This window comes from Opisthocomus hoazin, chromosome 3 (assembly GCF_030867145.1).
Source record: "Opisthocomus hoazin isolate bOpiHoa1 chromosome 3, bOpiHoa1.hap1, whole genome shotgun sequence".
NCBI classification, from domain to species: domain Eukaryota; kingdom Metazoa; phylum Chordata; class Aves; order Opisthocomiformes; family Opisthocomidae; genus Opisthocomus; species Opisthocomus hoazin.
The window spans coordinates 51,355,686-51,427,774 of record NC_134416.1 but is presented as its reverse complement, the minus strand read 5'-3'; the positions used below and the strand labels follow the sequence as shown (position 1 = coordinate 51,427,774).

General features: G+C 39.9%; 1 protein-coding gene across 1 annotated transcript; it reads left to right on the top strand.

Annotated features, from left to right (window-relative positions):
* Nucleotides 1–44,825: 44,825 nt before the first annotated feature.
* On the top strand, nt 44,826–65,551 carry LOC104329156 (desmoglein-4-like). Its single transcript, XM_009934248.2, has 16 exons — nt 44,826–44,873; nt 51,508–51,543; nt 51,920–52,048; nt 52,755–52,910; nt 53,057–53,204; nt 54,011–54,174; nt 54,425–54,559; nt 55,120–55,305; nt 55,488–55,747; nt 56,706–56,848; nt 57,000–57,212; nt 58,368–58,844; nt 60,709–60,857; nt 61,364–61,424; nt 63,048–63,256; nt 64,580–65,551. The coding sequence occupies exons 1-16, from the start codon at nt 44,826–44,828 to the stop codon at nt 65,549–65,551; spliced, it is 3,486 nt and encodes a 1,161-aa protein (XP_009932550.2).
* The last annotated feature ends 6,538 nt before the right edge of the window (nt 65,552–72,089 follow it).

Sequence of the window (72,089 nt, the reverse complement as noted above, 5' to 3'; positions counted from 1 at the left end):
GTGCATCCCCCTGAGAAAGAAATCTAGAAAAGGAGGCAGGAGACCCACATGGATGAGCAAGGAGCTTCTGGCAGAACTCAGGTGGAAGAGAAAGGTCTGTGTAGTGTGGAAAGAGGGACAGGCCACTTGGGAAGAGTACAGGAATGTTGTCAGAGCATGCAGGGATGCAACGAGGAGGGCTAAGGTCCACCTGGAATTGAATCTGGCAAGAGAAGTCAAGGACAACAAGAAGGGCTTCTTCAAGTACATCAGCAGCAAATGGAAGACTAGGGATAATGTGGGGCTGCTGCTGAACGAGGTGCCCTGGTGCCCTGGTGACGGAAGATATAGGGAAGGCAGAGTTACTGAATGCCGTCTTTTCTTCAGTCATCACTGCTAAGTCCGGCCCTCAGGCATCCCAGGTCCTGGAGGCAAGAGAGGAATCCTGCTGAAAGGATGACCTTCCCTTGATCGAGGAGGACTGTGTGAGGGATCATCTAAGCAATCTGGATGCCCACAAATCCTTGGGTCCCGATGGAATGCATCCACGAGTGCTGAGGGAGCTGGCAGATGCCATTGCTGAGCCACTCTCCATCATCTTTGAAACGTCCTGGAGGACCTTTCAGCCTGAAGAAAAGAAGGCTGAGAGGGGACCTAATATATGCTTACAAATATCTTAAGGCTGGGTGTCAGGAGGATGGGGCCAAGCTCTTTTCAGTGGTGCCCAGTGACAGGACAAGGGGCAATGGGCACAAACTGAGGCACAGGAAGTTCCGTCTGAACATGAGGAAGAACTTCTTCCCTCTGAGGGTGACGGAGCACTGGAATAGGCTGCCCAGGGAGGTCGTGGAGTCTCCTTCTCTGGAGATATTCAAGACCCGCCTGGACAAGGTCCTGTGCAGCCTGCTGTAGGTGACCCTGCTTGGGCAGGAGGGTTGGACTAGATGATCCTCAGAGGTCCCTTCCAATACCTACCATTTTGTGATTCTGTGATTCTGTGACAGGAGAGGTGCCCCAGGGATGGAGAAAAGCCAGTGTCACTCCAATCTTCAAAAAGGGCAAAAGGGGAAATCATGCCTGACCAGTCTGATAGCTTCCTATGATGGTGTGACTGGCTGGGTAGATGAGGGGAGAGCTGTGGATATTGTCTACCTCGACTTCAGCAAGGCTTTTGACACTGTCTCCCATAACATCCTCATAGGCAAGCTCAGGAAGTGTGGGCTGGATGAGTGGACAGTGAGGTGGATTGAGAACTGGCTGAATGGTAGAGCTCAGAGGGTTGTCATCAGCGGCGCTGAGTCTAGTTGGAGGCCTGTAACTAGTGGTGTCCCTCAGGAGTCAGTACTCGGCCCAGTCTTATTCAGCTTGTTCATCAATGACATGGATGAAGGGACAGAGCGTACCCTCAGCAAGTTTGCTGGTGACACAAAACCGGGAGGAGTGGTAGATACACCAGAAGGCTGTGCTGCCATTCAGCATGACCTGGACAGGCTGGAGAGTTGGGCAGAGAGGAACCTGATGAGGTTCAACAAGGGCAAGTGCAGGGTCCTGCACCTGGGGAGGAACAACCCCATGCACCAGTACAGGCTCACAGCTGACCTGCTGGAGAGCAGCTCTGTGGAGAGAGACCTGGGTGTCCAGGTGGATGACAGGTTGACCATGAGCCAGGAATGTGCCTGGTTGCCAAGAGGGCCAGTGGTATCCTGGGGTGCATTAGGAGGAGTGTGGCCAGCAGGTCGAGGGAGGTTCTTCTCCCCCTCTACATGCCCTAGTGAGGCCCCATCTGGATCACTCTGTCCACTTCTGGGCTCCCCAGTTCAAGAAAGATGAAGAGCTACTGGAGAGAGTCCAGGAGAGGGCTATGAACATGATGAGGGGACTGGAGCATCTGTCCTATGAGGAGAGGCTGAGGGAGCTGGCCTTGTTTAGCCTGAAGAAGAGAAGGCTGAGAGGGGACCTTATAAATGCCTAGAAATGTCTTAAGGCTGGGTGTCAGGAGGATGGGGCCAGACTCTTTTCAGTGGTGCCCAGCAACAGGACAAGGGGCAACGGGCACAAACTGAGGCACAGGAGGTTCCGTCTGAACATGAGGAAGAACTTCTTCCCTCTGAGGGTGATGGAGCACTGGAACAGGCTGCCCAGGGAGGTTGTGGAGTCTCCTTCTCTGGAGATATTCAAGACCCGCCTAGACAAGGTCCTGTGCAGCCTGCTGTAGGTGACCCTGCTTCAGCAGGAGGGTTGGACTAGATGATCCACAGAGGTCCCTTCCAACCCCTACCATTTTGTAATTCTGTGATTCTGTGAGGGCAGAAAGGAGAAAAAAATCATATTTCAAATGAGAGCAGAGGCAGGCAGAACCAGTGTCCCCACAATCTCAATTGTTAGGAAAAAGTAGGGTTTTTTTAAATTAAATATTGATAACCATTTTGATAAATGGGCTGCTACTACTGAGAAATAAGGTTAATGTTTTCTGCAGTGTTCTTGCTCAAATAATTGAGTGAGGCTTCTGAATTGTCCAGCTGCACCATGAAAAAGAAATTCAGAAGAAAACACTGAAGAGGTTCAGAGCATTGCAACAAGAAACAGGATTGTGTCTCCTTCTTTAGCTTTAACTTGGTGCCCAGGACAGAGTTATTGTCTCTATAATTGTTCTATTGTTTGTCTTTGCTAGCCCTGCTTATAGCTATGACAAGGACAGAAGATTGCGATAAATGTCTTGCTTGTTTTTTGAGACAGCCTGGAATAGTCTTGATCACAGCTGATGACTCATAAGCAAATACAGGTAGAGGCTGTCTTTTAAAAAGGTCTCTAAAAGTCATTAGAGACCTTTTATGATGATAGTTGATGCATTCTTAAATAAGTTATTTTATTGTGTGTAATGTAATGTTTCATATATTTTGGCCATGTTCAGAATATTTTTTTTTAGTAGGCTTGCTCTGTATGAAGTTAAAAGTTTCAGCAGTCTTTATGATGTTGTGCTTTTGCCTATTCACTGAAATTGGTTTTAGTTTGCGCTCAGGCTGAGCTCACGGTCTTGGAAACTCCTGTGTGCTTCTGGGAGAGAAAACTACATTCACGTGTAATCTGCAGGTGGTCAAATATCTCATAAAATCTGTGAAATTGTTTTGGATGCTGTAGTGCGTCATACAAAATAGCTGAGCTTAGGTAGTGTCTTCTTTAAAATGTCTACCAGCCAAAAGATAAACCTGTTAGACGACTCTCTAGGGTGGGGACGTTTTGTGAATAATTAGCCTTGAGCAATGAAACTGCAGAGCCACACCCGGGCTGAATCTTTCATCTGTCTTTGTACAGCTAGAACCACGTTATAGAGTTTATGCATTACCCTGATGTTGCAGGCGATAAAATCTTCACTCTTGCATACATACTGCAACAGATATATATGTGTGTGTATATCTGTATGTATTTCTCATATATATATATATATATATATATATGGTAACAATGCAAGTTAAGGCTCACCAATTACGTTTCTCCATTGATCATTCTGGTGTGGTTTTATCACTTTTGGCATTTGTTATTTTTTCTTCCTTTCACGTGAAAAATGAAATGCAATGACATGTTCTTTTTTAATGGCATCAAAACAATATGTACAACAATCAGTCTGCTGACAGGGCAGAATCTTTACCTGACCTATTTAGCAGGTGCACTTGTCAAAGACTGTAAAATGAAATAAATTAATTATTTACAACATGTATGTTTATTTATTTTCTTACACAGTGTACCTATTTTTTAGACAGGTTTAATTTAATAAGAGAAAGGATCAAATAGTCTCATGTATCTGATCTAGCTGTATATGGTCTTTACTGGACGGTCTATAAGAAGTGTGATCAGAATGATAATCAGTTTGCCCTCCATTTTAATTCTTGATGTGTTTCCAGCTCTACCTGTGGCCTTGGGCAAATCCCTGAACTTCTCTGTCTATATTATACATACAATAAAAATGAGAATAGTATGAAATTAATTGATTATTTGTTTGCCATTTTGAAGATTGTTAGCCACATTCTTTTGTTGTTTATACCAATGTAATATCCCAAGTGACTGGATTTGTGACTGTGTCATTTAGAAAAATTCAAACACAGTTTCTGTCCTCATACTTAATGTCGTAAATCTCTGCTATCATTAAGTTCTGCAAACACACGTGGGAAATGCCCATGTTGTTATGAAAATTGTCGATAATAAAAGACTTTGCTTCTTTTACCCTGTGCAGCAATAATTGCTTTTGATTTGAAAAAAAATACAAAAAATGATTGTGTGCCAAGTATGTATTAAAACTCTAGGATGATTAGAAAAATTATTCTCATACAAAATTTTTATAAACTTGGTCTCGTTACTCACTGAACAGAGAAGTTCACCAGACCATTCTCTATTCAGTTAGTGAAACAGGCCAAACACACTGCTGTGAGTGCTAACTTTTTGCTTGCTGTAGTTTTTCAGTAACATCAACACATATCTGCATGGCTGGGCTGTTGAGCTTGCTTCAGTTACTCTCCTCACATGAATATTCAGATTGGCTGAACTGATGCTAACTGATGCTGTTGATACCACTAAGAAGTAACCATCTAACTAGTGGATAACTGTGAATTGTAGTTCTTCCATATCTTTTTAAAGTATTGGCAAAGTCAGGCTAACTTACACACCCAAAGAGAAACTGAAGATGAGGGCACTTTACTTCCTTTTTTTTTTTCAATATTGAAATGTTTTTTACACATCCTGACTTTTTTATTAAATTAAACAACTTTAAAAATAAAATGTTTGTGAACTAGATCAATTTAGAAAAATAAATATGCCTTCCCTTCTATATTAAGTAGGGTGTTTAGTGAAAGAAGAGCTTTATAGGCAGGTAGAAACAGCTTTTTAACAACACCTTCTAAGCATTTTGTAATGACCATATCATAATGCAGCTGATAAAAATACACTAGTATTTTTCCTTATAGACAAAAACAAAGTGACATATACTCCTATTGGCAGATATAACTTATGAATATGCATGTATTTGTCTTCACTTAAGCTTTTATGGAGCTGTGTCAGAAACACAGCATGGTTTATTCTCTAATGTCAACTCCAGCAAGTTCCGTGGTAGGCTTGGACTAAATGTCTAAAAAGGGATTAAAAAAAATAAAGCTGCTTTAACACATTAAATTTCATCTTAGTTTAACAAAATTCAATTGTTTTGTCCATTTGTATCTCAAAAACACCCCCAAAACTACTTTTCTAAGGATGAAAACAAAAATATTATCTGATTCCATGGATGCCAGCAAGCTCTGAATAGAAGACTTTGCTTATTTTCAAACTGAAAAAAAGTTATGAACCTTTCTTGTGGCACCCTCTGCTCAGCAGTGATGGCTCCACCATGCAGAGTTCTAGGCGTGGAACATGCCCTGGAGAAGTGGAGTCAGGGAGACACCCTGGGGGGGTGGGGGGGGGGGGGTGGGAGGGGAGGGCATTCCCCACTTCCCTCCACAAGGTAGAAGCCCACATGGCTATTCCACTCCAGCAGCATGGTACTCGTACTCTGTCATCACCCGGGCATATTTTGTGCTCAGACTTGTGGCTGATTCTCTGAGCAAGTCCAACAAATCTCACATCTGAGTGAGGTTTCAGTCAAAACCTCAAACAGTGTTTGTGAACGACATTTGCAGTGCTGTGATTTCAACTTCAGGCTGAGAAAACAAATATTTAATGAAAAATAAAACTTTTAAGAGACTTGCAGGGGAATGTGGTTTTGCTTGGCTACATGCTGTCTCTCATGCTGAGATACCAAGTAACACATTCAGTGTGTGGTTTCTTTTTAAGATCCACGCAAAATGCTTTTTGAAAGCTGTTACAGGGCTAAAATCCACTTCAGTTAGCATTTTAGGTCGGGATTCATATATTCAAGCACTCTAAAACTTTTGAGAACAGGTTTGGTGGCAACAAATCTGGAAGACCAAGTGATTTGTCCAGCATATAGTTCAGAGGTGGGGTGCTACCTGGCCTCCTTGTTAGCCTGCTTTCCAATCACACCACACAGCCCTTTTCATAGTCTTCTGCTCCTGCTGTGGGGGTGATATGCTTCGCTGCTTCTCAAGTATGGTTTTTAAAAGCTGTGACTCTAGCATGAACTTTTCACTTGCACGCTCAAGAATCACTATTTATTTTTTTGTTCGTTCTCCCTCATTTGCCCTCTTCTGCTAAACCCCAGCCTACAAAATTCTGCGTTAGTATGACACACGCACCAGCGTGAACCTTGCACAAAACACAATTCCTGCTTAGTTACAGGTTTGAGAATGGTGGTGCCCATCAGCAAAAATCCTAGTGAGAAAAGATGGGAAACCTCTATAACCTATGAGCAATGAGATAACAGAAAGCATAAGAATTTCTTCCCCCCCAACTTCGATTTCTCAGAGAGTCAGCAAGATCTGGCCAGCGTTCGGCTGCTGTAGCTCACGGTCGAGTGCATTCACCAAGATCAGCTTTGGCTGACATTAGCATGCGGGGCTGCCGTGCTTGAGGAACAGGTTCACGTCCACTTCTGTGACCCGGCTGTGTGGAGGTGACCACGAGCAGAGAGGTGGGGCAGATGTCCCTAGTGCTATCCTTTTAAAATGTCTAGGCATTTATTTTAGCATGAGGTGCTTATATTCTAGAACTGGCAAAAAAATGGAGAGCATAAAAGGATGGAGAAAATATGGGAAGAGATTAAGTTTACAGGCTTCAGTGTACACTTTACCTTTTACTCTAAGTAAAACGGAACTTGTTAAACAAGTTAAGCTGTTACTTTAACCCAGCTGGTTTGTCCGTAAGAGTCTGAAATAATATTCACTTTAGAAAGGTGAGATTGAACCTAACTTGCTGTGGTTAGCTAGGCCACGGTCCAGAGCTCTACCTGACATACTCTTTAACGCTGTAATCACCTATTTAAAGAAGTGGCCAGAGCTGATTTCCAGCACATTTTCCTGCACTGATGGTTGCAGATGCAGGCTTTTTTGCACTCACAGGAGGCTCATGTTTCACCTCTGTGGTGTTAAAAACAATTCAGTCTTGCCAGAGGTGAAATACTTTAGGATCCTGCGATGTTTGATTTCCCTATGTGGTTATAATCTTCAGACAGTAAATACAGCTCGCTGGTCGCCGAAGTTAAAAGAAGAAATATTTTTATTATTTGTTTGAAAATGTGCCTTTCACCTATGGATTTTGTATGCATATGTACAGTATAAATGCCACATAACTGCAATACTTATGTGAATAAATACGAAATTACAAATATTATTATCAGTAAAAGGTTTCCTGCACTGGTAATCACATGCCCATTAAAAAAAAAAAAAGCCTGCTTTGGATAGTGAGCAAGAATGATTTATTCCAGAAGCACTTCTAGGCAGTTTTTTTCACTGGCAGGAATCATTTCTTCTAGAAATATTTTTGTGTAGTCAGGCAAACAATAGGTCTTTGTTGTTAATACTGTTTTATTGGGCTATTTAGGACTAATAATGTAAGCAGACTATATACTAACACCCCTCCCACCCCATTTTTCAGGGTAGACTCAGGCTCCATGTTTTCACTAGGGAAGCACACAGATCCATGGCCAGCTGCTGGCAGCGCTGGGGTTGTCCCAGCCCACCTGAGGTGCAAGAGCAAGGCTCGGGCACGTTAGCTGCTCTGTCACCTAAAGCGTTGCGATGTCCTAGGAGGACTACAGCTCTACAAGAAATATGCAGAGGGATAGATAGTCTGGAGCAAAAGCTAGGGAAAACCAGAGCACTCAGCAAAACACACTGAGGTGGCAGGGTGCTTCTCTGGTCAGTGTGATACCAGCTTCAGCAAAAATTAAAATTCACAGAAATAATAAGTAAAGCATGTAGTTATTATTGAAAAAATGAGTAATACAGATAACAAAATTATCACATCCCTTCATCCAGCAAACAAAAATCCAGTGTTTCTACAAATGTAAAAATTAGAATTTTGTAACCTTTTCACAGCACTTTGAATTGTGTGTGTAATTCACAACTGTGGGGTTTTTTCTCAAATTATCTGATGTGGAAGCTCATCAAATTCTCTGTGCTTGTCGTCCTCCAGAGCAAATGCAATGTGACTTAAATTTACTCTCAGTAATAAAAGCACTTGATGAAGTACGTTTTTCTGTTGCTAAATAGGCAATGAATGTAAAAATAAACTCACAGTTGTAGTCCTTTGCGTAGCCTTTTCAGTGCTTCATACCCTGTTTTATGGTATAGTTAATACTGACATTTGATCACTTAGAGTAGACATTTCTTCTTTGTCTATAGTACCATTTCAAAACAATTTTTTGTTGTGTAAGAGATCAGTCGTGAACCTTTTTATACAAGAACTTGAAAATAATTATTTTAGCCTGCATTTACTGCAGGAAATCTGTCGCTTTCTTTTATGTTTAATAATTCCTTTCTTCCAGGTATTGAAAGGATAAACATGTTTTTCAGAAACTGATTTTAGTGTTCGTTCACCACCCAACAGTATTTCAGTCCTTATCTGTTGGTCACTCTTTGTCAGTCTTTAATTACAGTTGTTTCTCAGCTGAGTCTTCTGGCAGAATTCTGAGGCTCAAGGTGCGCTCTCTTTTAATTCCAATCACATTAATAAACAAAGGATTTTTCTCCAAGTGTGACAGCACATTCTCTACAAACTGAAACTAAAAATGGCTGATGGCACAAATCTGATTAGAGAAGCAGCCTCTCAAGGTATGACTGCTCTTGGGAGATATTAACTGTTAAAGTGTTGTATCATAAATTGGACATTTCATTTAATAATGGTCAACAAAGTTAGTTTATTTCTGTCTAAGAAATTAGTTAATCAGAGAGTTAATTGCATCTAATATTTCAGTAACATGTTACATGAGAAATATTAGCTATTTTTGTCCTTACTTTCAATATCATTAGTCAGCATAATGCATAATGAACAATTTTGAGCCAACCAGGAGCATTGTCTTCACACCTACTTTATAAGCATGATGCTCTTGTAAGTTGTTGGACACAGCAGTCTTTCAGACAGGAAATGCTTTGAAGAGTAAAAAGCAAAATGTCTTCAGAATGATTTAGCTCCTTTGCAGCAATTTTGATTGGCAGTCAAATACTACGCTCCTTACTCAGTCAAAATGGCCTTCAGAATCAAGCACTCTAGCTTATGTAGTCACTTCCCTGTGGAAAGCGTGCAGAAAATAATTACAGTTATAAACACTTGTAATATGAAATACATAATTGCTACTTCTCACTTTATAAATGACTGTACAAGGAAAAATGTAGTATAGAGTAGTGGAGTAGAGAATAACTACTTAATGTCACCTTCTGTGAACAACTAAGCACAATGGGCCTTGTTTCTTAATCGATGGCACCTTTTTACATCTGCATAATACTGCTGATTTTTTAAACAGCTCTTGATACCATTTATAGTAACAAAGTGAATTGAGAAACAAGCCTACTCACTATTCTTCAAAAATATTAATATGCATGATGAAACACATGGGATTGCATGCCAATTAAGTAGAGAGTAACTTGTCAAGACTATTTTTCTGGTGTTTTCTTGGACTGTGTTATTCAGTGAAAGTTAACCAACAGGCAGTATCTTGTTCTCTATTTAAATTCTGGATGCCATAATGTTCTGCACAATCTCTGCAGTTCTCCAGAGCTCGCTTATACATTTCTTCACAGTTTACCATCCTTACACCATATCCAACCACATCAAACCTGAAGATGACAACTTGTCCTTTTCACTGTTTATGTTTTCCTGGTTTGTTTATCGCTTTCATGATAACCATTCCCTCAAAGATCATAAAAAAAATTACTCAGATCTGAAACACTCAGCTGTCCTTTGTGTGGTTAAATGCAATCCAGGAGTAATGATTTAGCAAACCAAATCTACCTCCAGCCAGCTTTGCCCATCTCACTTATCACTCTTTTTGCAAAAAGCAAGGTGAAAACAATACTCTGTAAATGAATGATGACACCAAACTGGGAGGTGTGGTAGATACACCAGAAGGCTGTGCTCCCATTCAGCGTGACCTGGATAGGCTGGAAAGTTGGGCGCAGAGGAACCTGATGAGGTTCAACAAGGGCAAGTGCAGGGTCCTGCACCTTGGGAGGAACAACCTCATGCACCAGTACAGGCTTGGGGTGGACCTGCTGAAGAGCAGCTCTGCGGAGAGGGACCTGGGTGTCCTGGTGGACGACAGGTTAACCATGAGCCAGCAGTGTGCCCTGGCTGCCAAGAAAGCCAATGGGTGCCTGGGGTGCATCAAGAAGAGTATGGCCAGCAGGACGAGGGAGGTTCTCCTTCCCCTCTACTCTGCCCTGGTGAGGCCTCATCTGGAGTACTGTGTCCAGTTCTGGGCTCCCCAGTTCAAGAAAGATGAAGAGCTACTGGAGAGAGTCCAGCGGAGGGCTACGAGGATGGTGAGGGGACTGGAGCATCTCCCCTACGAGGAGAGGTTGAGGGAACTGGGCTTGTTTAGCCTGAAGAAGAGAAGGCTGAGAGGGGACCTTATAAATGCCTACAAATATCTGAAGGGTGGGTGTCAGGAGGATGGGGCCAAGCTCTTTTCAGTGGTGCCCAGTGACAGGACAAGGGGCAATAGGCACAAACTGAGGCACAGGAAGTTCCGTCTGAACATGAGGAAGAACTTCTTCCCTCTGAGGGTGACGGAGCACTGGAACAGGCTGCCCAGGGAGGTTGTGGAGTCTCCTTCTCTGGAGATATTCAAGACCCGCCTGGACAAGGTCCTGTGCAGCCTGCTGTAGGTGACCCTGCTTCGGCAGGGGGGTTGGACTAGATGACCCACAGAGGTCCCTTCCAACCCCTGCCATTCTGTGATTCTGTGATTCTGTGATTCTGTGATTCTGTGATTCTGTGAATGTGAAACAGCAAATGTACTCCACCTTTAGAAAACTGTAAAGGCTAAAAGCTTTCTTACCAGTTTAGTCTTTCTTTTCCTCCTTTTCTTTTCAGAAATATTCAGAAGTTTTGTAGTCCTAAACAAGGCTAATGGGTACTGAAAAAAGCAAGGAATGCTCTGATCTGTGTTAGTGGAATGCTATGAAAACCAAGCTGCAACATGCATGTTGACGTACAAGTGCTAGTAGTGATTCATCAACATGATTTCCACATACTCAGGTACTCCATTCAGACTGCATCAACACATGAAACACAAAATACACACTGAATTTTACTACTAGATAACTTGCATCTATGGGAACAAATTCTGTTCAGTGTAACCAGTAAGTTTGGCTTTAACATTATTCAACAATATATGTAGTTTTTAAACTTTAAAGAAGGAAGTAATTCCACCTCTGTGAGTTATGTCAAAAATATACTACTTCTGCAAAAAAATATTTAGCTTCACAAATACGACATGGAGAATAACTAACTGAGCAACAAGTATGAAAATTAGGCTCCAAGTTTTTGAGGATCACCAGCTGAATTGGATCCAAGGTTTTCAACTACTGCAGAAAAACAACCCATAGGAACAACAAAATTGTTATTACCCTGATAATCCTGATGTATGTAAACAGAAGCATTGTTTGTAAGACATACAACCCGATTTCTGACCTCCTAATCTCTGATAAGGATTCATTTCATGTGAGTCATTTATAAGATGCTTAAAAGAGAGCTACAAGGTTGATGAAAGGCCTGAGAAACTTGGACTGTGATAACAGTTTGAAAGAACTTGTATTGCTTAGTCCAAAGAGGAGACCCAGAGGAGGCATCATAACTCACTCAAAGCTGCTGCAGGAAGAAGAAAGTAGAAGAGGAGGGAGGTAGCTTCAAGATAAGTGAAACTGCGGGAGGATCTGTGGGACAATCTCTATACAGAGGTGAGGTGGTCTGACACAAAACAGAGCAAGATCCTTTTCCATGCCATTTATGACCATCTCCCAGCCCCTCAACGTGGGTAGTGTGCCTGCCTAGCTTGCTTTCCTTACCTTCACCCTCTTGGACCATCTCTCCAATCCCTCCCTAACTCCTGGAGAGGTAGACCTCTCTGAGTACACCACTGGCCCCCATTGACACAGGAACAGCCAAATCTACTACAGCCCTTCCTATTCTTAGTGCCTTTCCATTCCCTTTTGCCTCACTCTACCATACCACTCCTAAATTAACTATGTATTTCCAAAGAGCTATAACTATACATTTCTTCTATGTGAAGACCCTCAAGGACTTCATGACGGACAAATAATGAAGTTCTGTATTACTTATGGGATACCATAGCTCACAAGTCTGTTTTTGGGGAAGCCTAATGCATTGTGGAAACATTATCTAATTGACCACTCAGGACAACTTTTTGAACACTGTTGTATGGTCCATTTGGTTTTCAGAGTGAAAACAGATCCTGGTAAGTGGCATGTCTTGCCATACTTCTTTGATTGCAGAAGTAGTCAATGTCAGGGGAAAGAATAAAAGATGGGATTTCCTGGGCCTTCAGCTTCAATCTCTAAACTCATAACCGTAAATTCATCTGTCTAGAAAAAGAACCATTTTATTAATTGGTAGACTTGCACTCAGTCCATACCTTTCATAGAATCACAGAACGGTAGGTATTGGAAGGGACCTCTGAGGATCATCTAGTCCAACTCCCCTGCCAAAGCAGGGTCACCTACAGCAGGCTGCACAGGACTGTGTCCAGGTGGGTTTTGAAATTCTCCAGAGAAGGAGACTCCACAACCCCTCTGATCCAGTGCTCTGTCACCCTCAGTAAAGAAGTTCTTCCTCGTGTTCAGATGGAACTTCCTGTGCTTCAGTTTGTGCCCGTTGCCCCTTGTCCTGTCACTGGGCACCACTGAAAAGAGTCTGGTCCCATCCTCCTGACACCCACCCTTCAGATATTTGTAAGCGTTTATAAGGTCCCCTCGCAGCTGTCTCTTCTTCAGGCTAAACAAGCCCAGCTCCCTCAGCTTTTCCTCGTAGGCGAGATGCTCCTGTCCCCTCATCATCTTCGTAGCCCTCCTCTGGACTCTCTCCAGTAGCTCCTCATCCTTCCTGAAGTAGGGAACCCAGGACTGGACAGAGTACTCCAGATGGGGCCTCACTAGGGCAGAGTAGAGGGGGAGGAGAACTTCCCTCGACCTGCTGGCCACACTCTTCTTAATGCACCTAAGGATACCACTGGCCCTCTTGACAACACAGGCCCACTGCTGGCTCGTGGGTCCCTCTTATATATCTGAAAACTGCTCTGAAATTCATATAGAGAAGAGACCTATATAAAATGCCCCTATATTTGGACTGACTGATTTCAGTGTTAACTATTTGTCTCACTTCTGTCTATATTTAGACTGCCTGTTCATAATAAGTTATTTTCTCCCTACTGAAAAACAGGTTCATTCGGTTTTTTGTTAACTCATCACTCATTTTTTTAAAGGCTTGAAACCAGGCCCCACACTCCTCTGCTATCAGATGCTTGTTAAACTGCAGCTCATCCACACGCTTTCTGAGGTCCTTAAAGTACCATTTTGCTTACCTGTGATATCATCTTGTAAATTTTGGATTGTTTTAACTAACCAAGCATTCTTGCTGATTTATATAAAGTCTGAATGTTTAGCTTCCTGAGAGATATACTGTGGCCAGAAAACTAAAACATAAGAAACATGGTTGGGGTTTTTGTCTGTTTGTTTTTGTTTGTTCATGCGTTTAGTGGATGCAAGAATTAATATTACTCCACTTTTTTAATAAAACACACATTTCAATTTGACTGCAGCTGTCTGTAATTTAAACTTGAATTGCTCTACAAAATGAAACCTCCTCTGATAAAATTCTCTATTCTTCATTCTGATATTTTTTATTTACAGAGAAAGTGATTGCTCCTTTTCTTGCAAAGAGAGAGATAAAGAACTAAAAATCAAGAAATATTTATACCCCGATAGATTGGAGATGGCATGTCACCAAACCTTTGATACATTAGTTCCTGCATATGGTGATGATATTGGGATGATGAACTCATGTTGTTGAGGTAATCCACTGTACTGGAAAGTACCTTGCAGGGATCTTTTATTTTCTGTTGGACATAGAAATTAGCCCTTCCCATAATAAAATTATTATTATTGCATGTAATTGCAAAACCAGAGGGCCATATTCTATGAGCTAACTCACACCCAAGCTTTTTAGCATGACTTTCAGATTCTTAACATCAAAAATATATTTATAAAAATGCATATAACTTTTGGGTTTGATGTTTTACTGGATTGCCTTGTTATTTGTCTTTATTTGTATTGATTTCTCTTTCCATATATTGTTGTATAAAATATAATGACTTAGAAAAGTGCAATCAACCAAAATTATGTCTTGGGTTTGGAGAAGATCAAAAATGTTGTTATTATTCCACAGTGTTTACAGCCGATTGGATTCCTCTGCCATTTCCACCTTCATTCGCACTCTTTTTCTTAAATTCACACATCAAAAAGAAAGAAAAAGACTGTTGCACCTGCGGTGTAATACTGCCATGACAGAAGGTGCAGTGAAATGATAGAGAAAAGGGCAATATTTGAAAACTTACACTGCAGCCCACTTGTTTCAGATTCAGAAGGGGAAGTATTTAAGGGTGAGGCTGCATCCATGTATTTACACCATCAAGGCTTTTCCCTTGCTGTTGAAAGTAACTCTCCAAAAACATATCTGTCTCAGTTTCATCTCAAGGCAAAGCAGTTGATGCCTGATACTATCCTCTCTTTCTTTTTTGGGTCTAGGCCAATTCCAATTGAAGCCACCCGAAAGTATCCCTCTGGCTTGAGCAAGAAGTTAAACTGGGCTTTCTTGGGTTTGTGGTATAGCCTTGGGCAACACACAAACCCTCTGTCCCATAATTAATTTATTTGCATGCTACCTTCCATTATTACAGAAAGCCAAGTTAGTACTGAATTGCGAGTGCGTAGTTCTTTTATGTCGCATTTCAAGCAGCTCAAAGCACAGTCTTATCTTAGGGTGGTGAGGCACTGGAACAGGTTGCCCGGAGAAGCTGTGGCTGCCCCCTCCCTGGAAGTGTTCAAGGCCAGGTTGGATGGAGCTCTGAGCAACCTGGTCTAGTGGAAAGTGTCTCTGCCTATGGCAGGGGAATTGGAACTAGATGATCTTTAACATCCCTTCCAACCCTTACCCTTCTATGATTCTATGATTCTGTGACCTTAGGTACCTATATATATAAAACCGACATGATCAGATGTTAGAAGCAGATAAATCTGTAGGGTACAGAAGGATATTACAGAGTTGTTGGGGTTTTTTTCTTCCTATAAGATAATTAACTTTCTGTTCACTGTATTTTTGGAAAATGAACAGCATAAGATAAGGACTGACTAACAAAGGATGATAATAATTTTTGTTATATCTACTATTATTACATATTTACATTTTTCCGTTACGACAACTTTGATGTTGCCATAATACTGCAGTACATGAAATTTTGTGAAACTACAAGTAAGGAAGGATGAATTCTACTTCTGATATGAAAAAACCCATCTTTCTTAAGCTGAAAGCCTTTTCTTACAGCATAAACACGTTTTTAGGCAGGAAAGTTTCAATTTCTGAGCAAATTCGTAGGAAAATTAAATAATAAAATGTATAAATGCAATTTTTAATTTCAGCTCAAACATGATTTATAGGACAGAGAAAGAATTGGGACAATACTTGCTTACAAACTCAAGTTGAAGCTATATGCTGCAAAAATCAGATCAATCATAGAATCAGGTTTGCTGACCAGAAAGTATCTCATTGTTTTTACAATGTGGACCAGGTCTGATATGTTAGGAGGATATAAGAAAATTAGTAAAGGAAATAATTAACCTTTGTTCCCAAGGTAAGTATTATAACCAATCCCTGAAATTTAGTTAATGTGGGGAATTGTGTGAGACTCATCTGACTAAATGAATGTTTACTACACTGACACAAGTACCTGAGCTTAGGCTTTTTTATAGTCATCACAGATCTGGCCAATAGTTGATGAATGTGTCTCATCCTAAACTAGATGCCTACATCTGGTCAGCTTAATTGTGCCCTATGAGGCACTGATTATATTTACTTCCACTGACTACAGATGGTGACTAGATGACCTTAGGTTAGCTATGTGACTAGCTCAGCTGTAGACATCTACATCGCAGACACCAAAAAGTTAGATAAATCAATATTGGCCCTTTTGATACTGGTTTTGTAAGATTCACTCATAAGTTAAACAGATCTAACAGAAGAACCTGAGCAAGGTATAGTTTAAAAAAGCCAACTGATTAGGTTATAGTCTTGGAATAGGAAAGACCTTGGGACAAATCTTTGCTCTTAATTGTTCAAAACAAGGACTGAAATCACTATATTTTGTAAGTCAAAGTCTACTAACTACGAGGCTACCATAGTTACTGTTCTGATGTGAATGGCATTTAAAACTTTTCATTCCAGCACAGTACAGGATTAATTTGAAAATCTCTAATAGTTCAAAGGAATGGAAAATAAATCTTTTGCACATTTCGGTTCCACACCTTTTTTTGCTACAGTCTGTGCCTCCAAGGCACATTTGAACATCTAACCCTTTTGATCCATCTGGTGGAATATATACACATAGTAGGAGTAATTCAAAAGGGAAGTTGATTTACTTTAATTTACAGATTCATATAGGTTTTTGCTATCTGCTTAACATGGCACACCCTTACCCAGTCCCTTGGCACTCTAATTGAACCGGTCTTAGATTGTTTAGAATTTCTTAGCCTTAGACTATGAAGGCTAAATTCAGAGACGATCTATCAGATGAACAGGGAATCCACTGTGGATCTAAGGTGGTTTACATACCTGGAAAAACAGATAAACTTAGATTACCACTAGAGTTATTTCATCTCACAACTACAGTTACTTTCAATTTACATAAAGATTCATTCCTGAAGGTGGCAGCATCATGAGCAAATCAATATTCAGCCTTCAATGCACACAAAAACCCAGAACACTACCATGCAATTACAGGTGTTAATTGAATAGTAGTGCCACATATGACCTTTTAACCTGTATAACTGTAAGTTCTGTGCTAGCCATTGGTTTGAGGTTTGCACTGAGTAATTCTCTTGTTTTTCTCTTGAGCTGCAAAGCTTAAAATGAACATCCTTTCCCTTAGATGACTTTTAGCATTTCATGCTACTGGTCTTCATGAATTATTATAAACATTACATACCAGAAATGGTGAATTTTGAACATTTTAGACCTGATTCTTTGCTTCGCAAAGGTCATTTTACGTAACACAGGCACTGTAAAAGGACTCACATCATAGACGGATTGTCTTCTTTGTCTACTTCAAAACCCTCTTCATAGTGTGAAGTGAACGCTATTGGGAGTCCCCATTTCCCTGCACATCAGGGTTCTTTTTTTTTTACTTTATTCTTCACAGTTACTAGCTATGTCTGTGTAGACTGGCTGGTTACAGAAAAAGGAGGGGGTAAGGGTTTCACCCACTGTTGTCCCTAGGTACACAGAAGCATGAATCACCCGTTTTTACATAAGTAAATTTTTTTAAAACTGCCATTGGTAGCAAACACTTGAGATCGTACAGAAATTTATTTAACTAGACTCAAATCAGAAAAAGCAGAGAAGAGGTACAGATGGCTCTGGCAAAGTCCCTGAGACAGCCAGAAGAAATCTCACTCTGCCCCCAGAGGAAGGCAAGCTTTACTCCGTCCTCATCTCCTCGCTAAAAACAGGCTTTTCAGAGAGGGTGAGCCCAGCCTTTCACACTCAGGTAAGCAGGGTGGCACAGCTACAGGAAGGTAAAGCAGTATGTGGGCAAGCTCCCCGCTGCTTCTTCCTGGAAGAAAGAATTTTCATCATTCCTTAACAACGGATACACCTAAAGGTTGCAAACTAGCCCTTAGTTCTTCCCAGCCATTTTCTGATATGCGGAGAACATTTTCCAGTCCAACTGGACTCTCTCCCCGCTGTAGCGCAGGCCTCTGGTTGTCAGATTCCCAGAGCAGAAACCTGCAGACTGATGTTTTGCCTTTCAGTCTCATCCAGCTGGCGAGAGTGGCCTGGCTTCCCTGAACCTCTCCTGGGGTGCTGCTTTCTCAGAGGTACCCAGCAACAGCCAGCTCCATAAAGCACATACTATTTAATTAGAAAAAGCATTTAGGAGAAAGCATGCCTTAAAAATAATGAAATAGCAGGAATAATACTTAGCTTACCTGCTTCTCACATGGTTTTTTCCACATCGAAATTCTTTACAGGGTTTGCCTCCGTGTTGCTCAGTCTTACATCTGTCAGTAATGATTGGTAAAATGCCTCTTCTCTCATGTCAGAACGGAGATTCCCCACATTTTTGGATCCTTCGTCTTCTAATGTTTCCCAAATCTGACCAAACTAGTCTAAGCTAGTCCCACAGGGCAATACTTCAAAAGGTTTTTTTTCTGCTTAGTTTAACTATTGCAGTTTATCCTCATTATTTTTAGTTCCTACAGCAACCATTCCCTGCGTTAACAGATAAGCCAGGAAGACTTCAACAAACAGCTCTGTAAAAATGTGTGTATAACTTCAGTAAAGTCAGAATGGTTGCAAGTGAATATTCTGTGCTACTGTAACATCTGCAATATTAGCACAGATGAAGTGACACCGATGCAGACAGCCTGTTACTTGTGCTGAGGAGTTCCTGATGCAGCTTCTTTAGAATTTCACTCCAAAAATTTTTTTTTCAGTTCTCTCTGGCAAAAATGCAGCTGTCAGAGATCCACTGCATTGCCTCTGGCCCCACTCTGCCAAGGCAGAATTAGCTCATCTCTGGTGCGGTTGCACTATCATCAGTATTATAGCTGTGGTTTTGTTTTCACCTGGGCCACTTTGCACTCCAGACATGCTTGTAGATGGAGACATGAAGAGAACATGTCGGAGTGTATCGCAAAGAAAACTGGAATGGCTGAGTGGTATTACCTCAGCTAGTGGCAAATGTGACTTACCTGCCATTCTGAATAATCAGAATAAAAAATCATAATTACAGTGGCATTTAAAAAGAAATATATACATTAGAGGGCAAAAGTTAGACTGAGTGGAAACAAGCCCTGTGACTTCCATTTCTGAAATGAACATAGACTTTTAGACGAGCCCTGAGCATAACTGGGTGTATAAACTGGACTGTCCCCAGGCATGGCAGGGTCCATCGCTAGAATGCAGTCCTTCCTGTGCACACTTCTTGCAGTGGCAGTTCGTCTGTCTCCTACCTCTGTATCCACTCACCTCTGGTGACTGTCACACAAAGAAAGCAAGAATCACAGCTCTCTATTCCTCCCTCCATTCCTTTTCTCTAAAGAGCAATACTTTCAGAAATCTGTTTTCTCGACATCTACCCTGAGCTTTCACCTAAGCTAGCACTAAATAAGCCATAACTACTTTACAGACCATTCAGATCTAGCTGAATGATAAGAAAGGTCATCTAACAAGCTGCTGCTTAAAAGCTTTTCCAATTATTGACTTAAATCCTTTTATTTTTAAATTAATTTAAAGTTTTGCCTGTATTACATGCCAGATGAAAGTATATCACATATTTTGATGAATGGCAATGAATCTGTATTTGGGGAAAAAAAATGTCAAAGCAATTGCACGATGAGAGCCTTGGAGCTTTTCCAGCACTCACAGGATAAAGGTGTCCAACGGTGTTTTATAAAAAGGTAAACAGAAACATACATGATCTCTTAGTCATAAGTAGAAAGTTTTACCATTACATCTGCTTGCTACACCTCTGAAAAATACTCACAATGTTTTTCTGACAATATGAAAGTGACTGGAATTCGCTGCAGAGATTTTCTCCGCAAGTTATAAACACCAATGCCTAATATGTGCAAAGATATTAAAAGTACAATGCAGCCTTCATATAAACAAATCTTTTTTATGCACGTGCCTGTGCTTGATGATTTAATACCTATAAACAGACACTTTCCATTCATAAATATTTCTTTTTATTCATCTAGAAGGACCAAGTTGTGCTGCATAGGGATCCGAGTGTTCTATAGCAGGCTTGTGCTTCTGCTTTTATGGACTTTACTCAGAGAAAGCCTCCAAACAAAGTGTTTCAACTGTATCTGAATCTCTGGACATTAAATAGATGTCAGGCTTTCATGGGAACCGAGAGCTTCAGAAAAAGGTTTTTACATCAGGGTGACTTGGCTTGGGAGTTTACATTGGCTTCTGTCCAAGCAGAAAGATCCAAAAGAGCAAATTACACCTCCACACCCAGTTAGAAAGTCTGCAGGTATGAAGTTGTTTGTTAAGTAGAGCCATTGCGTTAGTAATTTTAGCTGTGTTTGTTCTTTGTGGAAGGCAACAGGCTCTTCCAGATAGTTTCAAAACATGGCAGGGCAAAACTTGAGCTTATTAAAACTAAGTTTCTACACAAACTGTTGTTTCTTGCTTCACAGGTTTCCTCTGCTCTTCTCAGCTAAAATGATTGCAATGTATCTTTCTCTGTGAAACATTTTTTTACAAACTTTTATTTCAAAAACTACACTTAAATGCTTTGCTTTAGGGAAAACAAGCAAAATCACAATGTTCAGAGCTGACTCCTTTGCCTCACGGGCCTGTCTACTTATCCTTGTTATTTTATATTTCTCCAAATTGGAAGAAAAAATGTACCTCTCTTGCAGAAAAGTTCTTCCACCTTTTATTTTTTATTTAAAATAAAACATACTTGCACAAGGTCAATGAACCAGAGAAATACTTCGTAAGCTTCCTTAGACTTCTGTATAGAACTTTTCAGGGTTACATAAAGCTGTAGCTCAATTCTGATCCATGAATGCCTTATTATAGAAGCCTGGTCAGAAATATTTATTTTTCTGAATGGATTTGGCTTCAGAAAGCAAGGATGACCAAATGATTACAGTAATGACCATTTGTTTCACTTGGCCCTTTGCTGTTGTACTAGGAAATCAGTCTTGGAACTCTGAAATGGGTGAAAAGGTCTAGAGTTGTCCTTCCTCTGTAACAGCAAGGAAACATCCCAGCTAGTTTCAGTGGAAGTGTAAGACTTGGTCCAATTCACAGAGGTGTAACTGAAGGTAGAGTTTAGTTCAAAGGCTGACATACGTGTAACCGACAAGCCCAGCCTGTTCCTCTGGCTCCGTGGAACTGCTCATATGAGGAGGAAAAACAGGACTGAGTTTTGCAGAAGGAAACATTGCTTTAACTCTTACTGTATTAAACCACAACGCAACCCAGAGGAAGTCTGCTATGCAGGTGTCTGCTGTCCCTAGCAAAGATAACCGTCCAAGAAGTGCAATACAGTGCCCTCAGTCACCCATATATCTTTATGGTGTTCTGCAGACTACTGGTGTAAGCTTACAAGATGTAGCTGTGGCAACCGGACATGCAGGAATTGCAGGCACAACTCTCTCAAACTTCCTTTGCCTTGCATACCACTGTGGAATTGCTGGACAGACTCCTACCACCTCATCGAGGAGCTCAGCTGTCCCTCAGGCTCAGTGACTACTGCTGACACTGCCTAGGGTGGTTTGAATTATGCCAGCTCTCAGAAGTGATTCATCTTTCTCGTGCCTGTGTCTCCAAGCATGCTCAATATCAGCATATTTCAACTTACGTATGGTTTCTAGGCCAAAAAAGTTTCAGTTGCCATTGCTGTTGGTTCTAAGGTTAACTTCCAAGTTTAAGAAGCACGAATGCCTCCTTGTTGGCTGAATTTGTAATCTGCAGATGATAGCATAGATTTTCTTTTGCCTTCTCATACCTATGTGGAAGTTCTTGTAAATTCAGCTGCAGCATAGACACTGGAGCTTGTTTTGCAAGCTATGGAGAAGTGGGCTGGTAACATATCTAAACAGAGCATAAGCCTTAAGGCTTCTTTTCCAGCCAGCTGTCAAAGCTTTGAAACTATCATATGTTTAAGGCACTGAAAGGGCCATGGAGCATGAGCCTGATGGAATGTGTGGTATTCATTTATCTCTGGAAGTTTACATGTCCTGCTTGACGAATTAGAGCTCCAAAGTGATGAAGTAAAGGATGAAAGGAGATGCAAAGTAGTATGGTCCTCTGCAGTTGCACAAGCTGCTTTAAAGCTGGAGTTCACCAAGAAAAACTTTGGTCCTCCATTGAAAATACTTTCAGGGATGAGCAATTGATCTTGTACCTGGATGGACTGCACACTGATGGTGCTCGGCTCCAGTATGATTTGTAACAACCACTCTAGAAAAGGACATTTTCCATTTAATGAATATTTCGAGCACTGAAGCTGAAACGTGAGTAGATGCCTGACTCCGTGTTGCAGAGGAAGGGCAACAGGAGAGGGAACGAGCCACATATACATCCTAACCACAGAATCATCTTTCTCTCTTTTTAGGAGTCAACTTTAGATTTGTGCTAAGCATCCAGAAAGATCTGCAGATGTCTGTGTGACCAATTTGCAGCTAATCAAGAGAAGTGTGACCAGCAGGTCGAGGGAGGTGATTCTGCCCCTCTACTCTGCTCTGGTGAGAACCCACCTGAAGCCCTGTATCCAGCTCTGGAGCCCTCAGCACAGGAAAGACGTGGACCTGTTGGAGTGGGTCCAGAGGAAGGCCACCAAAATGATCCAAGGGCTGGAGCACCTCTCTGACAAGGACAGGCTGAGGGAGTTGGGGTTGTTCAACCTGGAGAAGAGAAGGCTCCAGGGACACCTTATAGCAGCCTTCCAGTACGTGAAGGGGAACCTACAGGAAAGCTAGAGAGGGACTTTTTACAAGGGCATGTTGTGATAGGACAAGGGGGAATGGCTTTAAAATGAAAGAGGGTAGACTTAGGTTAGATACAAGAAAGAAATTCTTTACTATGAGGGTGATGAGCCGCTGGGACAGGTTGCCCGGAGAAGCTCTGGCTGCCCCCTCCCTGGCAGCGTTCAAGGCCAGGCTGGATGGGGCTTTGAGCAACCTGGCCTAGTGGAAGGTGTCCCTGCCCATGGAAGGGTGGTTGGAACTAGATGGTCTTTAAGGTCCCTTCCAATCCAAATCATTCTGTGATTTTATGATTCTAAACAGCAAACTACTTAGGAGTTAAGAGTCATTTATTCACTTATATATTTGCTTTGAATTTAGCTGAAATGGCAATGTGATGCTGCAAGACCACTGCAAAAGTTGCTGAAGAATTCATTTAAACATCCAACAGACAAAATTTCGAGTTGGACCTGCCATGCAGTTCACTTAAGTCATACAACATTGTTTCTGTAGTCACACCATGCAGAATAACTTCTCTAAGTGGACAAATATCTGTACAGTGGATTTCTTCAGAAAGATGGAAAACCAACTCACTGTAGGCCTCCAGTTGATGCTCTGACTTGATAAATGTCGTCATCCTGTGCTCCCTCTGCAGTCACTGGGAGGAGATAAGCGTCTCCAGTAAGTAACTGGGATCTTGGACGCTCTGATTCATCTTCTACGGGTGACTTCCTCTCCACTGGCCGCACAGGGATACTGTGCTCCTACTTGATTTACCCAAGTTAGATGCATAAAGTTAAATCAACTAAAGATTCCTCCAGATGAGCCAGAGGAATTCCAGTGTATTCTTCCCTCTTTGTTTCCTTTTTTGTCCTGAAAGCAAGTTATACAGGATTTGTTTTTAAAGTATGTGTGTTCCCTTCTGCATATGAGAAAGGCATATATAGACTGGGTATGATATCCTTTTCTCACATAAATAATAAGGGGTTTTTTTATTATTATCCTCAAAGGCACTAAGACTTTACCCCAAAGATTTTGGGAGTGGTTTGGGACCACTCAGCTCCTTTCCTCTTTAGCCATAAATCTGTGTCCTGTCTTACTGATGGACCCAGTTTAGGAGCTGGAAGGAGACAAAAAACTTCTCCTCCTCAAATATGCTTGTTGCATTTCTGGGTACTTCCTTCTGGGAGAAGTAAGCTCTCAGAGAGGTGACCTTTCCAATGAAGGATTACATGAGCGGGAAAGAACCAGGGAGAGCAAAGCAGACTGTGGCCTGGTGTGCCGGAGAATTATGGCGGGCAGAAGGGAAATGGCACAGGAGCGTTTGGATACAGAGTCTAACATCCCCGCATCAATCACTCTTACAATGACAACCAGTGACTAGGAGTTTTTGAATGGCTGTTACCCACCCCTCTCGCTTCTCTCCTCTCAAATTCTGCTGTTGGTAGTGTGTAATTAGCCATCTAAGTATTTAAATCTAATTGCATATTTCAGATGCAAAGACAAAGAGAACAGGGAGCTCTTGATTAAAAGATGGAGACTGCTTTTGTAAACAGAGACTGAGGAAAGGTTCTTGCAGCTCACAGTCTCACAATGTCCTCTTCTAGGAGGAAAAGTGAGTTGTGACTGTTGCTGGTGTTATCACTTGTGACTGGGAGCAGAGAAGTCCATAAGTATTTTCAGGTGCCATACTCATGTACATGAGTGTAATAGAGGACTCTAACTTCAGTAAATCAAGCCATAGCAAGATTCAGAGTCTGGAATCTGTGTGCTAGATAAACACAAGCTACTTTTTCAGGTGGAAGTATAATAAATATTAAACAAATAACTAGGGGAAGTGATGTAATCTCCATCACACAAAGTCAAGACCAGTTATACTTCTGAATTACGCACTCTGCTTCCAATGCATAGCAAGTAAAATTATTGTAATGGTCCCCTCTAGCCTTAAAACGTATAAACTGCTTCCTCTGGTGCAGCAACAAAATGCAGAGGGCCGAGGGGAGAAGGAGTTCGTTACACTTAAAACCACACCCCAAAGGAAAGGTGCTTGAGAGGAAATTGGTGCAGTAGGCTAATGAAAGGCGACAGTGACCAACAGAAAGAGAGGATGCATCTACACTGCTTACTGTACGAGCACCATTTGCACCAGCAGGGGAGGGAGGACCAGGAGAAGCATCTGGGGAATCGCAGCTGAGGGTGAAAACCAGGATTTAGGAATGTTCTTCCATTGGTGCTGGTGGTCCAACCCTTTTGTTTTGCTTGCTATGTCTGTACAGAGACACCAGCTGAGTACCACCATTCTTGAAGGTGGTAACTTTCCCTTCAAGGAAAAAAGATCAAGTGCAAACTCAGCTCACCGCAGCCACCACAAATTATTTATTTGCAGATCCCTCAAACTTCTCCAGATGGCCTCCTCCTATTCAAAAACTGTTGAACCTGCACTGTATACCTTTCTGGGGTAAAGAATCAAATCTGAAGAGATTTAGAAAAATGTGAAAATTTTGATGACCTTTCCTCAAATCATTTCAACTTTATGGTAAAATCAGACTTCAGAATGTTTTGTTTTGTTTTGTTTTTTTCCCAGAAAATGAGAAACTCTTAAGACTATGCCAACCAGTACAAATAGATCAGAAAGTATTTTCCAGCCATTTCTTGTGATCAATAGCAAAAAAGAGAAGAAATATTGTACCTAGTGGGAGTTTGTTTTCATAGGGTTTTTTCTGAAGGATTGGCTTTCTATTCATGATAAATCATGATTGAATTCTAACACAATTCTTACAAAAACTGTTTTCACCCCTAATCTATCAATTTGGTGTAAGCTGAAAGATCTACGTTCACTGAAGAGAAGGACAGCCTGCTTTTTGCCTTCTTAGCAATTTCCATATGAAACTACTGGCTGTGTCACTGTCTTTCTCAGCAGTTTCCTAAATCCAGTTGTACCAGTAGAGTGAGGTTGATTACTACTGTTCTTTCAGCTTTTTTTGACAACTGTTAAGAAGAAGAGTATTAGGTTATTTTTAGAAGATCATGTATTTTACACAGAGAGAACCAATAGCATTCATAATATTAAAAGTTCTCCTATAAGCTTATGATACGCACCTAGTCCCATTATCCAAAATATTCAGCATTCCTTTATCTTAACGGTTTTTTTTCTTTTTCAATTTCTTATAGATTCTTTACAGTTCTGATTTTGTCTGATGCTCCTTTCAAGTCTGAAATATCTGAGCAATTGCTTAGAGGGAGAAAAACAAGTATTTCTTTTCAACAAAGATCATGTTGCACACCACACAAAAGTTTTCTTGTTCCCCCATTGTTATTACCATTATTAATACCATTACTAATAATACAAAACATTTATATCACTTTGTAATATTTATAAGCATGACTAAAAACAAATTCTCTTTCCTAAAGAGGCTTGCCATTAATTTACAAAAAAGATAGACGCAGTTACAGACAGATCATAGTCCAAAGGTGGGAGGGCAAAAAGAAAAAAAAATATATAGATATTTATATAGTGACTAGAGTGGCATATCCTTGCACAACATGCAGCATCCTGTGCACTGCTTCCTGGAGCTGCAGTCTCCCAGTCGGCCCGAAGTCAGTGCTTTGCTGAAGCACGCTTAGGGTTCACACACCTTTCTAAAGCTGGTTGGCAGACCTGCACTTCTCAGGTACACAGCTGAAACAGTGGACAAAGCATTCTGCCTCACCAGGGTTTGACTTATCACCTTGGATGTGGGGTGCAGAAACTGTTTATCAGTTTCCCGAGCGACTGGCTGTTTTGCTAGGTGTGTGTCTGTATTCAGTGCACTGTAAAGCCACACCTCTCCATTTCCACCACTCTCATTCCCTGCCTGATTACATGTGCTCTGTCATACTCTTGAGAAACGAAGTGGATAGCTTGCTAATATCATGACAATTTTTTTTCAGTTGTTGTTGAGACATCAATTTTATATGTAACAATGACTAAGACATTTTTAGTGCTTAATCTTTGCTTCTTCTGACAACATCCTTTGTTCATCACAGTCATAAAGGCATAAACTGTTAGTAATGATTTACTTTTTTCAGAACAAAACATTAGTGTGAAATCCAATATTTGAAAACTTGTCCTTATTCTTTATACCCATTTCTCCCTTGCTGGCTTCATTTTCTCACACTTTATCTTTGTATGAATAAACCTAAATGGTTTAAATGCATCTTAGAAGTTCAAAGAGGGCAATCTATGGGTCAGTGGCATGTGTTCTGTTTTTCTTTTTAATTTGCTACAAGAGGTATCTTTCTCTGAAATTCAACGTTCAGTACATCCCTAGCTGAAGAATGTATGGGGGAGGGAAGTGAGGAATTCAGCCAAATGGCAGACAATTTAATATTTTCTGAACTAACACAGGTGTCTCACCATCTTTTGGCAGATGCAAGGTGTTTATATATTCCCATTATATTCATTAATTTGTGAATATGTGTTCAAGTATGCTGTCATAATTCATGCACGCACTAGATATACCAAATGATCAGGAATAGCACCTGGAATAAATTCTGCATCTTGCATAGCAGTGAGAGATCTCTCCTCAGAGAGGACACCAGAAGCATGAAGCTCAGGGGGCTGTAAAGATCTGGAAGGTGAAGATCCCCCACTGCATGCACCAGGGAAGGACCTACCATGTTGACAAGGTCTGCAGTCCTCAGGGAGACCCCTGAGACACCCACCGAGATGCCATGGGGCTCAGCATCAGTCCCTGCAAGTTTATACTGCCACTGGGGATGTGTAGCAGGCAGTAACGAAAAATGGCCACTTTTAGATTTGTGTGGCTCAGGTCTGAACCATTTTAGCCAAAATGCCATGCAAACAAAATTATAAAAATATATATCCACTGTTTTTAAAGGTTTTTTTAGAGGTATTTTTCCCATATAAACAGCTAGAAGGGAGGGAATAACAAAAAAAGGAATAGTCAACATGCAGAACACATATTTCTCTAGATTTTCTAGTATACCTAGAATGATTATTCAAGTGACTTAAAGTAAGCATGACTTAAAAAAATGTAATGTGTCCTTTAGATAACATACACAGGGTGAGTGAGCACCTGGCATCAGTTTTTCCAGTCCTGTTGACTCCCCCGCTGCACAGAGGCAGCCCTGTCGTCACCATGCATTTTGGGGCTGCTGTGGTGGGCGGTATCTGGGAAAACTGAGAGCAGAAAACAGAGAGCGAGGAGGTTTAAGAGGTATAGTGAAAGATGCGTTAATTAAACTGGAGAAGAATAGGAACCAAAACTTTGCAGAGGGGTAATGCCTTTCTTTTATGTTGTGGTGATCAAACTAGAAAATTAGCCTCTTGAGACTCAAGAACAAACAAAACTAGGTTGATTTTTTGAGGAAGACTTGGATAAAATGAAGAACTTTATAACAAACCTAACTCTCTGTATTGTATACACAATTAATGGAATTTAATAAACAAACGTTTTTGTAAGTATTATTTTAGAAAAGAAGCTTCAATAAATGTCAAAGTGGATATTTGCTTGCACAGAATCTCAGTTGTACATGTAATCCCAGTAATTGCTTCCTTCTAATTAGACTTGTAATAGGTACCCAACCCAGTCTAGATGTTCTTCAACAACTTGTCTGAGATGTCCGTGGGCCAGATTGCAACAGAAGCTGACACAGAAATGATGGAGCAATGCACCATGAGCCTGTCCATCATTAAGTGACCAGTGCAAGTGTCACCCCCATCTCCAGTTCACGCGCAGCTTGGAACTCAGGCACAGATAAATCCCACCTGTCTGACTAAGTGCACACCCAAGAAAGTCACTAGAGTAAGAAGCATAATGTTAGCAGCACAGTCACTTCAGCTTTTTAAATAGTCAGAAAGAGCCATATCTGGAGGTTAGCTTTGAGCTGTCTTGAGTGGGTGACACTCTATTGACTATGTATGTATTCGTGTTGCTTACATTAGGCAGGTGATATGAATCTAGGCTTTGGAGGCATACAAAGGAAAGCTGGTCCACAGAGCAGGTGTGACAGGCTATGGGAAACAGGCTGCATCGTACCAACAGCAGACGCACAACCCACTAAATGCTGCTCAGCCTCTGGTGATCCATTGTAGGCTCTGTGGGGATTTATTTCTTGGATTTAGGGATGTGAGAAATCTCCACCATCTGTTTTTCAGCAGAGCATTTGCAAGGCCTAGCAAAGGTGGCTGTTTCAGGTCTTCTGGTACAATGTTCAAATGCACCTGTGTCAGGAGAATAAATTAAAGCATGATTCACATAATTTAGGACTCTGACTTCATGGATCTGTATTCAAGCCTCCTGCGGAGGCACTTCTTGCTATCCTTGATTACATAAATTAGGGAAGCCCATTTCACCTACAGAAGCATATTTCCCCTCATGGGACCTGTCCCAAAGTTCAGCAAACTCAAAGATGTCCTTTGCCATGAATTCAATAAATTCTGGGTCAGTCAATTCCCAGAGATGAAAGACAGAATCCAGAACAACTGGGGAGATAAAACAAGCTGATCTTTATTTCCAGCAATGCACCATGTTCATCCTTAATGGTGCATAATGACTGTTATTTACAGGGAAGACTGACTCTTGATTAAAAGAGAAGTTTAAAAGTCGTTCTTAGAAGGTATGCACTTTATTTTGTTGTGTAAGTCCCCATCATTCAGTAGGGTGCCAGGGAATGACCTGGAGAAGGTGACTAATGAACTACTACTTGCTGTTTCTCATAACAGAGTGCATTCAGTGAAATAATCAGTTCTCGTGTTTAAAACAACATCAGGAAGAACTTTTTCACATTACACACAACTAAACCTGAGGAACTCATTGCCAGAGGATGTTTTGGTGGTATAAAAGTGTTAAAACAAATTAATGGAGGAAAGGTGCATCAAATACTGTTAGGCATAGTTGTATGGATGCAATTTCCAGCTCATGAAGTTGCTAACCACCAATGACCTTTTTCTGTGAGTTCCTTTCTGAACTTGGCTATTACACTAAGCAACTGCTGTTGGACACTCTCTAAGGCAAGCTGTTAGGCTACAGGGAACTTTGGTCTGATGTCTATGGCTAGTGGTAAGATACATTCTTATGTCCTTATCTCCACTTAGTATTTTTATTAAGACATCTTCTCACAAATTCAGTATACAAACATATAATATGGAAACAGCCTCGGCCAGATGTAATGCTTTATAGACTTTGTCTGAACCATAAAAACAGTTCAGATGCCTACATTACTAGTGCTCATATAAAACCAAAAAATAACAATGTCATTGCATTAAAGAAGATGATGTGTTAACATGTTATGTAAATAACATGTGAAACAAAAGTATTACATTATGGAAAACACTAAAATACATATTTCAGGCTCAAGCCTGGGCATTGGCTTTTTCCCCAAGAAAACAAATAAAAAATCTGACATCTTAAAATATTTTGTGTGTGATATGGAAATTTGTGATCATTTCACAAAAGCTAGTTGTTGGAATGAAAAGAACAGGGGTCACTACTCAGGAATTCAGCATTTCCTATTGGTCACAGAGTATTGAAATACCATGGTTCTCCCTCTCCAAATGAAAAAGAAAATAAGCTTAATTTTACTCAGTAATTTCCATATCTAATTACTAATTTTTAATTAGCACTGTATTAGGGAGACGTATTTGACTTTACTAGTTGCTGTTGTCAATGGTGATATTTTAATAATGATTGCTGAACCATACAACTTCCACTTTCTTGTTGCCTCAACAAGCAGATGCAGGCTACACAACAAAGATGTGCTCCGAGAAAAAGACATGGGTATCCATGCACCAAAATAATTTGGACGGGCAGGGCAGCACCTGAAGTCATTACCAATGCAGCAATGACTAAGAAAAAACTTCCAAGCAAATGGCTGCTTCTTCAGGGGCCCAGTTCATACTTGAATAAGGCTGGATTCAGAATGTCTTTGTGCTATTAGTCATGCAATTCACACAGCAATCACTGCCTGAGCAGTCAGATTAGACAAGAAACTTCATGCTTTGCTTGTGGCTCACATACCTGCTCCTTACAGTCAGCTGAAAAGAAGCGATCACACTCCCAGTAGTGTCACGACAGCTGATTTGTTAGAGCAATGGAAGTGTAAATTCTCCCTGAGCTTCAGCAAAGGCAGCAGCTGAAGACTGCTGAACATGCCCTGCAGCAGCATATACAAATAAATATGCGTGGAGGAAGCAGGGCGATAAGCAGGATCAAAACCCTGGACCTCAGGAGGGCTGACTTTGCCCTCTTCAAGGAGCTACTGGGAGGAATCCCGTGGGCCAGGGCTCTCGAAGGCAGGGGGGTCCATGAGTGCTGGTCGCTCTTTAAACAACACTTCTTCCATGCACAGGAGCAATGCATCCCCCTGAGAAAGAAATTTAGCAAAGGAGGCAGGAGACCTGCATGGTTAAACAAGGAGCTTCTAGCGGAGATCAGGCAGAAGAGAAAGGTGCATGGCATGTGGAAAGAGGGACAGGCCACTTGGGAAGAGTACAGAAACGTAGTGAGAGCATGCAGGGATGCGACGAGGAAGGCCAAGGCTCACCTGGAATTGAAGCTGGCAAGGGATGTCAAAAACAACAAGAAGGGCTTCTTCAACTACATCAGCAGCAAAAGGAAGGCTAGGGACAACGTGGGGCCGCTGCTGAATGAGGCGGGTGTCCTGGTGACGGAGGATGCGGAGAAGGCAGAGATAATGAATGCCTTCTTTGCTTCAGTCTTCAGTGCTAAGACTGGCCCTCAGGAATCCCAGGCCCGGGAGGTAAGAGAAGCAGCCTACAGAGAGGATGACTTTCCCTTGGTCGAGGAGGACTGTGTGAGGGATCGCTTAAGCGATCTGGATGTCCACAAATCCATGGGCCCCGATGGAATGCACCCACGAGTGCTGAGGGAGCTGGCGGATGTCATTGCTGAGCCACTCTCCATCATCTTTGAGAGGTCCTGGAGGACTGGAGAGGTGCCCGAGGACTGGAGAAAGGCCAATGTCACTCCAATCTTCAAAAAGGGCAAGAAGGAGGACCCAGGGAACTACAGGCCGGTCAGCCTCACCTCCATCCCGGGAAAGGTGATGGAGCAGCTTATCCTGGAGGCCATCATCAAGCAAGTGGAAGAAAAGAAGGTTATCAGGAGTAGTCAGCATGGATTCACCAAGGGGAAATCATGCCTGACCAATCTGACAGCTTTCTACGATGACATGACTGGCTGGGTAGACGAAGGGAGAGCTGTGGATGTTATCTACCTTGACTTCAGCAAGGCTTTCGACACAGTCTCCCATGATATCCTCCTGGGGAAGCTGAGGAAGTGTGGGCTGGACGAGTGGTCGGTGAAGTGGATAGAGAACTGGCTGAATGGCAGAACTCAGAGGGTTGTCATCAGCGGCGCTGAGTCTAGTTGGAGGCTGGTGACAAGTGGTGTCCCTCAGGGGTCAGTACTGGGCCCAGTCTTGTTTAACTTCTTCATCAACGACCTGGATGAAGAGTTAGAATGTACCCTCAGCAAGTTTGCTGACGACACCAAACTGGGAGGTGTGGTAGATACACCAGAAGGCTGTGCTGCCATTCAGCGTGACCTGGATAGGCTGGAGAGCTGGGCAGAGAGGAACCTGATGAGGTTCAACAAGGGCAAGTGCAGGGTCCTGCACCTGGGGAGGAACAACCTCATGCACCAGTACAGGCTTGGGGTGGACCTGCTGGAGAGCAGCTCTGCGGAGAGGGACCTGGGTGTCCTGGTGGACGACAGGTTAACTATGAGCCAGCAGTGTGCCCTGGCTGCCAAGAAGGCCAATGGGATCCTGGGGTGCATCAAGAAGAGTGTGGCCAGCAGGACGAGGGAGGTTCTCCTTCCCCTCTACACTACCCTGGTGAGGCCTCATCTGGAGTACTGTGTCCAGTTCTGGGCTCCCCAGTTCAAGAAGGATGAAGAGCTACTGGAGAGAGTCCAGCGGAGGGCTACAAGGATGGTGAGGGGACTGGAACATCTCCACTACGAGGAGAGGTTGAGGGAACTGGGCTTGTTCAGCCTGAAGAAGAGAAGGCTGCGAGGGGACCTTATAAATGCCTACAAATATCTGAAGGGTGGGTGTCAGGAGGATGGGGCCAAGCTCTTTTCAGTGGTGCCCAGTGACAGGACAAGGGGTAATGGGCACAAACTGAGGCACAGGAAGTTCCGTCTGAACATGAGGAGGAACTTCTTCTCTCTGAGGGTGACGGAGCACTGGAACAGGCTGCCCAGGGAGGTTGTGGAGTCTCCTTCTCTGGAGATATTCAAGACCTGCCTGGACAAGGTCCTGTGCAGCCTGCTGTAGGTGACCCTGCTTCGGCGGGGGGGTTGGACTAGATGACCCACAGAGGTCCCTTCCAACCCCTACTATTCTGTGATTCTGTGAAATACCTGGTCATTGCTATCTAAAGCCTGTTTTGGAATTTCTGTAATCACCTTCAAACATACTCCATTAATTAGAGTGCAGGCTCTAAGGGCTAGAAGGAAAGGCACTGGTTTCCTCTCTCTCATCCATCCTTCCTTTCTTCCCAGGAAGAAGGGGCAGTTAAGGGATTAGCTCTACTCCCACTATGTGTGAAGAAGGCATTGCGAGGAGCATCCACCCAGCAAAACTCCTGCTACCTCTGCTCTGTCTCCGCTGCAGTGAGAGCTGGAGGGAGAGCAGGCCTGTCTGTCTGTCTCTCACATGACCTGCAGGTGGAAACAGATGGCCAGAGCCATACATGGGCTGGGAGGAAGAGATATTCTCAAATGATGCTAGAAATAGAGGTGGGACAAGGCACCATACCAGATAGCCTAATCAGGTATTGCATTGCTAATTTAGAAACAAGTGAGTGTGTATGTATGAAGTGCTAAGATTGACAAGCAGCCTGTTCTGAGGTATGTCTGATGCTAGCAGATGGGAATTAGGATGGGAAGAACTCATTAAAATGCTCTGCCTTTTAAAACCCCCAGGTGAAAAACCCAAAGATGTCTCCTCTAAGCTGCTATCCAGAGTTAGGCAAAGCATGCCAATGCCATTGCAGGTGCCCAGCTCTAATGCCACTCCTAGCACACAGCCCTCCTCAGACCCATCGTCTTCGCCAGTTCTTGCCTTCAGCACCCTCTTGCCCGCCCATCCTGCTCAGCAGCTTCCAGGGGGAAGGATTTGGGTGCAGAACTTGTGCAGGGTGTCCGAGATAACAGTCTCATCCAAACAACCAGGACTTTGCTTGAGCCGACTATCAACCACATTCTCTTGGCAAGCGTGGAAAAAAATCGAAAGTAAAACTAGGATGAGAGCACTGTGCTTCAGGGGTTTACTTGCCTTTGGGTACTGAAAGCAGGAAGACTGGATAACAATATAACATTGCTCAGGGTTTCAACTCCATGGATGCTTCAGTAAAATATATTTAAATAGAGATGGTGAGGTTGCTTGTGTGAGTTTAGATATACATTCCTGGCTCATTTGGGGCTGATCATGGTCTTTAAATATATATAAATGTATATATATATATGAACATTTATTTTAAAAATTTAAAATATCCTTTCATGAATGTTCAACATTTCAAGTTTATTCATAGACCTTACCATTGCTGTTTACTTCTCCAGTTCTTAAGTGCTATGTGTCCTTGCATGCCTTCCACCTTTGAAGACAGAACTTCTGCAGGATGTGTGAGGTAGCGTCACCATTCAGAAAATAGCTTATTTTGAGGTAAGATGGGAATTTTTAGCTGCAACTGATATCAAAAGGCCAATGCACATACCTTTGGGTTATACTAACATCCACATTATAGACATGTGAAATGTCTGTATAGATTTTTCTTTTTCAGTTGAGAGAACAAACTCCAAAATGGAACCGAGCACCCCACATTTTAACATCATTGAAAGTCAGTGGAATTATTCCTAAAGCCCAGAAAAAATTCTCCTCACCATGTGCAAAAGGTAAGCAAGTCAGCTGAGGGAGGCACACTGGAAGAGTGAAGAAGGGCTCCAGACAAAGTTTTATAACTTTGTGCTTTGTGCTCAGGCATGCTTCTGCTCTTCCACTTGCTTATCTGAAGTCAAACCCATTAAAAAAGATACTTAACTTTGCACTGGCTATAGTAAATTCACCTTTACATGATGTAAGGGTAGGGTTTCATGCTTTAGATTGCCAAGCGAAGATTTTCTGGGTTTTTTTTTTTTTAAGTGGCAGCTGAAGTTAGACTTCTAAAATCTTATTCTTTTGAAGTGATGCTGTGATGCTGTTACCCAACTTGGTTTTGTAATTAGCAGGTTTGGTTTTAGCAGCACTAATCTGGTGATGCTTGACATGTTTGAAAGTCATGATACTTGGACGTGACTTCACAAGCCTGTTACTTGGTAAGAGCTTTTAGAAATGTTGCTTGAAGTCCAGCCTCTCCTTGTCACAGAATTGGTCCTAGGTAGCTCCAGATTGCTCCTGTAGCTCCTAGGGCTTCTTTCTTTTCTTTCTTGTTTGGCTTTTTTCTCCCTTAAATCTAGGATTATACCTGTTCTTTGTCCTAGCACAGAGTCTGTCTTCTTTAGCTGTAAGCACGATCACTCATGAGATTTCTAATGCATTTTCAGTTAAACAAAATATATGGTAAAAGCAAATTTTCCAAATGAATATTAGTGTTTTACTCTGTAGCCACAGAAAAGCCTGATCTAAACAGTAAAATATAGAACATATTCCAAACATTAGGACGGAGTTTTATTTATCCACGTTGGTTTAGCCACTCTACTCTTCCTAAAACCTAGATTTAACTTCCCTCGCTCACACTTCCCTCCTCTTTTTTTTTTGGCTTCTGTGTATATAAGATAAGCCTTTGGCATTATTTAAATTCCAGAAATGTAATCTGATACAACTAATTATCTCTCACATAACACTGATGATTCAAAAAGTGAAATAAATAATAGAAGAGATAATGATGTTAGAATATTTGCAATTTAATATAAATAGTAGATTTTTTTTCTTTTAATAAGCTATAATGGCATATGTATAGATTTTTTAATTTAGAGATAAGACAAAAGCCTTTGAAAAGTACTACACACTCTCTGAGGGAAGAAGAGGGATGATGTTCCTGAGACACATTCTTTCTCTGCTCTGCTTCTTTGTACACACCATGTACATATCCATGTATCTACAAGGATACATGGGACATAACACCACCTGAATAATTACAGACTGGTTTACAGCATCCATACAGTGAATATATCATTTATTCAGAAACTATGGTATTATACTTACCTATAAAAATAATTTAAAATGCATACTCAGTTCAGAGGATGGAAAGGAAAGCAGGATTATCAGTGGAGAAGTGGAGCTGCACTGCGAGCTCCTCAGAAGGGAGGCCATGGCAGTAGGAGCTCTTTAGCAACAAACACAACGGGGCCAGATGCCGAGGGCAGCTTCTGGGCAGTCTCTGTGCACTACTGCAACACACAGGTTCAACCATAAGAGTTATGATATGTCTTCAGTTTCATTTTGATGCTCAATATAATACCAAATACAGCATTGGCCTTTAATAAAATGCACGTTTCGTGGCTTCTGATGGGTGTAACTAACATTACAATCTCTAATTCTGATAATCTTTCATTATTTATCTAGCTGCCTATATGTATGTCCTAAGTAGTGCAAAGACCAACTTTCCAATAGCTTTTAATGAAGGCGTTTTTAGGAAATAATTCTGGAAGCGTATTGGATTTTCTTCACATATCTTTCTTTTAAAATCAGCTTTTTACTTTTTCATGTGTTTTAAGGTGAGAGATTGATTGCTCTCCAGTGCTTCCGAAGTCAAACAAATAACAATGGCCCCTTTACTTCTGAATCTATGCATGTGCATTGTGAGCTTGGTTCTTTGGCTCCAACTCTACATCAGAATAGAAACTTGCTGTGGATTGTGTCCAGAAGCTTCAAAATGCTGACAAGACATTGGCACAGCACAGGAAAGTACATCAACTTCACTCATGCCCAAAGCAAGTCAGTCATCAGCTGACATAGATCTATAAATTGACCAGTCTTCAGATAAAATGGTTAAGCCAATGTATTAGACTAACAAGAAAGAAGTTATACATTGCAAATGATGTTTTAACCATCATGAATATTCAAAAAACAGTAATATAAACAATTTATTTTGCACTCACATGATCTTTGCTTACTGTCTGAATTAAACAGGTTTTCTTTCTCCTATTGTATCAGAAATTTTTATATTTTTTTTCTTTATTTATTAACCTCAGAGAAACCAGACCACCGTACAGGCAGCTTTGTTCTTTCCATGCAGCATCCCAGATATTAGTAACCTGAAGAAAGGCAGTACACAAGTCCTGCCACTGACCTGTCTGACTTTCTCGTACTAAGACCATTTCCTTCCTTGGCTCAGCAACAGGTATAACTCTTCTCCAATTTCAGTTCCCTGGTCCAAGGCTGCTTGTTTTCGTACCTAAACATCTCTGAAGCAGCAACTCCAAAATCACCGTTGCAGTCTGAAGCTGTTAAAAATATGGATTAATAATGACTTTGCTAATCCCACCAGGAATACAAAATGATCATCTTTCATTAATATGAACTGTAAGTCTCTAGCATTATTATTTTTTGTGATACTTGAGTTAAAACTGTGCAGAAGTTACTGTCTCCTTCATTTTGTTTGACTTCGAAGTAAAAGTTAGGCTAAGTTTTGTTCATGATGGATGCATTTAGAATTTCTCTCTGTGCCAAGAGGTCATTGCCTTTGCCTTCCTCCAGCACCTCTGCCTCCTGGTCAGAGCTAAGATCCTAGGCCTCTCTGTTACTCTCTCTGGTGAAAATGAGAGAAGTAAGGCACAGTCCGTTCTCTACAAACAGGTACTTTTTCACCAGAAACAAAAGCAAAATCTAATCTGGACAAACACCAGAAACCTTTTATACACAGCTGCTTTGGAGACCCAGGTTTCTACAAGGCCAAGGCCAAGCACCCTAGGATCTTGAAGGAGGGAGTGGGAGACCCTGCATCTGGGTGCTTCTGAAAACCAAACAGAGAAGCCATAAATCAGAAGTAAAACCTGGAAAGGGAAATAAAGGTGGTCATCATCACCATCTTTAAAGGAATAAGTTGTGAGACTGGCCACTGCATATGAACCTTGCCATGTGAGCAAAGATCCCTTTGATTTCCACTGCTCCTGGCTTGCTGCTGCTTTCTAGCGCTTATTTGCTGTCCATTACCCTGCCTTCAGTTCTTTCTTTCTAGACACTGAAGATAGTCTAAGTAAATTCAATGAGAGAAAAAAAAATCTGCACATCTTCTTTTCCTCTAAGAGGTACAGTGGCAGACAGTGAGGAAGCTTGAGATGGTTCAGTAGTAAGTGAATCTAAACACATACCCACAGACACATTAGCTCTGCACAAGTCTTCCACCCGTGCCCATACTGACCAATCATTTTCTCTTGAGGTTCTGAGGGCAAGATTAATTCTACCTACTGAATTAACTCTTCCTCAGGAGATGATAATGGATAAGAGAGGATAACTTTAGGGTTTGAGAGAGATGGGGAGGGCTATGTGCCTCTAAGACTTTCTTGACTTTCCACCACAATACTTGAAGACTTCTGAAGAACTTCACTGGTCAGCACCTGATGTGTTCTGACACCACCTCCCAGCAGCTGCCACCATGGGGGCATGCCAGTGAATTTTCTATTTTATACCAGAATTCTGTGATTTGTGGCTGCAGACTTGCCTTACTTATCAATAAAAGGAAAATTGTACCCCACATTGGCAGAATGAGGTGCTAGCCAGGAGACGCTAACTGCTTGAAAAAGTAGCAGATGACTGTTACCCAGGGCACCTACAAATCTATACATTTTTCTGATGCTGTTGGCTCTAAAAGTTTGACAGAGAAGGAAGGCATCATCTCAGAGTGACAAATTTCATTATTGCATTGCTCTAATCATTTTCATTTCTGCACATTTTATTTTTCTTCCTTACCTTCTACTCCTTGCATCATGTTTAGTATTTCTAGTTTTGTTGCAAGGCTGTCTTTCTGATTATGTTGCTAGGTTTACCCTGCACACCTTCAGCAACTCAGAAATGACAATGTTATCATCACGATTATTATTATCAACAGTTAATAACAATAGCAGTAAGCTGAAATGAATAGGCGGCAAAAATCATCTATTCTGAGGAAACTTAAAAATTACCTTGGACTTGATCCTGCCTCAATCAAATTTTAATATTCAATTTCACATTCAGACAGATGGGTTGATAATATAATGCATGGTGTTTTTAATCAGGCTGATAACAACAGATACTAGCTATGCTTGCAAATCTTTTTGTTAGAGAGAAATTCTTTTGGACTGAAATGGATGCTTAGCAGTCTGAAATAATCTTGACAGGAGAAGCCCATACTCCAGAAAAGTTTTATCAGCAACCACAGTGATCCTGCTGATATTCAAGTGAGATTCCCAAAACATATCAAAACATAAAGCGTATGACGAAATGTAGACCTGTGTATCGTAAGCATTGCAAAGGGTGTTTCTGTGCCCTGCCTGTTCAGTAATTCTCAGGAGCTCCAGCTCCGTAAATGTAAAATAAGACTTATCAGAGATGAGTACATTGCCATATGCCACTTGTAAGACATTTTAAAGTGCAGAAGGTGAGACAGAGTCCTGTCCCTCCTTTGCTGAGATATTTCAGACAAGTCACTTCATCTTGCTGTGCCTTGGGTTCCTCATACTAAAATAGGGCAAATGGTGCTGACTTCATCATACACCACTTTGATAGAGCTAATGGCACTTCCCATTTGCCTTCTCTATTACAGTAGCTCTCTTTTTTTTAGCCTTTCATGTAGGTCTGAATATAGCACTGACAAAATAATTTAAATCTGTGTTCCTGGGTGCTTGCCAGAAAACATAGTTTAGGAAAGTCTTAGGCTGGCTTCCTCTTTCAGAAAGGAGATCTGTATTAACTTAGGAATGACAGATCCTCCAGGTAACTGCTGGGCAAACATGCTTCCTTTAATCAAGAAGGTAAGGCTAGAGCAGAGAAGTTTAATTATTTAAGTTGTTGGGGTTTTTCACTTCCCACACAGGAGACTTTCACTCAAGGCTAAGTCTGAGACTGCAATATTAGGGAGTGTTTTCATGGTTATCTCATGTAGATCCAAGCCCTTGTTACAGGCCAAATGGGCTGTCCTACCCATCCTCTGCCCCTGGCTTGGCACCCTCAGCTCTTCCTCCCTGCTATCATCTGCTCTGGATGTTTAGCATCTTTAAAAAATACAGCGTTTAAGCCATTTAGGAAATCTGAAAATTATATGCAGCCTCTCACACAATTGAGTGTATGCATGTTCTTTACAGTTGTGGGTAATATAAAATTGTATAAATACATATACTTAGTTAAGAAAGATAAACTGCAAAAATATTTAACAAAAACTTCTAGAAAAAACACAAAAAGCAGAATAAAATTCCCCCTAGAAAAAAAAGACTGAAGCGAAGCAAAGGAAAAAAAAAGTTAAACTGAAAAATAAATATTACTAAAAAGGAAAAACTTTAAAAGATGTGATTAATATTATGTAACTGAAGAACTAAAGTGAATACATTAAAAGTGATAAATCTTTTAATTTAAAAATTCAATTAAGACATCCACATTAGCCTGCTCTGCAACAGTCTAATACAGTTGTGATGAATTTATGAGTACATCAGTTCTGGGTTTATCATCCCAGACCATACTATGTTTACTTTCAAAGACACATTTACTTCCTTTCATGTGTTATCCCCTCATAGCACAACTTTTGAGTTAAGGTTGTGAGCTTTAGCTTGATCCATTACGATCATTAACGTTAGCCCTGTATGAAAATACCTGCAACATACATCTGATTGAGATACCTGGTCTGACACCCCATTTCCCCGAGTCCTTCAGCATTCCTACTTGGTAACCTCATCGCTTGTTCTGAAGGGAAGGGGCCCTGGGAGTTGGTTTAGCTCTGCTTGAGCAGAGCTTTTCGACAGCCTCCACACTGAAGCAAGTGCTGGAGATGGATTTACGCCAGTAGGAATTTCTTATCTGCAGTTGAGTTATCTCTTCATCACCAGTGACTACCTCTTCATTCACCTGTGACACAAACAAGCTAAAGAAATCACATGGCCTTTCCTTTTGTAGTCATATCACACTGTAGGATGATATTGATTCTTCAACCCATCTGTAGCGAGAACATGCTTAAGGGTAACTTCAGATTGTACCGATTTAACTTTCATGCATCTTGCAAATGACAAATAATAAGTTGGTCAGTTTTGTTCAATGCAGAGCACTAATTTACAGCTGCAATTAACAATCATAGAGTCTCAACAGAAATTTTATCAAGTGAAAAATTATATCATGTTGCGCTATATAGATGAGACAAAAGTTGTACTTAGCCATCTAAACTTTAAGATAGTTTCTGTTGAAATTAAATGCACAGAACAGTATCATATTCTTGTTATTACTGCTCTTATATGTATCTTACACCACAAAATATTCTGCATGTCTCCCTCTCACTGGACATCTTACAGATTCTGAGAAAAAAATCAACATTTGTGTCCATGAGACCTGGCCACTTTACAGAAGGGCTACTCTAGCACATTACCTAAATTGTTCTCACAATATCAGAATATGAAGTGTACCAAAATTTTATCAGAATACACAAATATCCCTAGCTTTTCTGTAATGAAGGTACTTATTAGTACTTCATCATGTCATTCTTTGTTATTCCCTGGTCTTTTTTTCTAGGTACCGTGAAGATCTTTTTTGTTCCTGCATATTGTTCACCATGGGAAACAATAAAAAAGAATGTCTCGAATGTCTCTCCAAAGTCTGTGAATATGAAAATAATACAGGCAGGAAGAAAAGCAGACTTTCTGACTGGAGCAGATGTATTTATTTTGAAATTTGGAAAGGCACTGAGTGGGTGCTGACCCAGTGAGGACAGCAACTGACCCTCAACTGGGGGACTTGCTCCTTGCTGACCTGAGGCAAATCCCCCCCCTCCAAGCCCCACGACAGGGGCAGGTGTAAGTCATATTGGGGACCGTGCCAGGAGGGGTGCAGGACCAAACAAACTTTTTCCTGTGAGATGCTCAGAAAGTTAACTTAATTGTGTGTGTGTGTATATATACATATTTGTGTGAAAGTACACTGCATCAAATATGGATGAAGCAGGTTTGAAATCAGCTGTGGGCTTCGCCAGATGATGCAGTCTTGGAGGCTGAAAAGCTTACGCATGATTTTAACAAATGACTCAAGAACAGTGTTTTGAAAGTAATGAGACCACTGCAATAGGAAAAGGGTGCTTTCTGAAGCACTCGAACTTGTTTGTGACATCACACAAGTGGAAGTCATTTGGAACTGGACCCTTAGCTAGCTTTGCGATGTCAGTAGCTGACTGGCTGAAATTTTAGATGCCAAAATATGTTTTAAAAATACTTCCATTACAAGAAAAGCGAAATTTTAATTTACTGCCTTATATGCCATTTGTATTTTGAGTTATACAATTCTGTTTACTCAATGATTCAAGGCCCTTTCCTCTGTTGTTCTCTAAGGTGCTAACAGGGGTAAGAGAAAAAACCACAAAAATCTTCATACAAAATGTAAAGGAGAGAAAATCTCCAAGGGCACAAAATGACTGTTATGTGAATTCCACTAATTCTGTTTTCTTAATTCCAGTATTCCCAAAGGGTAACGGTTCGTGGTTTAGGATTTCTTCTTCTAGTTAGATCAAACTACTGTACATTTTTCGGTCATTTTTGTTTAGACTGAACTATTTTTTAAAAATTATTAATGTGCAAATTATATTTTTGAAAGTTTGAACTTTTGTTTTGAACTCGCATTTGAAATTATGTGACAAGTTTTCCCATTGAATAATTGTTCTTATTTATCTTTTCTGACAAGTCCATGTGCACTATTCTTCATAATGAGGTATGGCACAGAGAGACATAGTGTAGCAGCTGGGGCTTTTGTTTTCACATTTGCTGGGTCTATTAATGTTGTCTGAGGCATTTTATCATCTTTTGTAGATCAAATTATCTTCTGTTATAATAAAAAATTTGATACGATAAAATTCAGATATTTTGGTCTCTCAAAGAACACACATATTTTATATTTGCAAGAAATAACTTCTATCCAGAATGGTCAAAAATGGAAATTCAGAACTGCCAGAGGTACATTTGAGTGAGACACACTTTCAAGGCTCCTATATAGCTTTCACATGCAGTGATTTCTCGATAATCTAAATAAAATAAGTTTTATCAATCTTCTTTCAAGGACACTCCAAAAACAGTCTATTGACCCAACTCTCTGAAGATCCGTAGCGAAGTTTGAGTACCACTCATTCTGAAGCCATGCTTGCCCTTATTCTATGCATTTCCCTTACACAGAAAGTATAGAACTATCTCTGAAATGCCAGAATATTGGCCCACTTCAACCAATGACTACTGCGTTAGTAATATGGATATATTACCTGCAATAATGATGATATCAGTATGGTGTGAAACATTCAAAAACATAGAAAAATAACATTAAAAATTCTGCAAAATAAAAAAATAAATAAACCCTCCAAACAAAATGCTGGAAAAATCTAGAAAATGTTTTAATTTGGTATCTTTTGGAATATTTCATTAAGCTAAAGTTCTGAAATAAGACACTTTGGTTCATCAAGGAATACGCATATTTTATACGCACAACAAATAACATTTTATTTTTACTTAATCCAAAAGCACATTTCACATCATTGAAAATTTCCTGGAGCAGGGAAAATATAGATGTGATCCATTTAACATTGCCCGTCCCAGTTTTCCCCACTGACTCACTGCTGGGCATGTTGAGCTCAGTCCCAAGAGCTGAGTGACAGCAGGGACGTGCATGACTGGCTTTGGCAGCCCTAGCCAGCTGCAAGGCAGCAAAGCACCCATGCTAAGTGGCGTGTAGGCATGGCATGCCGCAAAGCTGCTTACCCAGCAGGAGCATGGGGCCTCATCCCAGGAGGTGCTGAGTAACCCCAGAGGTGCTGAGCCCTCTTTTCCCAGCTTGAGTTCAGTCCTGGGAGATGCCCAGCACCACGGTGGGCTTGGCAGGTTCAGGAGCACACCAATCGTATTATAATTTGGGAGATGAAGCATGCAACCTCCTGCCAGGTTCAGTGACAGAGCAGAAGTTCAATTTATCTTTTTCTTGCCCATTACGGGGCCATTCAGGTGTCCCAAGGACACAAGGAGGGACTTACAAGGCCTCTGCTGCAGAACGGAGGGACCTATTGCTGAGCAAAGTCAGGAATCCTCTTTGATTTCTCCATCCCTCATGTATTTGTGCTCTTGCTACCCAAAATGAGCCCAGGAGTGGGCTGTGCAGCACGTCCTCCCTGTGCTGATGTTCTGAGCAGCTCTCCAGTTTCTCTGGCATGGAGCATGGGCACATCTCCCTCTCCACTGTGTCAGCGAGAGCACAACCCATAGGAAGGGAAAGGTATGGCACGAGGAGGCTTTGCAGTTGGTGAAAGCAGAGTGTCTCCTTCCTCCGCTTCAGATACTCTTGTGGCCAATGAATAAAACACCACCTTTTTTTCCCCAAATTAATATTTTACCTCTTTAACAACAAGCCATTCTGCTCTGAGTGCTGCACTTCTGTGAACAATGTGCATGGAACTGTCTTCTTCGTGCCTGAAAGTAAACAAATGGACTTGCATTTTAATTCAAACTAATAATTTCTTAAAGTCCATATTCTTTACAGTAATATTCATTAAGCTCTTCTATTATACCTAGTGGAAGGAGAAAACTGGTAGTTGCATTCAAAGCAATGATAAGTTACCATTTTAATGATTCCCTATGTTGTGAGTAATTTATAAATCACTTGGTATCTTCCCAGCACAGCTTGCCTTCTGTTTTTAAAATGTACCCTCTCGTATCCAACAAAAGGGTTTCAGTGCAATAAGAATTAAGGTGTGTCTCTTAGCTTTTACCTCCAAGCAATAATGATGTTGTCAAGCGTTTCAGGTGAGACCAGCCCAGAATTTTGGGGTGGGGAAAGACACTTTGTTATACGGCATCTTCAGTGCTTCCCTCGGAGGGAGGCAGAGACACCTTGAAGGGCTGAGTGTAAGGACATCTACCGAGTGTCTTCTTAAATAGACACCAGAGCTGGGGGGGGGGAGGGGAAAAGGAACAGGCTTGTAACCATAACTCAGTTGGACTTGTATGCGAGAAGGCAGATGCCATGGATTGGCTCCCTCACCGAACGGCTGCTTTTCTGTTCCTTTTATTGGTAAGTCAGATTTTAAAACAATATTTGTAAACTTCTGATTATGCCAGTTAAATCTTCCTCAGCAAAGCATTACATTTTGCAGTATAAACTACCCTTCAAAAACATAATGTGAAATTTAGCATAAAAGATAACGCTGTGCTTATTTTAAACTGCACTTCTGAAGGTTCTATACAAATAATTCAGTTTTTCATTAAACGCTGACAAATGTTTCTTTCGATTAAGACTTTCTGCTATCTACTGATGTTCAGTATGTGACTTTCTGTCTTTAATGCATGACTTTCCAGGTGAATGTTGTCTGTGGCTGCTATTTAAGGAGTCACTGCTATTAATAAAAATCTTAAAATTATGAAAATCCTAATAACTTGACTGGATATTATTTGATTTTATGTCTATTTTTTTAATCAATTGAGAGAATATGGATATTCCTACAGCTATACTTAAGAGAAGAACATGAAATTTAGTGCCTACCTTAGCTGAGTGAAAATCAAATCTTGGCCTATTATTTCACATTACAACGAATTCCCGTCTTGTAGTGCATTAGTGTCTGAGAACGCCATGCGCTGAGCAAGTGAATGCATGATGAAAGTGTTGCTCTTTGGGTTTGTTTTTCCCACTGTACAAGGAAAGTTGTGGCTATAGTCAAGTGGCATAGTTGTACAATGTGCTCATCAAGGCACGGAAATTACTCAGAAAGGACTTAGAATATGGAGGGCCTTCTGCTTCTGCAATCTGATTTTTGTGTGGATTATTTTTATTCATCGGTGCTGTTCTTCTAAAATTAGGTAGAGGTTTAAGACCGTGAAGACTGAAATGAGTAGGATTTCTATTACAGTTCTGTCCTTCTGTGGACATTCATTTTGCACAGTGTATCAGTAAGTGTGAAAGTTCTTGTTACTGATCCCTCTAGAAATGTTGCAGTCAGGGGAAAAGTGTTGGTTGTTATAGAATATGAAATCCTAAGACTTACTTTGAAAAGGCAATGCATTAATTTTGACAGGTCTGCAGTCAGGGAAGTAGAACTAAGCAACACAGGGCAGCTGCCAAGCAAACGACGACAAAACTTGGCAAAAACAAGTTACGGTTCAGATAAGTTTCTGCTTGTTTAATGCAGCGCAGAGGTCTCAGAGACTGGCATGTTGCACATCGCATTATCACTTCTGGATTTTCCTTTAGCGTTAGTGACTGTTCATTTTACCCAGTTAGCTGGTGATGCATACTCCTGATGTGTCAAAGTTCGAAAAAAAGTTGACTGTACAGTGTCTAAGATCTGTCCATTCAAAAGAGATTTTATTCAGCAACTCTGAAGCCATTTTCATTCTTTCAGTATGTTATTGCTACAGTTGTGACTGACGCAGGATATGTGTTGGGTCAGGAAAAAGAAACAGTTATGAAAACTGCCATTATGTTTTGATTACTATCAAATATTTGAACTTTTACTACCCAGAGGAAACAATTGTTCTTCTTACGTGTTCTTCTGCACTGCAGTTTCATGGTGGCCTGTAAAACTTAGTATCATCTTTCAGCACTTTATAGAAAGCTCACAGAAAAGCAGTAGAGATTAAATAAATTATAAATTATATCTCCAATTTTAGTGTATTCTGAGAAACAATCTTCAGCTTGATTAATCTTTCACAAACATTACCTGTCTGAATGGTGTGCCTGGTTATATATCATTAATAAAGTGTATGAAATAAAACTGCCATGGAGTTTTATCTACTTTAGTACACTACTACACTTTCAAAAAAAGAAAACTTAGCAGCCCTGAAACTAATAATTTTCTATATGCATTTCACCGTTGGTGGGACTGATTCTGCAACCTTTGCTCATGTGACTTCAAAGGCGTTATTCTCATGAGTAAGGGAGTTCTGTTTGTGATACTTGCACAGACACGTTTCATGGAAATAACCTGTTTGATCAGGTATGACTCTTCTCCTGCCAGCTATCATGTGACAGCTAATAAGTTTAAATTTACCACATCTCTTATATGGTCTTCTGCCTCGCTGCATTTTCCCATGTGTTATCTATGCTGCCTTTTTTTTTTTTTCCCCAGTTGTCAGGCTACAGTTACACCTCCTACTAATAAAATAGTTGCACAAAAAAATATTAAGGGGCCAAATTCTCTCCTTGCATATGCACACAAAACATCTGCCAGGATGTAGCCAGGAACCTGCAGGCTATTCTGCCATAGAATTTTGTTGTAGAAATAGGAACTAAAGCAATTCCACATCCAGGAATTATCACCCAAGATTAGGTTCTTAACTATGCAGTTTTACATTCCTAAGTAAAAATGGCCCCTAAGCAAACATGCATTTGCAGCTATAGCACTTTAAACCATATTAGAATTCAGGTTTTATTGAGGAGATTTGCTAAGGAGACTTAACATGACTGATTTGAAAACTCGACTTTGAATTATAATGGCATACACCCTGTATTGAAATTACTTTTCCGTTCATTTTTCTAATGGTTAAGCTCAGTTACTGTATGGAAATTCATTATACCTGTATGACTCAGCAGAACAGAAACAATCTCAGTGGAAACTTTCCCAAAGTGGTCAGTTCTTTGAATAAACAATTTTAAAATAAATAAAACTTTGGAATACATTCTCCTGACTGACATGAGCATGGTCACACTTCTGCTGGATTCTCCATCCTGAATGAAATACAAAGTACTGCCGTCAGTTGCTAACACAGGAAGCAACAGAAACACCTGATTTTGGCAGAATTAGAAAACGAAATACCCAAAGAATTATCCTGAAAAACTTCCCCTTTAAACTGGAAGAAGCACATTCATTAGTGACCCATGAAAATGAAGTATAGACAAAAACACACTCATATTTTGATTTAGAAATGATCAAATGTCTTCTTTTCAAAATAGGAGGTTTTGCCTTATGTTTCAACTCTGCTTCTCCTTATTTCATATGCACTGATTTATCATTTTTTAAAGAGATGCAGAATGAATAAAGGGAAGGGTTCGTTATTTCAGCCCTTTACTAGTCAGGGCTTTGGCTTAGTAAGAAAGACATAAAAGTCCCAAAATGCTGACACAACCAGAGCTACCATGGCACCTTGATGACTAACATAATATGCGTGAGTTCTCAGCACTCCTCCCATCCAGGCCAATAACAATACCGCTGTTGACTTCAAAGAGATAGAAGCAGATCCAATATGAATAATGCTGGGAAGATGTTAAAGGCGTGTTCGGTCATTTAGATTCGAGTAGGTGGAGGAGGGAGTATTCCATAATTGCGTATAATATTGCTTGGCAATCAATTAATGATTAGTTAATTCTTGTTTGTAAATTGCTTTGAAGGTGCAAAGACCCAGACACATTCTATGGGCCTAATTCTGTTCCCAGTTACATCAGAACTAATCCAGAATAACTCCCGGGTAACTCCAAGGAGTCATTTTGGACACAGCGTTCAGGCTCTGTATCATTACAATAAGACGAGCTTTCAGATAGGCCACTGTGCATATGACAGTCACCATAAACATGTTTTCTGCCTGCACCTCTCCTGAGCCAAACCAGAAACAGCTTCTGCAACGAGCCTCTAGCTTTTCTGCAGATTTCCCATTTTTTCACAGTCTCTCAGAGACTAACAGGACAGCAAATCTCAGTACCATTCTGCTGAGCTTGCCGACTCCAAGGTCTTCAGGATGCATTCCACACATCCCAGTGGCTCCTATTGCTTTAATTATCATTAATCACTGAATCTATGGAAAGTACTGTACTTAGATACTTGTTTAGAATGGAAATATGTTCACTACCTAGAAGTATGTTGGAGTTAGCTGCTCGGAGACAGTATTTCTCTGCTAGAAATAGCACTAGAAACAAAGGGTCTGCATTGCAGAGAGATATTAGAAATAGACAACAGGGGTGGGGGGAGCCTTCTAACTGCTCGTGATAGTGGAGAACCAGGAAACACTATCTGGGGAGGCAGAGGAACCTCCAACCCTGGATCAAGTTGGATAGATGTCACTCCAGAAATGTTGAGGTTTAGCTGGTGAACTAGACAACTTTGGCGTCTGCCTGCCCTCCTTCCTATAACACGGGAGTAACTGAGAGAGACATACCAAATGCAGACATCTAGTTCATCAGATCAGCCCTTTCACACAGTATCACAAACTGTACTAAGGACTCTGGATTCAAAACCATCAAGACTTCTTTGAAGTTCTTCCATTAGCAACATATAGCAGAATGGTTTTTTTTCTTAGTTAACACTGGGCACGTGTGGAAATATGGGGGCCTAAATTTACAATGCCCAGCATTACTGATGGACAAATTCCTAACATTCCTATTAATGGTGCTCAAAAACAAATGATGAAACTTCAGTGTAAAATGTATATTCTTCACTGCTTGCAAACAGAATTCCCTATAGGCTGAAATCAAGTGGCTTATGAATATTCATATCCCTAAAGAACAGGATTCTTTACAGATATAGTTCTTATTTCAGAGATACTCAGCACAGTTTTTCAGTTAGGCCTGCGGAGTAGAAGAGTGATGTGGCTGGATGTGAGACATTAATTTCACTGTTAAATAACAGAAGAGGCCACAGGATACAGATAATAAACAAGACTCCCCTAACATTGCACTGGGAGGTGTATACCCACACTTTTCTGGGCCGATGCAATTGCTTGCATGCCAGAAGCGATTTCAGCCTAAGGGAGGAGAGGATTTCACTACACTTGTAAAAGGAGGCTCTGCTCTGCCGGTGGGAACAACTGACAAGAGACGTTGAATCAGTGCTATTTCTGGTGGACTTCATCACTCTGATTCTCTGGTGAGGGTGTAATCTGCCCCTTCTACTCTCCCATGTTTCCCCAAGTTCCGAGGGGGATTAGAAAAGGACAAGCCTGAGCTTCCACTGGGGTGAAAAAATCCTGCAGTTTAAATGGAGTCTGATACTGTCCCTTGTCTGAGATGAGTAATGGCTGCACGTGAATTTGAATCCCATTCTGCAGCTGAAGGTTTAAGGTTTACCGAGACATAAACTCAGATTAAAAGATGTATTGATGCATTTAGCACAAAATGACCATATTGTAATGATTTTCCTGAAGAGTATTTCTCTTAACAATTTATGTCAATAGCTTGCTGAAAGAAACAAGAAAAAAAAATCTTTACTCCATGAACAGTCTGATAAATTTCAAGGTATATGCACAGCAAATCCACAGTCTAAATTCCCTCATTCACAAGCAGATTAGGGCAGCCGTTATGTGCCAAGGTCTCAGGGAATGTTCTGGGCAAGGTCAGATCATTGGAGGCATTGCTTTGTAAATGACAGATGGTGGACCTCTTACAGCATGTAGATAAATGGGGAAAAGAGGGAAGAGAAAAGAAGGTGGGTGAAGCTGCTGTTCAACAATCTGTTGCGTGTAAGGGGTTGTTTTAACATGAAGCAAGTGGAAAAAGTCTGTGCCCATCTTCCAGCCTTGACAGAAGGCGGCAATAAATTTGAAGTGAGGAAAGTCCCATGACGTAAAACTACCGTAGAGGAACAGATTGTCAGAGATTTTATGCAAGTATAACTAACATAAAACTCACCAGATGATAAAACAGGTCAGACAAAAAAAAAAAAAAAACAAATGCTGTTGAACAGTACTGGGAAATTATAAGGGAAGTAGAAAACTGGTAATTACAGCTGTTAACCACATTTGGTGAGAAAAGAGAAACTCTGCAATACTTTTTGAGTCACCTGGAAATTTTGTTTCTCCCAATGATGAATGAAGCAAGCATCCAGTCCTGCAAATCCCATATTCTTCACCTTTTATCATCTGAAGAGAGCAGAGGCAGGTCCTAAACCCAAAAGAGATGCTCTGAAGAGGTACATTCACGAAGTGAACTTCTTTTTCACACCTTATTTAGCAATAAGATTAGTTAAACTCTGCCTTCTTCTAAATTGTGTTAATCAAGAAATTGAAGAGTGTCATATTATATTCATTTTAATTTTAAAGTAATTGCATATTGAATCTGATCTTGCCACCTTTATTACTTAAGACTTTGGTTGCTTAGTTAGACCTCAAATCAAAGCCCACTGCACACCAGGGAAATTTGCCTCATGACTGCAGTTGGCTTTCCGTCCTGCATTGAACCTCTTCAACCTCAGTGGTGAGTTTCAAGAAAACATTTTTGTTCTTTTTGGTTAAACTACATAGTTAAGTACTGCAGGTTGACTGCGGACTTTCTAAATAAGAAAAAATAACAAATCAATCTTCAGAATGAATAAATACTCCTTTTCTATTTCCTTAGACATACTTATTAATAACAACTCTTGCAACCACTTCTCTCTTCAGCTGAGGTGTTACAACCTAAAAATCTGTGTGAAAGCTGTATTTTGATGTAGATATAACTTGAAATTTGCTGTGGCACATCCATTCAAACTCAGAGTTCTTCCTGGAAAGACAGAATTAATTTTGAAGCTGTTAATTGTCAAGGAATTCAAGTGATGGATATAGAAAAAAATGAATTGCACAAAGTCCTTTATGGGAATCCTGTAGCTACTGTCTAGATAGGCTGTTGCAATAGACTTGAGCAAAAATACTGCTCCAGTCCTGCAGTATAGCAATGTATGGCAGGTGCGTTTTGCTGACTGCATTTTGCCCTGCATTTTTATATGCCAATCTTCTTATTGTTCTTGCAGGTACTCTTGGATTTCAGCACAGGATTTCATGTAGAGGTAATATATATTTCTTTAGAAACTGATTTTCTAATCAAATGAAATGTAACCAATGCAAAAATGAAATGGAAAACACTGAACTGAGACATTTCTGAACTTGAAGCAGAAAACATATTTAAATATTAAACGGTTGCAGGTAATAACATGCTCACCCTTTCAAGAGAAGTTCTCCTCAACCTAAATGAGTATCTCACACTCAGGAACAATTTTAAAGTAAACATGCACAGTCTTAGACATTGGGACTTGCAGACATATAAAAAAACACATGATGTATAAAAATACCTTTTCTCCTTATTGTTGGAAATTCTAAATGTCTGTATTAATTTAAAATGGATTGAGGTTACTGGTCATATGATACTGGAACTCTCTGTCAAAGGTAAAAGAATGGAGTGAAAATGGAACAGCAAGGTGGAAAACCTTCAGAAGACAAAAACGTGAATGGATCAAATTTGCTGCAGCTTGTAGAGAAGGAGAAGATAATTCTAAGAGGAATCCAATTGCCAGAGTAAGTAGAAAGAAAAACAAAAGTGTTCACTGACAAGGAAGTTTTTCTAAAGACAGGCTGATAAAAGCAGAGAGATTTAAAAGTATACTTGCTTAGGGTTGTCCAAGCAAGAAATGTAGAACAGAAGAAAGATGATGTGATATTCCCAGCTCTGTTGAGACAGTCTCATCAGGTGAACCCACGTGGCTGCTGAGGAGTGAACAAAGGCTCCCCTAGAACATGGTCATCGGTCTGTTCCCTGGACAGCCCCAACCATAGTCTCTTCATGTGCAACATCTTTGTACTAGATCACGATTTTTTTTTTCTCACCCTGAGAAACCCCTGAGCAGAAGTTCAAGCATAGTGCATGACTTCTGTGGGCAACAGAATGAAGAAGATGTTTTCCCATCCTCTCACCTTACTGAGGTGACCGTACCCTTACTGAGGTCGGGCCACAGTGTGATACTCTTGGAAGTTTCTCTCTCCACTTCCCTGCCAAAAGATTTAAGAGAAATAGAAAGCCCATCCAGCACTTAAGGGCAGATGGATCTCTAGGCTGACTGTTTTACAGAACAGCCTTCCACTGGTTCTGTCGTTTGAAACTTGTGATAAGTGGTTGAGAAACTGAAATTACACAGAAATATTTTGCAGGAACTAATAACAGCAAAAATAGTCCTGCAGGTGTCCTCAGTAAACTGGCATAAATTATTACTATCTATTATTGTAGATCCGATCAGATTGTGAAGAAAACCATCCAATCACATACAGCATCTCTGGAGTTGGCATTGATCGTGCTCCCTATGGAATATTTGTTGTTAACTCAAGAACAGGAGAAATTAATATAACATCAATAGTGGACAGAGAAGTAACCCCAGTATTTGTTGTAAGTACTCCCCTTCTTATCTGACCTTTAGAATGATGGATCCAAGGTGGGGCAGGGAGAGCAGAAGGAGACAAAATTATTTGTTTCAGATTGTTACTTTGTTTACTTCACTTTTGGTTTTAAAACAAGTAAATCTCTCTGTCTAGATACGTTGCTTTGCTAAACACTCAGTGACGGGTGTAGATTTGGAACCACCTCTTGAACTTCGAGTCAGAGTTCTGGATATAAATGATAACCCTCCTATATTTGCACAAGCTGTATTTACAGGATCTGTTGAAGAAAGCAGTATGGACAGTAAGTAACTACATTATGCCTCTTATACTATAGTTGGCGAAGTTCCCAGAACAGAGTTAATACAAACCTGGGGTGCTCATTCTTAGGCTCATTTTTCTTAGGCAATGGCATATATTGGCCAGGGCTACTCCAGAGGAAGGAGCGGCAGATGATTCTCCAAGTGCTATTTGAGCCAGGGCCCGAGCTCATTGCCTAAAATTAAGCAGCGATGCTTCGTTCGCCCTTTCCTCCCACACATGAATGCTGAATGTTCCGGTTTCTAACCATATCATCATGCAAATTCTTTCAGATGTGAAAATGTCATTCCTTCTCATTGAAAAAAATAACACTGCACCGACACTTATTTCCTCTGAGGTTACATAAAATATGTTTTTTCCCATTTCTCTATTTCAAATATTTGTATTTGTAGCCTGAGTATTACAGTTGCAGTAGAATATTACTAAATAAACCCTTACTTAAACCACTGAAATGGTTATTTTTACCAACAGCACAGCAATCAACATTAGACATGCAAATAGCACTGAGGCAATGTTGCCTACCACTCATTTTCTACTTTCTAGAAATTCTCACTTAATACTGTGGAGATTTCATACATGAATATCTACAAGCTCAGTATTTACTGTTTTTACATAGTCTCTACGGTGACTTAAAGAAGTTCAGTGAAAATCTGCATTTCTCTATCTGACCTTAATTTTTAATGCATTTTGCAGTCATTAACATTCAATCAGAGTCATTACTACAAAATTAAACTTGTGTTTTTCAGATTTTCTGCTTTGTTTTTTTTAATTGTTATTCTTTCTTTTTAGACACACTGGTGATGAAAATTATTGCATCAGATGCAGATGAACCTAATCATTTGAATTCTAAAATTGCCTTCAAGATAGAGAGTCAGGAACCTTCAGGTCCACCCATGTTCATTATGAACAAATATACTGGAGAACTCCATCTTGCAAATTATCTTGACAGAGAGGTAACATTTCCCTTTCCAAACTTAAATAGCATGATGTTGTGATGTATATGCGTTATGAGAGTGGGGAAAAAAAAAGAGAAAGGTTGTGGTTTTTACAAAAATTGAGGGAGAAATTCATTTCTTCTATATGTTACAACAAAAGTCTAAGGCAAATTCCTACTTTAGGAAATAGTAGCAAGATATGAGTATTTATAACATTTCCGATGTATTGGTGGTCCTTCTAACCTGCTCATTTCTCTTTCTGTGACAGCAACACAGTAGCTACACTCTTGTTGTGAAGGCGTCAGACCGGGATGGAGCTGCAGATGGAATATCATCCCTTTGTAGCTGTAATGTTAAAGTTATCGATGTCAATGACAACTTCCCAACTCTTGCTCAAAGCTCTGTAAGTTTTTAATACCAAAAGCAACAATGCTGTTTAAAATCCCTGTTCAAAGACTGAGTCAATAACAGACCCCTTACTAACTCGTAGAGCGCTTTCACTTTTGAATGTTCCATTAGATTAACAGGGTTGTTTCTTTGAAGCGTGCTCAAAATCCAATCCATTGCTTGCGCACCAGTTCTGATAACGTACACATAGATTATTTTTGTATTCAGAGAAGTCAATCCAGACACCAACTTCTCTGTATTCAGACAAATCCAGTCATTCAGGTGTCCAGACCTGTGAAATACAGCCAGATTACATAGATTAACCGAATCTTTGTATGATATTTTCTCGTAGAAAGCAAAAATCCATCTTCTCTAAGCTGCCTCTGCAAACATTTGAGATGATACAGCTCTTCAGATCTGCAACCAGAACTACAATTTTACCAGAACACAAGATTTTCATTAAATTTGCATGGACTGTGGGCAGGACATCCTTCGAAAGAATCCCTGCAGTCAGCTGTGTTTTTCTCACATTATATATTTTAGCATTTTCTAATAGGTGTTTATATCTCGTTTCAGTTTTCAGCAAGTATTTCAGAAAACTCACTCAATTCAGAACTGCTACGAATACAAGCTCTGGATGCTGATGAAGAGTTTACAGACAATTGGTTAGCAGAGTTTTTCTTTATATCTGGTAATGAAGATAACTGGTTTGAAATTGTTACGGATCGAGCCACAAATCAAGGAATCCTTAGAGTAATTAAGGTATGGATAAATATTGTGATTCAGCTGTTGAAATAATTATCTTAAAATAGTTTTAATTAATTGTTAACAAAAATAAATGAGCAGTAAAAACATTGTCACTCAACCATTTAAAATAGAAAATATTTAAATAAAATTAAAGGAACTTTTCTTTATTATCTAGTCCTCTGTGGTTTATCTTTTAGGAACTGAATTATGAACATCTCCAAACTCACTCACTGATGATTGGTGTCAGGAATGTAGCTGCCTTCCACCATTCTGTTGCACAGGACTACCGAGTGTCTGGAACACCTCTCACAATAGAAGTAAAAAATGTAGTTGAGCCACCAAGGTTTCAACCACCTACAGTTGTGTTTTTTATATCAGAAAGCACAAGAGCAAATTATGTTGTGGGAACATACACAGCCATGGATGAGGACACTGGAGCTATTGCATCAAATGTTGTGTAAGCTCTGCTCTGGTTAACTCCCTGGATGGAATAATTCTTTTAAATGAGATTTCAATGGGATGAGAAATAGGTATATTAAAGGGTGCTTTAAAAAATAGCTTACAAAATGTTAATAGATTAGCAACAGAATAATAGCAATAGAATAGTATATTCTTCAGCCCATTTTTATGCTATGATTGCTTTTGTTTCCTGACTTACTTTCCTTAGCCTTGTGCACAAGACAAAGCAAATATAATGTTTCTAACAGGCTGTAACTTAAATAAATCAGAACAGACTTTTTCCCAACTCAGCCTAAGAATACCTAAGAATATTTTTTTCTTGAAATGTTTCCTACATACAGGGAACTTGTTAACATCTCTAAAAAAACAAGCAGAAAACCCTGAGGCAATATTATACAATCAGAATAGAAGAGGTGACTAAGAACTCATTCTATGGTTTAATTAATAATATATATATATATATAAATAAATAAATAAATAAAAATGTTGACATTTATTTCTGATGAAAATAATTATAATTAATGCCACCATATTTTTTTAAGGTATGTAGAAATAAATACACCCAATTTACAAAGCTTTGAAAAGTTTTCATAAATCAGAGAAATATGTCAGCAAATACAACTGTAGAATGTTACAGGAAGAGCTGTGAATTTAACTACTGATGTCAACAAGGGTTCTAGTAAAGGTTTACAGGATCCGGAAAGATTGTACTTTTAGACTATGATACCACTTTCAAAATATAATGGACTTCTAGGCATTTACTTTATTCCTAATTATTTTTCTGGCTTACATCTTTTGAAGTCTACAGGAATTTTGCTTGAACAGCATGCAATGCCATAGGACCTAGTACAGCCTAAAGAAAAATATTCCAAAGTGACAAATGTTATTTGAAAAATGAATATGTAATACATATATTCCTAACATAACGCTGAATATTTTTACTTCACCAAATTCAGATATAGTATAGGACGTGATCCAGGTGCCTGGTTCAGAATCAATCAAAACACTGGTGAAATCACACTGAACAGAGTTATTGACCGGGAATCAGTCTATGTAATCAATGGGCAGTACAAAGCAGAAGTTCTGGCTATCACCAGAGGTAAGAAAAGAGATCAAGTTTTCTGAAAAAAAACTCTCTTTGTTCCAGATTTCTCTTAATGTTTTTTACATGTTTCTAGTTTTTCCTCATGAATGGCATTATTTATAGTATCAGTACTCTCTCCTGACCATAAAATATCTTCTTTTTGCAGGGATTCCTCGATATACTGCTACTGGCACCATTGTGCTTACAATACAAGACATCAATAGTAATTGCCCAACTATTAATACTCAATTAAGGAAAGTATGTATGCGTTCTCCATCAGTGATTATCACAGCAAAGGATAGCGGTCTGTATGCTGCCCCCTTTACATTCAGCATACATGGTGAACCTAAAACTACATGGATTATCAGATCAATAAATGGTAAATTAATCTATATTTTATAACAGAATAAACCATACTTATAAGCTGTTATCTAAGATAACAGATTGGGATAACCTTTTAAAAACAAATAAAATAGTTATTAGAATCTATTCTAATCTCACTTAAATGGGATTTTATGCTCATATGATTCAAAGAAGTTGTTCTGGATTTGCATATATATATACAGCTAGAATCAAAATCATTACTTGTGTTTTATCTAGTTACCAGCTTTGAAAGGAAACTAAAAATTCACCAATAGAGCAACAAAACTGTACTTTAGTTAAGTGTAGCTATAATAAGCACCTCTATTGCTCTAAACCTCATGAGATAATTCAAAAGTAGTTATCTGATACCTTTTTATTTCTATATTATCTAAAGAACTCTAAGCATACGACAAAAGTCTCAAATTTATTTATTGGAGTATAAAATTATTAGTTGGCAGAGCTTTACTTTTATAAGGCATATAAAAATGGCAAAACAAAGATTATAGCTTTTGCAATTTACTGTACAAATTGTGCTTACTTGTATTTCTAGAAAAATGGTTTAGTCATTGCCCAGTGGAGCTCTTCCAGTTTCCTCCAACAGGACATGACAAACCAATAAATTAATCAAATCTCATACATTACTAAATGACAGAATTTTCATACTTTACTGTATACATAGAAAACTATATTAAAAGGTAAATATCACAATTACACCTATTCTTGAGTCTTCTATTTGTCCTAAACAGATGCAAATGTGTAACTAAATATTTTAAAACTGCTGAAAAAACTTTTGAAAAACACATGCAAATTCCTGTGGGAGAAAAAAAACATATAAAACTTGCAATTTTTGTGTTCATCATGAGAATAAAAAACAGAAAAAGCAGCATTAGACAAAAGTGCATTGGCCCCTTTTATATTTCTCAGGTTAAAAAGTGATTATTGGACTGATCTGGCTCAGCTTTTCTAAAACAAAAAAATAGCCTAGATGAATACCATAAGTTTTAGCTTTGAATAAGTACTGTAGACACATAAGTAACTGAAGATCTTAGAACCGGAACACTTAGTCTTCATTCTGCTCTGTGAACGTTGCTCACAAAAATTATAGATTTGTACAGTATTTATGGACAATACCTTAATCTAAATACTCTTCTCTTTTTTTTTCCCCAAAAAGCTTCCTCTGCAGAACTAGTGAGTCAGAACATGGAATTCTACATTTATAAGGTCTATATCAGCGTAAGAGATAATCGAGGCCGATTATTATGCCCTAAGCCACTTATAATTCCTGTGCAAGCTTGTCAATGTGACAGTCGTAATTACTGCATCAGGGGGGCCACAGAAATAATTATCATCGGTGGTGGTGGCAGTACTGATAGCGGTGGCGGTGGTGGTACTGATAGCAGCGGCGGTACCACCAGTGATGGTGGTAGAGAAGACCAAGGTGGTACTGGTGACTATGGACCTGGAGGAGGAACAGTTGACCACACAGTTTGGCAGAGTTACACTGAAGACTATGGTGACGGAGGATATCCTGGAGTCACTGACCGTATTGATCCTGGGACTGGATATCCTGGCAGAGACATCGAATCTTCTACCACGCTTAGCGGTGCTGCCATTGGCCTGATGTTTCTTGGTGGATTAATATTTGTTCGTAAGTATAAAATTAAGAAAACAATGCTATTAATTTTCTAAAAAGTGTATTTTTTTATTGTTCTAAAATAAGATTATTTTTCTGCTTGGTTCTTACCTGTTGGCTCCCATGGGCAATTTGACAGAGAAAAAAATTGTCTTTTAAATTATAAGAATTTCTATATATTTTATATTCTGCATATTCACATACTTCTTTCATTTAGAAATAACTCTTTCCTTCCTAAGCCTTAGGGCGTTTTTCCTAAGGTGTTAACCATCAGATGGGGTAAAAATGTTTAGTAGAAGATTCAGAATATTTTGGGCAAGGTCTGTCCCTGTCACTTACAACTTACATTTTACAATTAGTACTTCCATTATATTACTAAAAGAAATGGACAAGAATCAGCTTCAAGGTGGGTATAAAAAGATGTAAAGAACAAGCTTCCTTTGAACTCAAAGCCAAATTTCAGTAGTAGAACAATAGATACAATAAATTGTGCACCTTTTGGCTATTGCTGCCAAATATTACATCTATTAAAAACAAGTAGCATTTGTGATAGCAGGATCAAAACAGGTTCAAAACAGATCATTCATTCATATGTCCTAGTATTTTTGAAGAAATATGAGTTTCAGGGATAAGAATGACTCAAGTTAGACTTTATGCAAGCAGTTCCTTCTCAGACCACCATAATCAGATGTGATCGTCTTTTTTTCATGGCCTGGACATCAAGCAATCAACATCTAAAATTTCCCAATGCAGAAATACTGACTATAAAACCAGAGGAAATGGATTTTTCCTCTGATTTTTTGGGTTTTGATCTTTGATTAGTAGGAACCAACAAACACAAAATTTTGGACTGCAAAAGGCTGTTTTGTTAGTAGTTCCCAGGTGGTTAGTGTTGCAGGGCAGACCGTCTGCCTTTGGAATTCTCCTCTCCTAATTGGTAGTCTGGAGTAAACATGTTCTTAGTCATGCAGTGTGAGGTAGTACTTTGTACACTGCATAGCCCATTCCTCTTTTCTCTTTGGTTCGCTTTGGTGTTAAACTGGGAGTTTTCGATAAGCTGCTTGGTCTGGTGTAGGCGACCGTCTCTCTCCACTCCCTCTGCATTGACATGAGGTTACTAACTTAGCCATCTAGGTTAAGGACCTAAAGACAGACAGAATTAATATTGCAGTGACTTTCTAAAATGAGCAATTTTTTTCAACGTTGGCATCTAAAGCATTCAGCCATTTCCAACACTGAGTTCTGGAAACAAATAAGCATAAGACAGCACACTGAGAAACTTGGCTCACTCTATGTAATCATTTGTTAAAACTGGGGTTTGGGGTTTGCCTCTATTGTTTTTTCAAATCAAGCATTATGTATATGTGATGTGAAAAATGCAGCTGGAGCCTTAGCCAAAAATTGCTGTAGCCAGATGGATATCTCCACTGATTCTCATACGTCTATTATTACTAATGTGTATTTCTTTTCAGTTGCAATATCTGAAGAGACAAGTGAATGTTTATGTATCAAGAACAAATATCACTGAATGCTATACGTAGCAAGACTGGTTCTGTTTGTTTAATTTTCATATGCAACTTATATTCATTCAGCTGAGACAGATCAAAGTCTGTTCCCAGGTGTATAGGCATAAATTTGGAGTAACACACCCACTTTGCTCTGCTATAACTAAAGGTGCAAATTATTCTGAATTTCCAAATGCATATGTTTCCAAAAGCAGCTAACGATTCCGAAAGCCAGACTTGCCGGCTGCTTGGTTTGAAACACTTTTAAAGACCTATTTTCAAATGTTCTTGAGCACCTGCCCTCTGGGAAAAGCAACTATGCCTGTGAGGAAGAAATGTCCTAAATCCCTGTTTCCGGTTTCTTTCCTATTAAGTGATTCCAATTTTGATGTCAATGAGCGACTGTTGTGGTTGTGGACCTGGTGCTGCAGCTGGAGTTGGAACTGGATTTGAACCTGTACCTGAATGCACAGAAGGGGCAATTCATCCATGGGGAATTGAAGGTGCACAGCCTGAAGACAGGGTTAGTACATCCCATATTTCTAAAACCCACAGTAACTCACATTTACAGAAAAGACTGCATTTGACTAAAAGTATGAAAGTGATTGTAGTATTACATCATTTTCTAAAAGAAGCCTGGCATTGTCAAAAATTCCCAGGCAGATATGAAAAGTGGTTCTTTGTTACCATTTGCAGATGGAGTTTGTGTGTTTTACGTTGTGTTCTGTTAGCTTGGCCCAATAGCTTGATGTTACTACTCCCTCAGCTGAAACATGATAACTAGCAAGCTTTTTCAGTGCAAAGTAGGACAAGTTAACACAAACCATCTTCATTAATCACCTTTTACTTTGACAACCTAAAAAACTTGGATGGAGTCTTTTGTTGTTGTGGTTGTTTTTATGGAGATGGTAATTAATAGCTATCGTTAACAGTTGAGACTGTTAATTCCTTAATATGATTCACAAAGTTTTGGTCTTCATATAGGGATTTCAAAGTCATAATTCAAGGAATCAAAATATTGTTTTCCAGGATGTCTCACACATTCTTGCCCCAACAACAGCTGCGGGAGGTGATTTTGGTGACCCTTCTGGTAAGCAGATCCTAAAATGTTCTCTGTGTGCTGTCATAGAAGTTATCTTTCAGAACTTCACATCTTCTGATTCAAGGAGCACTTTGGTTTCTCAGCTACAACCCAGCCCTTCCCATCCTACATCTACAGATAGTTGAACTGATGCTAGTGGCACTCCCAGTATGAATAAAGGGTCTGAGGTTTAAGCCTTTGAGCAGATTCATCTCTGCAAACTACATTTATTTTGAAATATCTGCCAAGGTTTTCAAATCTCAGGCAATTTTTCTTTGTCATTCCAGCTAGTGAACAGAGGGTCTTTTCAAGACACCAGTTTTAGTAGATCAATCTTGAGGCCAGAATAAGGAAATTTTCTTTCATAACTCAGTGGTGAAAGGTCCACTTCTTCCCAACTTCCAGGCTCTGCTTGCCACAAAGGAGAACAGGGCCTGTCAAGCAGCCAGTTAATTACTGACCATTTGTGCACTAGCCTAGACAGAAAGCTGATCCATAGCACAATGAAATTGTGCTTCTGAGATAAGATTCCCCTAGGAATTCATTGGCCATAGAGAATAAGTCAAGCTCCGCAGTGCCACTTTCTCTTTTTCCCCATGCCTTACTCCACAACTGGAAGGAAGGATGCTGGCACAGATGCATTTTCACTAGGTTCTCACAGGAAGAAATACCACAATTTCTTTGTTGACTATTGGTTATTCAAAAATGCCCTCCTCCTTACAGTAAAACCAAAAGAGAACATTTTGGGGCATAAACATCCAGAGATGCATAAACAGCATCCCTTCATTCTCAGGGAAGTTCTGCTGCCATGACAACTCATAAGCTTAAGACTTACATATGTGATTATTTCCACTGTTCAGTACCATTAAGGTGAAAGCCCCTGGTTCAAATTCTATCAACTGAGACTAACAAGATTAAAAGAAAAAAACAACATAATTTAGACGATATTACTTAATGTAATCACAGTCAAGACTACTGTATGCAATTGGTTTATTATGTTACATGTCAATATTTAAGACCATTCATTCCTTGTTGCCATATACGAAAAACTCTGGAGAAGAGAAAATCCTGTAAGTATGACTTTATAATTTATTGTAAAGGTCATTTTCATTCTACATTATGAACACTGGTGATTTTATGATCAACTGTTTTTCTCTTAAAACTCCCTTAACAATAACCACTAGAAAATGTGAAAGGAGCTACAAAGCTATTTCTTTCAGAAAAGAGTTTAAGGCGAAACAATTTTAACATCAAAGTGATCATAAATATACATTTATGCATTTGCATAAATATCCATAAGCATCATCTGATTTTCTAATGCAAATCCCATGACAGCATATATGTACATCAGACAGAGGAATCTCTCCAGCCAATTACACAAATACATCAATGATTTTCTAAAGCACATATGCACATGCAACCTAGCCTCAGGAATAAAATCAAGGTCTTGGATGTCTGCTAATATGCACTTAATTTCTATTTGGCACATGTGCATGGATCTGTGACTGAAGTTAGTCTGAAATACCTTTAGAAACTCAGTAGTGTCATTGTACTATTTGTAAAAACAACCACAAATTCTGTGTAAGTTTTCACATAGCACAGGAAGGATAACTTTCCTTTTTCTGTTTTCAGACATATATACAAATACATATGGAGGAGGAGGAGTAGTAGCTTCTGGTGTTGAAGAAACTACAGGGGTTGGCTATGGCACTGGTACTGGTTACGGAACAGCTGGAGGAATTTCTGGAACAGGAGAAGCAAAAGGATCAATTGGAGGAACAATAAAAGAATATCGAGAAGGAGGGGTGAACATGGCTTTCCTAGACAACTACTTCTCTGAGGTAATTGCCTGACCTTCTCTGCGTTATATCGGCAAGCCTACTGTTCAATTCACCTCCCCAAGTTACATGGTGGAAATCTAAAATAACTCCACTCAAACTGAAACTTCCATCACATAAGACTGGTGTGAGAGCAAAGCCGACTGTACTAGTAGGAAACCCTATGACACTAGCAGTACTGCTTTTGAGCTGCTGGCGTAGCAGATCTGATTGCTCAATAGCCTTTCTGTAAAAGTGACAGACACAATGCACTTATGGGTAGCAAGCATTAAATGGTTTCAGCTTCATAAGTGACCACCAAATTTATATACTTGTCACCTTTTTCAGTGTACAGCTAATCACTTAGTGAAATTGTTCACACGTTATTTCCCGTGCAGCTTGTTTAATGAAGTGGCTTTAAACAGTTCACTTTCTTCCTTATTTTTATCACCATTTCTTTTCCCTGAAAGACTTGTGAACTGCAAGTGACACAAATATGCAGTTTTGTAATTGGCAACATATTAAATAGCCTTTACATATTGGATAAAAATATGCTATGGAGTTTACATAATTAACGGATTAATGGGAGATATTTTCATAATTAGCCTGAACTGTGAGGCATAAATACTGTAATTGCATATGTCACCAAAATACCAATTAATATATAAGGATTGCTGAATTTCAAAATCTAAATCAGATTCAGTGGAGGAGAGGACAGAGTAGTCCTGAAGTCCTGAGCATGGACATCTCCCAGGCTGCAATTGCCCTGCTTCCAAGATCACCCCCTCACTTCCTTTAAATTCTCCTCTTCCCTGCCCAATCCCTCCACACTGACCACCCCACCATCCACAATGCCATCGCAAATCAATGATTTTCATCCTGCTCAAAACGGATTCCCTCCTGGGCTCAGCAAGCCTTCCTCACCATGGCCAACCCTCCATCCCATATGCTCTGTCCTGGCTGCTCCGCTGCTCTCCTGCTTTGATCCTCTTCATACTGCTTTGTTCTGATATTGCTGCCCAAAGAGTGCATTTGTTCCCTTGTCCTTTTCACTGTCTCCCTTCACCCCACAGTCAAACCCACTAATGGCAGGCCGAATTTGAGATACTAAGTGTTGGCAGAAACAAGAATAAAACATCAGTAACATTTGAATAAAACTTATTGCAAGGTTACAAAAATGTTGATGATATAATCTGTCCTGTTGATGCCTCGTTTTTCAAGCCAATTGGGCCTTATTGTGGTTAGGGAAACCTTACTGTGGTTTGAGTCTTCATGCTCAAAAACCTGATGAAAAGTCACTCTGTTCTTCTTTTCTTTTTACTTTTTTTCTGCTTTTGCAAACTACAGAAAGCATTCGTGTACGCAGATGAAGATGAAGGTCGGCCGGCAAATGACTGCTTATTAATATATGATCATGAAGGAGTCGGTACTCCTGTTGGCTCTGTGGGTTGCTGCAGCTTTATTGGAGAAGACACAGACGAAGCCTATTTGGATACACTAGGACCGAAATTTAAGACCCTGGCAGAGATCTGTCTCGGCAAAGAGATTGAACCCTTCCCTGATGTCAACCCACCCTGGCCAGGTGTTAACATCACCTTTCCCAACCCTGAAAGTGATCTAAACCTCCCACCACCTGGAACCACCATCATTGTCAATGGAAGTGCACCTATGCCTCCCCCGGTTGGCACTACAACGGTTGTTACTGAAAACACCTACACATCTGGGTCAACCATACAGCCCTCGAGGCCGATGCCGGATCCTTTGCTCCACGGCAACATGACGGTGACTGAGACCTACACCTCTGGCTCCCCCTCTCTTTGCATTGACCCTCTGCGTGCATCCAACGTTGTTGTAACAGAACGGGTTGTCGGTCCCGCATCTGCCTCTGATTTGCGCGGCATGCTCGATATCCCCGATCTCACAGACGGGTCCAACGTTATCGTCACGGAAAGAGTAATCGCGCCTAACTCCCGGCTCCCGACCTCTCTGAGCATTCCCGATTTGGTAGATGGGTCGAATGTGGTGGTGACAGAAAGGGTATTCAGGCCTGCCGCTGGCATGCCCGGCAGCTTGGTAAATATTCCCTCGGAGCTATCGAACGCCCACAATGTGGTGGTCACCGAGAGGGTAGTGTCAGGATCTGGGATGAGCAGCCTGGGGGGGACAAGCCTGGGAGCGCCAAATCTGGGGGGCCTGAGTGGCGCGGGTCAGATGCTCAGTGCCGACGGTCACCTCGGCCAGGCAATGGGCACGGCGTCCCCCGGCACCTCCCGGAGAAGAGTGACAAAGTACAGCACTGTGCAGTACGCCAGCCAGTAAGGCCTCTGCCTCAGCCCCTCCCTGATGAAACCGCCATCTGCACCAACACTCGTTAGCTGCCACCCACCAAGAATATTGTTATTATTCACAACTAGGAAATAGCGCTAAAGCTTCAGGGATTCCTACTTGTGTGAGGATCTCAGAAGGGTGCCCCGTTTCAAAGTCAAACACCGGACTTTGTCAGTGAAGGGAAAGTTGAAGTTAGCTTTAAATTTATTTCTTCCTCTCCACCTAGCACTGCAAGTGCACAGATATGAATGTTTTTGGAGAAAGATCTGATTACCGAGTGGAGCAGTGAGAGGGAATCGTTGTGTGCCTACAGTATCAGCAGGAATTAATGTCATATAAAAAAGTGTTAAAATACCATACTGCTGAGCGATCTCCCACACTAAGTAGATCTGGGTTAATAGCCCCTCACTGACAAGACAGGAAAAGAATGTAATTAATAACTAGTCTACTCAAGACTAAATAAGCACTTTCAAATGCATGACTTTACTTTGCATGTAATTCAAGGAGCGCTACAAAATGGCACTTTCAATTGTTTCTCCCATCACCAGCAATAGTTACAAATAATAATCATATAAACACAACACATTTTCATCACTTTCTGAAGTTCTCAGTAGAACAAACACTCTGCCGCTGCCTGCCATGCTGCTTCTCTCATGGCGAGGAGCGTGACCAGCAATAGGCACTGTCACCCAGGAAGACATTCACCTTTTCTCCTTTACCATTACAGCTTTACTTACATCTAAAATCACTTTGGTGACAACCAGGAGCTCTTTGTCAGACTTTTGTGCCAAACTATGACTACCATTTAAGTCTGCAATGTCAGGCTATATTTAGAGGGCTATAATATATCATGACAGTTCTCTTTTCTAATACTGACAAGAAAATAAGAAGATTTGTCATGTGGGGAGGCAATAGCAAGTATTGTATCACTGACACTGGTAGCTGAAGTACTTCAGGAGAAGAAAAAACCACTTGGGAGCAATATCAATTTGCTAATAAGTAATGTGGAGAATTGTTATTTCATATGTCAATGTCTTCTGCATTGATATTTTGAAAGTTTATTTGAATGTGTTATTCAAAAAAGTCTTGATGATTCTATAATCTTAATTAAATCTGGCTTTTATTTTCCCACAAAACCAGCTCTACTGGACTCTGTTATTCTAATAGTACCTTAACATGGCTTAGAATATGATCTGAAGGAGCAATACTGAAATATAATACCTTTCTCATTTTACTTCTGTATCATATGTACCATATAACCATAGTGTATGCAACATTGCTTCAGTGTAAATACAACAGAGTTATATAGAGGGACTAGCTGTTTTTTTGCTAGACCATGAAATCAGTAGTTTTCCCTTGAATTTTGCTTCTTCAGCTTTGATGGATAGGTTAGTGAAAAGTGTAAGCGTTGTCTGTGACCCTCCCACTCTATAAAATGGAGAAGAAACTTTCAGCTGCATATACAGATTAACTCATCTCAGAAGAACTGCATGACGAGTTTCTGAGTCTGATATCAGGAAAAGGCTTTTTAAAAGATGCTTTTGGAAATGCGACTAGATCCGCTGTCAAAGACAACCTGCAGTGCCCTTGGAGTCAATGCCACAGCCATTAACACCAGCAATCCCTGAAACTCATGACCAAATCCAAGGCTACCTTGAGAAAGGGTCCCTTCCATGGCTTCAAGATTTTTCAGAAGCAACGCAGCATGTTAGATGCTGTCCCCATAATATCTAAAGTATTGCTATTTTTACTTCATGCTGTAGCCTTGATTATCTTAAGTATCATTAAAATTGCATTGACTTCAGTGGGATTAGTCTCTCCGATACGTTATGTACCAACTTTAAGTATGGTTTCTGGAACCATTCTTTAGAGAAGGAAAATAGGTTCTGAAATACAAAACTGTATCCTGCTGTATCTGGAGAATTTGTGCTGAAATTCACTAAAATGCTGACAAGCTCCCTTTCATTTTGCTAACCAGCTATTTACACAAAAAAGTAAATATTTGAAATATGTATGACTCTGGACTTTTAGAAAGCCTATGCAATATAGCCAAAGCCCATTAGAGGTATTTTTTAATGTAAAAAGAAATGAAGTCTTGTGTAAATATTTCCATAATCATCTTACGCAAATCAGAAATATTTTGCCTAATTGTGCTTCAAAGTAATATCTAGTCTTCAGAAGCACATGCTGAATTCTTGTGACCCTTTTGAACAGGAATGCTGTGTGAAGTATGGGTGTCTGAACAAACTATGATCTCTTGCATGTCTAGAAATAGAAAGGGGAAGAATTAATAGAGAAAAAATGTTTTTTCAAAGTACAGCTTTTGGTTATGTAGTGGTTGTCTACTCCTAGTACTATCTTTTAGCAACTTTTTAAAGAGAAATAGTATATTATTTAATACAATTTCTTGAAAGATTTCTAGCATTTTTTAGTATCAGTGTCTCACATCAAACAGCAATCACAACATTATCCCTCAGTGCATTTCCAGTGCATTTCTCAATATTTGTTTCCATTGCTGTGTAATTTTTACAAACTTTCTTAAAATTGTTTTCTTAGTGGGATGTGGACATTTTTAGGTTACTGCAAATTGTGGAAGAAAAATGCATCTGAAGATGTGAACAAATACTTGGTTCATTACAAATTCTGTGCAAATTCTTTTTATGGCTTTATTCTTAAAAAATAGCATATAGTTTAATCCTGACTAACAGACATTTTTTTTTTTTCTTCTACTTCAGTTGTAATTTAAAAGCCCGCTTGCTGTCTACCTTTAATCATGTTTAATAATGAAGAAAGAATGGTTCTCAGGAAAGAAAGACAACTTTGAGTAGTGATATTAATCCCGCTCTAAACCATTCAAGTGACAAACTCTTCTTAAAGTGTCAGCAGCGTGCAATGCTGAGTCTCTGGCTTTCTTTTTTTACTGGGGTTTTATAGAGCAGGATCATACAATTTTACACTGGCTCATTGAGATCTTGGCAACGTGATAAGTATACTGCCATGGAAGAAAACAGAGCCACAAGCTGAGGGTCTCATTAGATTTCTGTCTTGGGAAGACTGTCTGAATTTGAACCGCAGGTGTCGATTCTTTTTACTCAGTCCTAATTTTGTTGTAATAAATAAGATATTTAAACTGTTGTGAGCAGCACCTACTACTTGTAATGTGAAAAGACCACACAATTTAAGCAAAAATTTTTAAAAGTCTATTGTTTTGCTTGAATTAACATAAGTGCATAATTCAAATGCTCCTCAATATTGAGTAACCAAATGCATCATTTTCATTCTATTTAAAATATAATTAATATTACAGTGTTATTGTGTTTTCATAAATAAAAATATTAGAGATTTGTTTGTAATAATTTCTGAGTGGCACTGAGAAAATACAATAAATTTGAAACATTATCTTTTAAGTAGAGTGGCTCAGGATATATTTTTTTTCCATCTGTCAGTGGGAAATGAGGTTCCTTAAAGCTGCTGATTTGTGTAGGAAAATTCTAGTTTTAATTTTCTCTCAGGAAAAAAAAAAACAAAACTGAAACCAAAGGTGTTGATTTAGAAAGTCAAGGTATCACAGGCTGAAACTATTTCATGCGTCAAATTGACTAAGATACTTTGGTTTCGGTTGTCAAGCAGAAACTTGCGTCAGGTCTCACAAGAATTATAGTACAATCTCCTCAAGCCATCATTCTCTGCGTTGTTCTCTCTCCTTAGATGGCCTCTTCTGTGACACCCTTCTGTCCTGCAACTCTGAAACAGTGTTTCAGAGGAGCTGTAGATTAACACTGGAGTACAAGCCACAGAGAAGAGAGAGAGCAAAAGACACCTGAATCACAGTATTCGGGTAGCACAGGCATCACAGGTACATTCAGAGCATACAGGTCAAGCTGAGTTGAGCCAAGCAAAAAAACTTTGGCTCTAAAAGTAAAAACAGTACCTTTTGACTTTTCTGAATCAAAGTTCTTTCTAGTGTTCCAGGGCACTATTCATGATAATAATGATCTTTTTGTACAGGGATTTTTCAAAAGTGTTTATCTGAATGCATTAAAATATTGCTTTTAAAAAAGAGAATCATTTATTCACTTCTAAGTCTAACCTACCATTTTATTATGCCTCAATATTTCAACATCTTTTTTCTCAGTATTTCATACAGCATGGTTTTTGACACTCACACATATCTCATATGATGATTTAAACATCTTTTCAGGAATTTAAGTTAGAAAAAAAACATTGTCCATCTTCGAATTTATAGCAACAATATTTCTATCAGTCTGATGACACTGCTAATTCCAGTACAACCAAAATAATTTATCACTTACCTTCTGCATATTTAGAAACCGCTTAAGTGAAAATAAAGTAAAATCCTGTTAAACTAAACTGTTTATTATTCCCAAGCAATTGTTGTTGAAATCCATAGGAATGCATGTACAAGTCAAAAAAGGGTCAATGGACATAAAGTTCTTTCACACTCCAAGTGCACTGAAATTTTAAAAACAGGAGAATAATTACCAAATTACAGTTGCTGACGGTCTTGGATGCACTTTTGAATAATGACATTTATGTGATGTTTCCCTGTTCCAATCAGTAGTTAAACACTATCTTGTAATTCAAGATACAGCACAAAAAAGGTATGAAATGGAATAGTCATGAAAAGCCAAATAGGAAACAAAAGCTGTTTAAATGACATCCATCACATACCCTGACCTTTGATACTCATCATACACTGTTGGGCCTACCTGCAAACTTAGTTATGTAGCTGTTTAGCCCTTTTATTTTTCTATTTTTTAGGAAAGCTCTAAAAAATAAAATTATATATACATACATGTTGCTTACAGGCATTTTTCCAACTCTTTCATTAAAAATGAGATTCAAGCCAGGTAACACTTGGATAAAATAAATAGTAATTTTCTACCTGAAGCCTTTGATCTTACTGACCCAGTACCAAAGATCCGGGTGAGGGTCTGTCCGTGTGCCAGTCAATGCAGGCTCAGGTTGTCACGGAGCTGAATCATCTTGTGACACCGGACCGGAACTCAAGAGACAAAGATCTCCCTAGGACTCCTTATAGGACCTTGGTAAGTTGTTCAATTTTTCTGAATTTTCAATATATTGTTTTTGAAAAGGGGAATGGAAACATCTTCTCTTCTCCTTAAGAATATGATGATACATTCACCAATATTTGTAAGATGCTCAGGTGTTACAGTGTTTTGGTAATACACCTAAGTACGTTGTCAGCAACATGCCTGTACCACACATACAGAGGACAGTTCTCAAGTCTCTGTTGCTGAATGCCTATTAAAATGAATACCATTTGACTGTAAAATCCACTCTACATCAATTATTCATATACAAATAGCAAAATAACAGCTATTGGACTTGCAAAATTTATTAGTAATAGCAAGGGAAGAAATGTTTTTCTTGTGTTGTTTCTGGGTGTGTAAGTCTGACTTTTATCTCCTTGATTTCCTTAGTTAATGTATTACTGAATAAAAATGACCATGGTAGGGTGTAGGTGCACCATCAACAGGCTTAGAAAGTGACCAGAGAATTTCATGTGCAGTAGGTCTATAAATACCAACACAATGGCCTCGTCTGGGTGCGTACGAGGGGATGGACGGCAAACAATGGCCAGGTTTGCACACGCTGTCTAAATGGCATCTCCCATTGCCATTGTCACTGACAGAATGAAAAGAAATACATCCATTTTTCCTGGAAGTCTTGTCAGTTGTCACTGTCATGTGTCCACTGTCACATGACATGTCTCCACTGTCATGCTGGGGGTGGGGGGTGCTTTCATTTTTATTATGCCCCAGCTCAGAGTCTAATCTGAAAATCCAGCAGGAGTTTTTCCAGTGATTGCAAATAGCTTTCTTTATCACCTTTGAAAAGTTGCCTAGACTCAGTTCTAGGAGATTGTCTGGGATTTGCACTTTTTAGAGACGAAGCATCCGAAAGCATCTGAAGTAGGCAAGTCTTCAAGGAAACTTGTCAGTCTTAACACTAACCAATATGGTTTGCGCTTCCTCACATTCACAGCTGAGGTAACTACTAGGAAAAAAATGAATGCAGCCCTTGGGTCATTTTGGATTTTTTGCCTTTTGCCATCAAAATCAGGACATATTTTAATTCAACAGAATACCAGTGGTCGCATACACATCCTGTAACTATCCCACACAGAAACGTGCATGTCCACAGCCCGCTCTGACAGAATTCTCACCAGACCCAGGTCTTACTTTGTTCTATCACCATTTGTGACTCACAGAGTAACTCTGTAATTTATCAATATAATTAATATCAATATCAATTTTATCAATATAATTGTATACTTCAGAAAATATCATTAGGGTAGGTGTGTGAAAACTACTTCGGCATCATCCTTAACATTTCATTTTCAAAGCCTATGTAGAATGGCTGTATTTTTAATAGTTTCATAAGCCCACTGGGGAATAAAAACGACAGGTCCGATGTGTGACAGACTTGCAGCCCTTTACAGTACTTCATAGGTGTGCATTTCAGTGTAACATGTCACAAGCTG

Excerpts from the sequence above, each read along its gene's own strand:
- LOC104329156 (XM_009934248.2), top strand. The coding sequence starts at position 44,826 with ATGGATTGGCTCCCTCACCGAACGGCTGCTTTTCTGTTCCTTTTATTG. Across the intron at positions 54,560-55,119 it reads CAACTCTTGCTCAAAGCTCT|TTTTCAGCAAGTATTTCAGA; the intron begins GTAAGTTTTTAA and ends ATCTCGTTTCAG. Across the intron at positions 56,849-56,999 it reads AGTTCTGGCTATCACCAGAG|GGATTCCTCGATATACTGCT; the intron begins GTAAGAAAAGAG and ends TTCTTTTTGCAG.